The sequence below is a fragment of the Leptodactylus fuscus genome, chromosome 6 (genome assembly GCF_031893055.1).
Source record: "Leptodactylus fuscus isolate aLepFus1 chromosome 6, aLepFus1.hap2, whole genome shotgun sequence".
Classification (NCBI taxonomy): Eukaryota; Metazoa; Chordata; class Amphibia; order Anura; family Leptodactylidae; genus Leptodactylus; species Leptodactylus fuscus.
The window spans coordinates 139946881-140018969 of NC_134270.1; the positions used below are offsets into that span (position 1 = coordinate 139946881).

Genomic DNA, 72089 nt, shown 5'->3' on the forward strand with positions numbered 1-72089 from the left:
TGTTGGAGGTAGTGAAATCATTGAATTATAAGGGGTATAAAATCCAGCCCACAGCAAAACCTTAGTGATAGAATGGCTGGTTTTCTGGAGGATGTCACTGAATTTCAGCATCATACTGTAATAAGAGGTAACAAGTTGGTTAATGAAATTTCTTCACTTCTACATATTCCACAATCAAAAACAGAAAAGTGGAAGTGTTTAGGAATGTGAGCAACTCGGCAGTACAGAGCGGCATCATGAGTACTGAGGAGCTTAATGCATGCTTTGCTGACCCAATAACTGCAGAATCCAAACCTCTTTAGACATTATCAGCACAAAAACTGCACCATGGTATGGGTTTCCATGGCCAAGTGACTGCATGCAAGCCTTAGGACTAGTTCACACGGGGCACGGTATGGCGTATTTTGGTCCTGATTTTGACGTGGGAAGCTGTGTCAGGATAGGGCCAAAATACACCTGTCGCGGCTTCCCGCTCTGGAGTAGGCCCAAATGAATGAGCCTAGTCCAGAGGGTGCTGCCGCAAGGCGAACACCGGGGCTGAATCAGCTGTGAAATCCACCTGAAGAAAGGGCAGCTCGCTTCTTTTTTCCGTGAGCAGGTATATGCCACTTACGGAAAAAAGTAAGCTAGGCCTACATAGACTTCTATTGTGAGGGGGCGCATTCTGACGTGGAATCAGCGACAAAATCCGCACCCTTTTGCCCCGTTTCAACTGCCCTAACATCACTCAGCACAATGCCAAGTGTTGGATGGAGTGGTGTAAAGTACACTGGACTATCTTCTCTATTTGGCAGTCTGATGGGTGAAGTAAACAACAATATATAAGAGGCCAATAATACAACAGGTGTGGAGAACCAAGAGAAAAATGTCCACATTCACATAATCTAAAACTGTATAAATTTATTAGTATCTAAATATAAAAATCACATATAGATACGAATAACAACACAAACAGAAAATATGTATAGGATAAGGAGGACCAAATGAAATCACAGTACTAGTGGTGATGTGTGCAGTATAGGTTATAACAAGAATGGATAGGCTAGAGAGTAATGAGAATGTAGAATACCCCTAATATGCTATCATAGCTGGTAGGGAGGTCATACAGACACGTGGAGGCCGCACACACTACTGAGCCTCATTTTGACATGTTTTAGAATAGTAGCTGTATATAACACATACATAAAATATAACCAGTCCTGTATCTAGTAACATACAAAACTATAACAGACTAAAAGTAACATTGTAACCTGGAATTGTGTATTTGGGTGCATTCACACTTCGGAACGCCAGCGTGTATCAGAGCCGTACACGCCGGCGTTACAGCAGGGCTGCCGGACACTTCCCATTCATTTCTATGGGAGCCGGCATGCAAGCGCTCCCCATAGAAATGAATGGAAAAAAGCAGTCCATTCATTTCTATGGGGAGCGCTCGCATGCCGACTCCCATAGAAATGAATGGGAAGTGTCCGGCAGCCCTGCTGTAACGCCGGCGTGTACGGCTGTGATACACGCTGGCGTTACGTAGTGTGAATGCACCCTTTCAGGTAATCACAAGAATGGCTGTTTCAGTGGGGCAACATGGTGGCTCATTGGTTAGCACTGCAGCCTTGCAGCGCTGGAGTCCTGGGTTTGAATCCCACCAGGAACAACATCTGCAAGGAGTTTGTATGTTCTCCCCGTGCTTGTGTGGATTTCCTACCATTCTACAAAGACATACTGATAGGGAAAAAAATGTACATTGTGATATGGGGCTCAAAAAAAAAGAATGGCTGGAAAGTCATTGTGGACACGTTAGGTAAATTGTATTGGACAGTCACTACATACACATAGGCTGTCTTGGACAATCAATACTTCTTGGACAATCATTACATTAAATCCTATTAGCCAACAGACTGTGTTTGCTCTTTTGTTTACACTGGCCAATAGTCAGAACCAAGTACTTACATAATTGCTTGTTTGCCCAATCATTGGCCCCTGTATAAGGGTCTTCTCACTCATCTGTAATAAAGATAACATTGCCTGCAGTAGATCAGATACTACAGTATATGTTCCTACTGCCCCTTAATGCCCAGAGGGAAGGGCAGTCGTCAGCCATGGCTCCCCAGAGGTTTCCTCCACAGGGGGTTTTCCTCTCCTGAGTGCTGATGGATGGCTCTCTGTGAGTCCTTTTAGGACAGGGGTCTCAAACTCGCGGCCCGCGGGCCAACAGTTTGCGGCCCCCGGCGGACATCCCGACATCCGCCGTAATAGTATGGCGCATGCCGTTAATTGTCTACTAAGCAGTAGACAACCGGCACTAATGTCCCTGATCGGTCCTGGGACCGATCGGAGGCATTAACCTCTCCGGCGCCACAGTCAGAGGCGCCGGAGGCACCATTTTTCCAGCAGGGCACGGGCACCGCCATTTTTCCGGTGATCGCCGGCGCCTGGAGCAAGCTCCAGGGCCGACGTCACGATGCCATGACAGCTGGGAGCCTTTACATGGCTCCCAGGCTTGTCTGCAATCTCTTTCTTTTGCAGGTTAAGGCCCCATTTTTTCCCCTATCAGTATTTCTTTTTGGAATATGGGAGGAAATCCAGGCAAACACGGGGAGAGCATACAAACTCCTTGCAGATGTTATTCTTGGCAGGATTCGAATCCAGGACTCCAGTGCTGCAAGGCTGCAGTGCTAACCACTGAGCCACCGTGTTGCCCCTAGTACACAGCATATTGAGATAAGGATTAGGCCCAACAGCGAGGCGCAACTCAAAAACCCTGTGGAATAAATAGCGGCGAATCTCAATGTATTTTTTCCACAGCGTTTTTTATTGCGCTTTTGATGCATTTTCCTGATACCTTCTCTTGATTGCGCAGCTGAAAGTAACCGGCCATGTTTTTAGAAGTGCAGAAGATTACATTTCATTCACTTTGCTGGTTTTGTAAAACACATAATTTTTTTTTCTATAGTAGCCGCAGATGTTGTGTTTCTGCAATGTGTGGTTTCAGGTATTTATGGCTTATTCTGAGTATAGGCCATAAAAAAGATTAACCCTGCACTAGCCCTTTAATATGCCCCACACAGTTTACCATCCCCCTTCGGCACAGGATGTTAGCCCCATCACTGCTCCCACACAATATAATGGCCCCGTCACTGTACCCCATACATTATGGGAGACCAGTGAAGAGGCCACTGTATGGGGGGACCAGTGAAGTGGCCATAAAAAATTTGGCCCAGACATCCCCTTAAAACAGGTTGTCTATAAATTGGAGTGATCACTGTGGTGGCCGCCAGGGAGGTGTAAAGATAAAAAAAAAAAAAAAGTATACTCACCTGTCCCCAGCACCCCTTTGTCCCCCGCCTGTGTCTGTTCGGTCTCATTTTTGGAAATTCTTTACCTAACTAGTCTCAGCGATCAAATGAGGTGCTGGACTCCCAGCAAGGAGGCGCCAGCACGAGACCGAATGTACACTGGCAGCGCACAACGGAGCGAAGGAGACAGATGAGTGCGCTTTTTTATTTATTTGTTTTTTATTTTATACCTCCCGCCCGGGACATGAGCTGCTCCAATTCCTGGATAACCACTTTAAGGGCTAGTTCACACGGGGAAGTTGGCAGCGGATTTTGAGGCAGAATCCGCCTCAAAATCCGCTGTCAAAAATTGCTCCCAATTACTTCAAGTCAGTCTCAACCTAATCCGGAGCGGAATGCCACGATGGAATGCCTGGCATCTGCGACAGAATGTTCACACGCGGAGTTCATGTATCTCCATGTGAACTAGCCCTAAAGGATTTATTCATCTTTCTAATATTGATGGTCTGTCTTTCGGATAAGCCATCAATATTACATCTGCGATGATACAACAGCCAGGACCTCTGCAGATCAGCCTTTTCCAGGACAGCAGCTACAGGGAATAGTAGCATTTATAGTAGCCATGCTGTTGACTTGCCATACAAGGTGTAGCAGTACATTTAGGTAGTGCACATAGTATAGTGAGTGAGCAGCATGACTCCCGACATGTTATTACCTTTAGTCGTCGTGTCTTGGTACCGCCCCTGATCTGCAGGGTTCTGGCGGTGGGCCCCTAGAAAGAAGCGGAGCCCAGGGAGAGGTAAGAAACAGTGTTTTGTATGTTTGTATTCTCCTGAGTCACTGATCATTATACTCTGGTGTCTGAAAAGACCCCAGAGTATAATAATTGTTCATGGGTGGGCCATAATAGAGAGTGCAGGGGCCACTATGGGGTATAATAGTGTGTGTAGGGGCCACTATGGGGTATAATAGTGTGTGTAGGGGCCACTATGGGGTATAATAGTGTGTGTAGGGGGCCACTATGGGGTATAATAGTGTGTGTAGGGGCCACTATGGGGCATAATAGAGAGTGCAGGGGCCACTATGGGGTATAATAGTGTGTGTAGAGGACACTATGGGGTATAATAGTGTGTGTAGGGGCCACTATGGGGTATAATAGTGTGTGTAGGGGCCACTATGGGGTATAATAGTGTGCATAGGGGCAACTATGGGGTATAATAGTCTGTGTAGGGGCCACTATGGGGTATAATAGTGTGTGTAGGGGCCACTATGGGGTATAATAGTGTGTGTAGGGGCCACTATGGGGCATAATAGAGAGTGCAGGGACCACTATGGGGTATAATAGTGTGCGTAGGGGCCGCTATGGGGTATAATAGTGTGTGTAGGGGCCACTATGGGGTATAATAGTGTGCATAGGGGCCACTATGGGGGATAATACTGTGTGCAGGGGCCACTATGGGATATAATAGTGTGTGTAGGGGCCACTATGGGGTATAATAGTGTGCGTAGGGGCCACTATGGGGTATAATAGTGTACGTAGGGTCCACTATGGGGGATAATACTGTCTGCAGGGGCCACTATGGGGTATAATAGTGTGTGTAGGGGCCACTATGGGGTATAATAGTGTGTGTAGGGGCCACTATGGGGTATAATAGTGTACGTAGGGTCCACTATGGGGTATAATAGTGTACGTAGGGTCCACTATGGGGTATAATAGTGTGTGTAGGGGCCACTATGGGATATAATAGTGTACGTAGGGTCCACTATGGGGTATAATAGTGTGTGTAGGGGCCACTATGGGATATAATAGTGTACGTAGGGTCCACTATGGGATATAATAGTGTACGTAGGGTCCACTATGGGGTATAATAGTGTGTGTAGGGGCCACTATGGGATATAATAGTGTGGTTTGTGCAGGGGGACAGCAGGAGTCTGGGGGACCTATGTCAAATATTCGCCTTGGGGCCTAGCTATTCCTAGTTACACCACTGTGTGGGCACCAGCAAGGTACCATGTGGGGGTCATAAAATAGAAATGTACCATGTGGGCACCTAGGGAGAGTTATGCTGTGCGGGTGGGGATTTTTTACAATTGCACTTCTGGTTGGTGGATGTCCCGGAGATAAATCGCCACTTATTACGATGAGACTATGGCTATGTATGATATATTATATATGTATGATACATTATGCAGCCTCTGTATCTCACACACACGCGCACTGAATGCTATTGCCCCGCCGTCCCTGTGACACCTCTCACCTCATTCACACAAATTTTGCCCTCACACGTCAACCACTGGGAGGGGCCACCGACGGCCTACGGCTCCGCCTACCGCGTGATGTATCTGACGACACGTGATCTGGCCACGGAATGTGAAGCTTCGCGGAGTGAGGGGGCGGGACGGAGATTTGTAATTATTGACGTCACTCCCTGTTCTCTTTGCGCAGGCGCAGTCCTGAGCTTTTGGTGGCCGGTGTTACAGCAAGACCGGCGCCCAACGGGGCGGACACGGAGTCTGCGGTAGCTTCAAGGTGAGACTGAATTACCGGCGGCGGTTGTAGTGATGTACGGTGTGAGCTGTGACTGTCCTGTACCGGCGGACATAGGCCTGTCGGTGTCCTAGGGGGCGGCTGTGTGTATAGGTGTGTTATATAATAGTATAGGAGCTGTGTGTATTATAGGGATGTGTGTTATGTATATACATAGGGAAGGTAGAGAGGGAGTCAGATATATATATATATATCCTTATTATGTTGTATATCTAGGTGTATGTACCACACATCTGTATATTATGTGGGTGATGTATTATGCGCTTATCTATCTATATTTGTGTGTATGTGTATATATAATCTGTGTGTACGTATTACATGTTAGCAGTATATATACATATATTCTTCATGTTTATGTGTGTATATGTACCACACATCTGTATATTATGTTGGTGTTTATGTATATTTAGTTTGTATTACACATCTGTATGTATGTGCTTTATTTATGTGTGTATTGTATGTGTGTGTATCACAAATCTCATCTGGGTATATTATATGAATGTATATGTAGCGTTGGTGATATTATACACATCTTACCTGTGTATGTGGGTATGTTATTTTGTGTTTATGAATTACACACACTGGTATTTGTATATTATGTCTGATATATATAATATATATATACAACACGACTTATCTGTGTGTCTGTATAGGTATATATACACTTCTCCAAAAAGGATGTAAGCGAATATTACACAATGTACAGCTGTAGAGAGAAACTATGTTTACACACATTGGATAACAATTGATAGAACATGCGCGAGCACATACAAACAGATATCTAATGTGTACACACATGTATTACACCACTTAGCTGTACATTGTGTAATCTACTCTTGCATCCTTAATGGAGAAGTGTTTGTGTGTGTACGTGAGATCAATATTATGTCCAATATGTTTGTGTATTTACTGTATATAGTGTTATATAGATGTTTATGAGCTGACTGATGTTGTCCGGATGCACAAATATTTGTATAAAGGGATTTCCCAGACAAGGTAAAAGAAGCAATACTCCCCTACCTCTGTTCCACATGGGATGGTGTGGGGGAGCCAGGGATCGGTGAGCATCACTTTTTCCAGTTGTATCCCATGCTGACCCCCCTCTGGAATATTTATTTTGCCTGGATTACCCCTTGATGCTTATGACCCACGTCAGCTGACCAGATAATGTTTGTCTGCAACTCGCTGTCTTGTGACTATTTTAGAGGTACAATTTGACAATAACATAGACTTGATGCATGTGTTGCTATTGCAGCACCTTACATTGTAGTCTAGGCTCGTAAGTTCTTGCACAACTTGTGACCCAAAATCCAGGTGGCAGGTTTGTTTTTTTGCGACTTCTTAAGTGACCGCTGCCTGATAAATGACTGTGGACGCTATGTACAGTCTGCCGCACCTGCAGACATCTTAGTCTAAAAATTCCTCGTATTTTCCATGAGCATATGTGTATGAATAAAGCATATATCTACAGAGTAAGTGCCAGTGTCAGCAGTTTATCCAGCTGTACTGCAAGGTGTATGGACTTGCCCTCATAGTCCCCTGCCAGGCAGGCAGTCCAGCACCAATGCAGTGTACGGGGTGATGGATCATATGATGGTTGTAGTAGTCCTCACGCTGCTTCGTTCTGGAGTCTCGCTCTATTCATTTGTAGGTCAGTGTGACTAATACAAATCACTGGGTTGCGGCTATTACATAGAAATTATGGGAAATTTTGAGTCAGCTCTGCTTTATCTGCAGCATGTCACTACTATATTACATAGGGAGAATGTTGATTGGATTGACTTGGGCAGTGATGAACTATTTCTGTGGGTTAAAGGGGTATTGCTAGTACTTTATGGTGGGGTCTGACCTGTGGGACCCTCACTGTTCATGAGAATGAAAAGGGTCCGCAGCTCTAAGTCACTTGAATAGTGTTGTGCTGCAGCTGCTTCACTCTCAGGACTATTCAGGGCTCAAAGGTCAGTCCCCAAGTGATCATAAATAGCAATATTTGTTGCTTCCTAAAATTTCAATACCCCAATGTTGCTTATCAATTACTGACCTATATACCCCAGAGCTGTATTCATAATTCTGCCATTGTTGAAAATTGTCAACAAAGCTGTTGTCCCATATATCCTTCGTTTAGCTTATTTGCTGTATTCTAGGGGACACTTCCGTTTCGATTAGGCTACGTTCACACAAATGTGACTGCTTGCGATGTCACACGGTGGCATTAATTTCAACGACTGGGGCCATTCGTTATAGGCCAAATCCTATTTTTGGCACTTTTCACGAATCGCTTCATACACTGAAATGTATGGGGAATCTGTGAAAGTGGGTGCAAGTATGTCATGAAAAATGGATGTCCTTCATGGCCATTCTGGGAGATTCCAGCTCTGAAGTCTGAAGATTTGGTAATGCAGCTGGTGGCTGAAGCATAGGGTTAACGCCGGATCAGATATGTACTGCTATGTATTTACTACAGTGATTTCTCTTTATGTATAGCTGTTGCCTGCGGGTAACTTGTAGAATGGTGGTCAAAGGTTAGAATACATTTAAGACCAGGTTCACACTCTGAAACGTGTCAAGAATTGAGTGTTAGTTTTTGTTATGGTTGGTGATGATGGCTTTTCTTAACTATTTCAAAACCGGGCCATTGCCAGAGTGACTTATTTTTATTTATTTTTTTGTCTCCCCCCCCCCCCCCTCCTTATTTTATACATGTAACTGGGTCTGACATGCAAAGTTGCCGAATTTAAAGTCACTCATCAGTCGGCAAAGAAGTAGCTCCAAACGTTGGTCTTAGAACTGTCTACAAGAGGAGATGGTGAGGACAGGAGGTGGTAGACATAGGACATGCTGTAGTGCTCAATAATGCTAAGTATGACCTTGGCCTGTGACAGAAAAGTGAGCATTTGTTACTTGCTTGGGCTCCTTGGGGGTTTCTCCGCACCTGTTTCCTCCAGTTTATGGCACCCTCATGTCCTGCATGGAGTGGTCATCATCCACCACAGTCAGGGAGGTTCGTGACCCCCATTAGGTAAAATGTTATCTGTTGCTTAGTATTCGAGACTCTGCTCATCCTAAACTATAAAAGTTCCTTTCATCTCCAATAAATGAAAGCTTGTCCCTAACTTGGATGATCACTTAGTAAAATTCTCTGCATTTAAACGTAACGTCCCTTGGTCACAAGGCCCTGCTTCAGCTCAGTCCCATTCAAATACATGGGGTTGAGCAGTATTATCAAGCACAGTCTCTATACAATGTATGGTGTTATGCTTGGACGTTTTCGGTTTCTCGCCGGTGGCACAACAGAAGAAATGAAGCATTACACATTGTTTATATATACAGTCTGTCCGTCTCTCTCATATATGTATATATTTTTTTTTGAATCACGCATCAGCCTTAGCTGTGTAACAGGAACTCAATCTCTGCCTTTCTCTGGAATTAGAGGACATTTCCTGCCCTGGCTGTTTGCCATTTATGAAGGAGTCAGAATCTGCGATAAAATGGAGAAACTGGTTTGGCCTACTGCTTCCACAACCCCAGTGATGAGGATCCTGATCATGGGACCCCTCTATTACATGGCACTGGACAATCCCTTTAAGCTGCAGCGTTGTACCTGTACAATGGATGTGTCAACCTTGACCTATACTCACATAGCAGGCTGTAGAAAACATCTCATTTTTCCTGTTTCCTATGTAGGACATGTGTTAGGAGTGTGAAGCCTAGATTAGAGGACCTGTCACCTACTCACACTGCGGGCGGTAGTAGTAGTACATTATAATGTTATAACTATTCACTAAAGTGATAGATCCTTTTACATCCCCCGACAACACAGCCAAACCAATGCAAACAGGGATTTGCTGCTGTTATAATAAAACTGCAGGGGAGAATGCACACCTTACATGGTACCCGTAGATTTTCTGCAGGCAAATCTTCGTGTCATTCAGAACCAGGTAAGTAGATAAGACTAGATGAATCTTATCTATACATTGTAGAAACTTCCCTTGCCTTATTTGACCTGCGGTACTGAGTGTGACATCTGCAGCACCTCTGTTATTTCAGCAGATTTTCATGTTGCACTTTTGCAATGTGGGTGGTAAAATCTGTGACAGAATGCACATGAAACGCATGCAGATTTTGCCACGATCTATTGTGGCATTCCCATGTGCACCCTGCATTGCACTGTTAGGCGACATGCACACGAACAACGATATCCTTTTGCCACCGGTGCTTCAGTAAGCCTTGGCGGCACAATGGACAGGAATAGGACCTGTCCTGAGTCCTATGATAATACATGGGTGTGTGAGTGGTCCATTAGAATATAATGATAAACATGGCTAGCACGCTGATAATACTCATATTCGTGTGCATGAAGCCTTAGCTTTTGGGAGCCAGTTTCCCCCCACAGCGCATATTTCTGTTCTTATGCTGAGGACATCTCTTGTTTTATTCATTGTGTTGTGATTGACAAAAGCAATATAGTTTATGGCAGCATTGGCCAGGTCCCAGGAGTTGGGGGAAGCAATGTACTTTACACAAAAAAATCGGTGGTGTATTCCTGTCTGTCCTTTCCTTTAAGGTCAGCGAGTGCATCCCTTTAATTAGCCTTCCAGATTGTAGTGCCTGGCGCCTGCTCAGCTCCTCTACATCAGGATTACTGTAGCGTACCGCTGGCTCGCCCTCCTTGTGGAAGAGTATTTCCCTTCAGGATGTGTTCAGCGGAGCCAGACGGAGCAGCTGGGTGTTGTGCAACTACCGCCACATACCCTGGATTACTGCGGTCTGTGTTGTAGCGTGACAGACCGGTATGTGCTGTTGTGTAGGTAGAACCAGGTGTATTTCGCTATGATGCAAAAGTGTTTATTTGAGCCAATCCAGAAGCCAGCATGACCTTCAGCGGCTCATTTCTAGGAACTCTTATCCGGTTTTTGTTTTCCCCTAAAATGGTCATGTGAACAAAGCCGATTCTTCACAATGGCCCCCCAGATCATCACAGCAGCAGTTTTGGCAGTGTGTCGCTCCACAGCAAAGGTGGGATTGAAGCGCGCACCGCGAGGCCTCCATACCCATATGTGGTCCCAAGAAGAACCTGGATCACTAAAGGCTATGACAGTGACAGGTGACAGTGGCTAGACGCGTAATGTGCGCTGTGACACAAAATTTCCTGGAAATGGTTTCGGGTGAGACTGGGGTGCGTAATGAATGCGCCATCTGTGTCTGGATGGTGGACAAGGAAACTGTAGGAGCTACTCATGCTTGTCAGTGGATCCAAAATCTGTTTTCCCTGTGTGCGTGCCCCTTCATAACCACTGCTCCCAGTTCCACAGCTAGGTCAGAAAGACCTAGGTGGTGGGCAGTGTGTTGAAACAACCATCCTGTGATGATGTACCCCCTCTCATAGTCTTTCCGTCTGGTTCACTGCTAGACATGCCTCTGTGACTTACTCCATGACCTGTAACCAAGAGGTAGGCAACCCAAAAGCAGCCTCTGAGAGCAGTGGAGTAACGCCCTCTTGTGTCAAGACCCAGTATCTAACCACACCTGTAATCATTTACATATCTGCCTGAAGCATAACCGCAGCAATCTGACTTTTTTTTATCCGGTTGTGTAAGGGTAAGTTCACACTGGGTTTTTTGGACCGGGACCTGAGGTGGAGGCCACCTCAAGTTTCGGTCCAAAGTACGGTAGATGTGACTGGATGCCGAAGCACTGCACCAGTATCAAGTCACGCACTCTGCTCCAGTTTAGGCCCAAATAAATGAGCCTAGTCGGGAGGGAGTGTCTTGAGGCGAATCCGCCTGAAAGAATGAGTCGCTTCTTTTTTCAGGAGCCAAAACAAATGGTTCCCAGAAAAAAGAACCGACAGGCTCCCATTGATTTCAATGGGAGCTGTCTTTTTGGTCAAGATTTTGAGGCAGATACGGCCTCAAAATCCTGACCAAACAACTCTTGTGTGAACTTACCCTAGGTTCACACCTGCACTTGGTTACTGTTCTTTGTGTCTGATTGGGGCTTTTCTCTCCGCATTTTTTGGGTGTAAACCTGGCGCAGTCCATGAGTTATTGTGGGTAGTATCTTTTGAAGTGGATTGGGGACCTGAAAAATGGAAACCCAAGCGGACACAAAGAACGGAAACCCTGGCGCAAGTGTGACCCTAGCATCAGTGTATGTGTATTATATAGCTGCTCACTGTTTTAGCTTCACATTAGAGGTGAGCGAATACTATTCGAAACGGCCGTTTCGAATACCACGAACCCATAGGAATGAATGGAAGCGGCCGGCACGTAGACTTTGCCGGTGGCCGTCCGCTTAACTACCTTGCGTGCTTGCTGCGTCCATTCATTCCTATGGGTGTGTGCTTTTCAAAACGGGAGTTTCGAATAGTACTCGCTCATCTCTACTTCACATGTAGCCGGTATCTATGGTGTATAGTACAGACCGTCTTGTCTCTTGCATATTCATCTACTCGGATAGTTTGCACGATTAAAAAGATTACTTACAAGTTTCTGGGGGATTTTCCCCATCTCCTGGGGTTATGTAGAGCTCTTGTATAAAGACCTGTTTACACAGCAGGGTTTGTGTTCCCACCAGGTATTACATCTTATCCTTTGGTATACAGGAACCTGGATGACAAATTTGACCCTATTATATAACAGGGAATTGCAAATAGAGAATATCCCAGATGTCCTTGTCTTATAGTATTACTTGTGTCAATAGATTAATGTGTTGTATCTTTGCTAAAGAGAAATTTTTTTTACTCTAGATGGTCATGGATGTGTATATGGTGATGTATATAGTATATTTATTATTATTATTATTATTATTATTTATTTATATAGCCCCATTAATTCCATGGTGCTTTACATTTGGGGGTTACATACAATACACAAAATATACAGGTAGATATAATACTAACAATGACCGACTGGCACAGTGGGGTAGATGGGTGTTGCGTGTCATTGCACACCTATACAGTGGCATACGTCAGAGGTACAAATTAGGAAATGTTCCTGACTTATGCCTGCAACAGGAGGAAAAGGAATAGTGTGCACAGAGCCTTAAACATCTTGCAGCTTACATTCCCTGCTGTGCTCAGATAAACCATAATGGACCATCGAAGAAATCTTCTAAGCTATAATCTAAGGATGTGTTCACACTGCAGACATGGATTGCTTTGAATGCCTCTGTGATGTGATGGCCCCTTTATTCTGTTCACTTCCATAAGCAGAATAGACCATCCTGCGCCTCCATGCTTTGTAACATGTACAGATTGCTGTTTTGGCCTTGGCCATGAATTCTCTATCGTTTGCATAATACTCCCTGAAGATGGCTGTGTGTGTAATAGAGGTGTGGAGCTGCAGCTGTGTGTATGTTCTGGGCAGGGAACATGTTGTATGGGAACAGTCCATCACAATATAGCGATTACCTGGAGGCTACAGAGTGTCTGGAGATGTCACCTGTATTGTTGTGTAGGACAGAGAGCCTTCTTCTGGTGTGTACAGTGTCAATAACGTTTCCCCCCCTCCTTTCTCTCTGCAGATGTGTTACATGAAACCTGTACTTTCTAGACCGCTCTGCAACGCCTCCATATAGTCCAGGACTCTGCGCCCTCCTTTTTCTTTCTTTTAGGTAAGATGCATGAATAAAACTGCTCATTAGGAGAAAGTTCACATGGAGTGTTCTGCAGATGGTTTTTTTTTGAGGCAGATTACTCCGCCAACTCTCTTATTCATCTAGAGGAAAAAAAAAACTGGGTGTCTCCTATTGAAATGAATGGGAGAGTTGGGAGGTGTTTTTAGAGATGTTCCGGCTGTCTCCCTAAAAATCTAAAGTTGGTGTCCCACATGGCGTAAATGCTGTAATTTGCCCGTGGCGTTTTACAGTCAGGGCAAAGTGCATAGCGAATCCCATGCCCACTGTGCTGCGGACATGCCGCGATTTCCAAAACTGGTGCATTTTTGGAAATTGTAGCATGTCAATGATGCGTACGGAAACGCCGGTGGTTTCCCCATAGCTATAATTGAAATAGAAAGTCCGCAGAGGAAACCTCAGTGAACTTTCTGTGCAGAACGCTGCAGGAAGGATGTGTTGCCACCGCAGGTTTTTCCGCAGCGCTTTTTTGCTGCAGGACGCCAGATGGGGTCTTAGCCTAAAGATGGTTTTCAGCCCAATTTGGATTTTTTATACTGGCCACCTATACACCACATACTTGTATCTGGATCAGCTGTTTTGGAAGCTGCTGCAGTGGACTGGGAGCTCGTGCAGGCTGCCCCTATTCAAGTAATATGATTGGAGCTGCAGTTTCCTGGGACCACTGCCAGAGAGTGCGGGGGGCGCAGTGCCACCCCTATTACTTAAATAGCAGCAGCTCGCACGCACTCCTAGTCCACTGCAGCAGATTCCAGAGTCTGAACTGCTGATCTGTGTGGGGACTGGTTACCAGACCATCAGTATCTGATCTGTGGAGGTCCAACCGTTGGAATAGGTCATCAATATGAAAAATCCATTTGGGGCTGGAAAACCCTCCAGTACTGGAGATATTGCAAAGCATTACTTTGGTGCTGAGGCTTCAGAGATGTAGAATGTGAAATTGTTACATGGTTTGTGTAGTGGGACGGAGCTGTTTGCATATGTGCATGTCAGCGTACCGCCCTCTAATCCTATGCACAATACAGTACACGTAGCCTACCTTAGTCATTGTCTCTTTTCCGACATGTGGTAGCAAGTCTTGTTTCAGTTCATTGACATTATTAGAGGAACAATAAACATATTCTAGCACTTCTTCCTTTCATCTTCTCCTTTCCTGTGTGTGTGGTTGTGTTTTGTTTTTTGGTTTTTTTTGTTTTTTGTTTAAAGGGGTTTTCAGGAACTCTTTAATTGAATAAGCCATAAATTGAACATTTGTGGAGGTCCGACACCCGGGACCCCTGGTTGTGGTGGAGCTCCATGACCACTTCACAGGCCGTGTGATGTCATGTTCATCAATCACATAGCCTCATTGTGGGTCAGCCCCATTCAAGTGAATGGGCTGAGCAGTGATACCAAGTACAGCTGCTGGACACATGAATGGCGCTGTCCTTGCTAAGTACTAAAGAGACTGCAGCGCTCACACGAGCGCTACAACCTCTTCAAACTGCCGATCTGATAGGGGTCCCAGTGTCAGACCCCGATTGATCTTTAATTGATGATAGGACATCCATTATAAATCCTGGAAACCCCTTTAAAATGTAGAAATACATAAATAAATGCCACTTACTTCATCTGGTTGTAAGGCCTTCCCATTCTGTCCTCCAAAATAGGACAAATGATTAAGCTCAACCCCCTGTATATAGCCAAAGATGGGAGTAATGTATAGGAGATGAAGCCTTGCGATCATGCAAAAAATGCTGGCAACTGCAAATCGGAGGATATATATATATATATATATATATATATATATATATATATATATATATATATATATATAGTGTGTGTATTTATATTCACTGTTCCTTTAAGACCTTTATTTGCTGGATTTATCCAGTCTGCCCTGCCTTGAACTCTTAGCTATTTCTTCTTACCCATGCTGATATGATTTAACAAACCCCTAGCTGTGTGCATGTAATGCTAGAGACGTAAGCACACCTTCATTCTCTAAGACCGGTTTCATGCAGCTATGTTTGGGCTTGCCACGTTCTGTCCAGTAATTCTGCCTGATAGGACACAGAACCAGTTTTACACTATTGCGATCGTGCCGGAGTATCACTATTCTATGGGATGGGTCAGCTTGTGGCTACCCAAATTCTGCACCCTATGTACTATAATACATGGGAGCAGATCTCAAGCATATTCCAAGCATACACAGACTGTGTGTGGACTATAACCTGTGTGAACATGCCCTAACCGCCTGTCCGCACAGTAACCTATGACTATATCCCTGGGTTTATTCCTCAGTAAGACTGTTGTGCACCCTTGTGCTTGCTAATCCTGAGATTTAGAAAGAAAAGCTTTTAGCTCAGGATAAAACATTCATGAAGGGCTTTCAGAACGCAGTGTACTTTACTAGAAATACGGAAGCCAAGTATGCTTTCTTTTAATCACCTGAGCTCCTGTTCTATAGGCACACAGTCATCCAACCCACGCCGCGCCGCAGTCAGGGGGAGAATGATATAGAAAATCGGGGGTGTTCTCATACTTGCTGTGCGTCAGGTCTTGAGAAATGGAAAAGTACGGCATTGCAAAAGGAAGGTTGAACGTTTTTTTCATGGATGTGAAAAGCAGATCGACCATGGACAGCACACGTAAATAAGCAAGGTGGAGTCCTGTCTGTAGTTATCACGCATCCGAAAATACAGCCTAAGGCCTCATGCACACAACAGAGGTGCTATCCAAGGGGTGGGAGGGGTGGTGATTTTGCAGTGGAACGCACTTATGACACTTGGAGCAACGTCAGAGTTCATTCCGTGATAAACTCGACCTTATGGCGGCCTGTGCACTGTTCGGTTCCGATGACACAGAGCAGGATAGGACCTGCTCTATAGTCATCAGTAAGCGAGAAGGACCATAGGACGCCTCCTCGGAGAGGGATCAGCTTGCGCACTTGGTCGTGTGCATTAGGCCTAAGGCTGGGTCCCATGTCCTTTCTTATTAACTATAATGGGTTAAAACATGATGGATGCCGATGTACTTTTGTCCTGCATGCTGGAATTATTCTTCCATCGAAAAAGTGAAAAACATGACAGAAGAAAACTTCCATGGTCTTTTTTTTTTTTTTTTTTTTTTTACATTATAGTCAATGGAAATGGCCGAAGATGGGGAGGGGTCTCTGTTTGCATCTGTCAATTAATATCCAGTGCTCATACTGCAATGGATGAAAGTAATGGATATTACATAACTGTAATGTGAACATCCCCTTACACTACAGGTTTTCATTTTCTGCAATGCAAGTGGGAGAGAGCAGCGGACACTCTCTGTGATACCATTTTGGGTGATGGAAAACCCAATCTGATCTTTTCTTGCAGTTTTTGAAGCCAAAACCAGTTGTGGATCATGAGGCCTCCTGCACACTGGGGAATTGTGGTCCGAACGTATGCTGTCCTCTTTACACCAGCTGGATTTTTCAGTCCGTTCCCAGTCCGGAGAGCTGGACTCAAAATAATGTGGCGATCTATGATGCTAGAATTGCCCTGTAGTAGGACTTTCTTATGGTTCTTATATTGTACTAACCTTTGTCTTTCCATTGCAGATTTCTGACGTTCCACAAGATCCGTCACCATGGTGCAAAAATACCAGTCACCCGTCCGGGTGTATAAACACAGCTTTGAGTTAATAATGGCTGTAAGTGTTCGCACTTTTACCTACTCATCGTATGATAAAATGCCTTTAATGAAGCCTTTCCTCCCATCTTGGCAGTGGGCGTTCACTATCTCCATGTACATGAATGTTGCCGTACTGCGGATTCGCCGGGCTCCTTATATTAATGTATTTTAATTACATGTATTATTAGCTCTTTCTGGTCCAGCATTGTGTCAATGATTGCCGTATCCACTACGGCCAAGTTATTTCTGTCCCAGCTCGAAATAATACAGGCCTTTAGGGTCTACATCCAAGATCTGCCTGCTTTTGATGTCATGTAAATCCAGCGCACAGCCAGGAAAGCAGATTTGCAAAGCTTTTCACTTGGGTTTGAGACTGCAAGGCTTTTTTTTTTCCCCTGTAATAATTTGCCATGAAAATCCCCTGCAGCTTTAGCAATGGATTTTCATATGCGCTGTACTTTTAGGTTGCAGAGAAATGCACTGCCTTTCTAAAATAGATTTTGATTGTGTGCACATTTTTCTGCTTTCTATTACATTTGCTGTCTTTTGTGTATATTATAAAGGAAAAAGTTGGGGTTTTTTTGTGTTTTTTTCCCAGAAATAGCACTACTGTTGTAACTGGGCTCTATCTGGTTTTGCAGCTTATCCTTGTTCATGGGCTTAGAGGGGTTTTCCAGGCTTGATGATTGATGTCCTATCCTTAGGAAAGGTCATTGAAGATCGATGAGGATTCAGCACCTGGGACACCAGCTGATCAGCTGTTTGAAGAAGATGCAGTGTTTGAGTGCACTTATTTAGCAAGCTCTGTGCTTGGTATTACAGCTCATCCCCATTCATTTGAATGTGACTGAGCTGCAAACAGGCCTTCTGACCAATGAAAGCAATATCACATAGTCTGTGAAGCAGAAGCAGCACTCTGGGTTTGCCGCTGCTCCTCCCAATAGCTGATCCGTGGGGTTCCCAGTTGTTTGACCCGCCCTGATCTAAGGATAAGTCGTCATTTCATAAGTCCTGGAATAGCCCTATTAAAAGGGTCTTTCCATTTGGGGAAGATATTCTAGTTGAGATACCATTGGCAATTCACTGATCCAGCAGCTAAAGTCTCCAGTGATCCTCTGTTATCGCCAGTGGCTGCACCTTGTTGTCAGTGATGTAAGGAATGGTGCTCACTCAGGGTCCTCCAGAGCAGGAGCCATGTCTTGTCTGGGTAATAGAAGAAAATTTGGAGAAGAAAACCATGTCTTGCTTCCTCACCCCCCCCCCCCCAAACCCCCCCCCCACACACACACTTTATGTTCCTACATTAAATGTGTCTTACGCTGCATGTAATTTACCCTGAAGAGTAAGAGGTCCATGTCATGGGGGAAGGGATTTATGGTCCCAGCTTCAAAATAAAACGATCAAATATTTTAACTTATAGTATACAGTTTTTCATATTGCATATTGAATATACTATTTCCTATTGTTGGATACGAAGTCTTTATAAGGATCCATGTCTTATTCATGAATTAGAGGAGCTTTGCAGTTTGGCTGTCCGATCCCTTCATTAATAGAGTTGGACCAAGAGTCGGAGCCTGTACTGTGGCCTGCTTGCTATGTGACTGTATCTTTCCAGTTTATGGCTGTTTGTTAATGCATTCTGGATACTATAGTGTCACAGACTAATATCTCCTGCATAGCTTCTCCAGTTATGTGTCCAGTCATTCCTATATCATCTGGGACTGTAGGATCTATGGATACTTTCCAGATGTCCCACATTCCAGTCTTAGAAGTGTTAGCATTGTCTTTGTCAGCGGAATATTAAATCTATGGCTCTGCCATGCAGTGTCTGCACATTACGCGCTTTGGTCCCGGGTTTTGATGTTGGCACGCTTTCATAGTAATTGTTATTCCCGGACCGCTTTCCTCCTGCATGCAGCTCAGTATTTCACAGATTCGGAGGCAGGGGAACTGATATATAAGGTTTTCCTAAACCATGATCTGAATTTACAGTATGTTTAATACATCACAGCGATGACTGGAAAGTCCTCAGAATTTGGAAATGTTTGTGGGTGGCTCAGGAAGTGGAATGTGGGAGGTCGGGTTTATGTGTGTGAAGCCAGTGCGTGTCAGCTGCTCTGCAAGCTCTCACCAGAACGGCGTGTTCTCTTAACGCTTTCATCTATGCTTCCTGAGAGCCGGGACACAGTGCACCCTCCACATAATGGGCTGGGTCACATGACTGCTACATTCCAGGAAATTTGGCGTAACCCAGTGTGAACACATCCTGAGAATGCAGTTTCTAGCGAGTCCTTTATGTCATCGTTTTCCTGATCACTGTGAAGTTACTCAGCATCTACATGTACTTAGTGGTTGGCCAGTACTTGACATAGGTCATTTGTTGTGTGATGGGTGGTCTCACCCTTACAAATCACAAAGGGGTATTCCAGTTATCTCCAGCTACCCTTAAATCCACAAGATAGGAAGTAACTTGCTTGTCGTTGTGGGTCCACCCTTTGTGATCTCCGCTGATCATAAGAACAGGGATCCTTCTGAATAAAGCGTAAGGTCAAACCACGCAGTTCATTCTCATAGCAGAGTACAGTACTCAGATATGGAGCTGCCACACATGCATGACCACCTGCTCTATTCATTTGGGCATACAAGAGACCCTTGTTGTCATGACAGATGGGGATAAGGGTTAACTTAAAATAACTGGAATACCTTTTTAAGGAGCGGTCCTCAGGGTATTCATAAGATATCCCCTTTATGATTTGAAGATAAGCAGGGTCTGACACCTGGGACCCCCGTAAATCAGCTGACCTACCAAGCACCGGTGCTGTAAAATGTACCGCATGGTGTTTGGTTTTGTGTGAGAGGCTGCAGTGTCTTCAGACAGCAATACATAATACCTTTTTAATAGAAACCAGCCCAGGTTATTGTCGTGGAAAACCATGTCTGACCATTCAGCGGCACATGGAATGCATAGTCCGACCACACCAATGGGACATCTGAACATGGGGCTCCTCCTGACTATGATGTTGCTAAACCTGTCATACACTTAAGATACAAGGAGGTTATCAAACACTGATATGGCATTTGCTATCTTCCCCCAACATCAGTAAAAGCGAGGGAACCAATCCTGTATGAGACATCTGACATTGGCGTAGTAATGGACCATGGCCTTGTTTTGTCACATGAAACATGACGTAGGGTCAATAGAACCCACTACCCAATGGATTGTCTGCAGATCCCATTAGTCTAATGGGTAATGTCCACTCAATGTCTCAGTATAGGGGTTGTAGAAATCCATTCACCTGCTGCAGGTGTATACAATACCCTTTAACGTAAAGGTTTATTGTGTATGGGGGGTGTATCAGGTCCCCAAATGGCTGATGTTAGTGGGGTGAGAAGGATCCTCCTTTTTCCATGAGCTTCCGCATTGGTTGAAGGCTGTCCAAGGTGTATGTCTACTTTCGCTGCCCTTAGCAGTATATATGCTTTTTGCAGGTGACCTTTGGTGTATTCTAAAGGGTTTGTGAGTTCATATTATCTTACATCTTGCTTTTATCTCAATGACATGCAATAACCTATAATAATGTACAAGTGTTGTGATAGCAGCTTTTGTTTCTAGGTATTTCCTCTGACTTGGGCTTACCTTGGAACTAGACAACTATCTAATGTATATTGGAGTGTTCCCTCGCTCTTCTTGAATGGTCAATATTGGAAGGTGGGGGGGGGGGAGATAGAAATGACGGATCGGATTTTTTGTGAACATATTGCGGCACTGGAGTCCTAGGTTCGAATCTGACAAAGGAGAGAATTTGCATCTGCTGCAAAATTTCCTTAGTGCCCATTCTCCTCTGTAGGAGTAACCAAAACCGCAGAGATCAACAACCCAAGGCATTGTGGGAGAAATAATTGTGCATTTTGGCCCTTTACCACTAAGCACTGGTACTTTCCCGTATGGATGCCACCTCCCAGTGTTTATTTGTTCTCCTATATCTACCCGTGGTGTAGCTGTAAGTAGTGCCCCAGTCTGCGGATTACCCCCATGTTTCACCAGCAGTCACTATGTGCGCCTATCTGCGGCTCACAGCTGACAACAGGAAGTTTCTGGGTGGGTTGCACTGATGGGAAAGCTTAGCAGACTGACAACACAAGCAGAACACGCCGGCTTCCGGCATCAGGGCTCCTTTGAGACTGCTCTATTGTAAGTCACTCTGTGGTTCTCGCAACTCCTCTAGTAAACATGAGACGTCAAACACTTAACCTGTTCAGCACCACTGAAAGATAACCAGGTTATAAACACCATTAAGTTAACCATTCAGGGTAATATTCAATATGTCTAATATGTACATCCAATTTTATAAACCAATTTTCATAAATGAACAGTACAAGTGAATATAAAAAAATATATAATATAATGTAATATATCTTAAGGAGATCTGTTTCCTTCACCACCTAGTAAGCTGTTCTCCTGCTCCTCATATTCATTCTGACTGCCTGTTTACATTTTGGGAAACAGATATGAATATTTTTCCCATAATCTCCCCAGTGGAGCTAAAATGGCTTTTTGTAAGACTCCATACGCCTGAGAAGGTGGTCTCTCCTTAGGTAGTGACATTATCCCCAGTACATTTTATCTATCGCACACAGAACTCTGCAGAGGGGTGAGATAGGATTGTCCTGCTGGCTAATTGATTTATTGCCTCATCCTGTATGCTAGTGGTCTCTTATCTACAACCTAACTGTGTTAAAAAAAAGCAAAGGAAGCAGAGTATAACAGCAGCAATTATCTGAGTGTCTTTTCTAATCTTGCAATCTTCCAAATAGATTGCACTGCTTATCAATGCAATGTCTTATGCTGTCAGAGCAGAACTGACATGTTACGTATCAGGCCGTACCTTAGCACAGCTACCGTGTACTGGCATTAGTTCTCCCTACAATTTAGTTTGTACGGGTGCTGATACCTAGTAGATGAAGCCCCTTCCTTTTAAAACCATTTAGATGCCATGATCGCTATTGACTGTGGCATCTAAAGGTTATTACTGGCGGCCTCTCCCTACCCACTACCGTGTCTGTGCTAGGGGAGAGGAGGAGGAGTGCGCCCTAATACCGATTTGGCTTGGCAGTCGAGATTTAAAAAGGCAGTGCAATGGAAAGAAGTGGTTAATAATGTATTGATACTACAAATGCAATGTATTGATGTTTCCCCTACCATTGGTTATTCCATTGCTCTGATTTTAGAGGAGCGGAGCAGTCCACACATGATATGGGAATGAGCAGGATGATCTCCAGATAATGGAAAGCAGAAGCGCATAGTTGGGATTCCATAGACACGATAACGCCAACTGCGAGTTCGGCTTATAGAGGAGTCTCCTTCTGACACGTCTGCCTTACTAAATACTTGTATTCCCCATGAAGGATATTTCCTTATGGTTCTCCTTTTATGCTTTTCTTCTGTTCTTCTTCTTAGATGTTTTATGAATAAATGGCAGCTGGGTAAGAAGGGGGGTCCATATAGTCTGTGTGACATTGTCCAGTATGTCCAGGCTGTATGGAACTGATATGACGTGGCCATGACCCTGCTGTAAAGCAGACCACTAAGTGCTGTTATAGGGGTTATCCGGGATCTGTGATTGATGGCCTATCCATTAAAGTCTATGTGGCAGAGCTGCAGTACCTACACTAGCCACTATTCTTTGTATGGCGAGTGAATAGCGCGGCGCTCTCGTGTTACCTCTGTACCAGTGATCTGAGGGGGACCGAGGTGTGAGACCGCTGCTTAGGCAAGATGGCAGCTCCATAATCATGTAGAGAAAATGTAATACTAAAATCTACAATCAGCAAAAGTGAAATATTTTAATAATAAAAAAAAATGTATTTTTCAACCTTGTGAGTCTTGCACAAAGAGATATTGATTTCAGAGAGATGGTTTACGGTCTGATGTCCACATGCTTCAGTTTCCATATCCATGATGATCCTGTTGCTGACTATGAATAGAGCTATAGAGAGTTGGAAGTACACAAGAGCATAGTGATCTCCTGTGACTGTGCCGAATTTATCGCTTTTCTGGTGTTACAATTACGTTAATGTCCTGTGGATGAGCCATACATGTCTAAAGGAGCAACATTCATCCCCTTTAAAAATTGAAATATGTGCAGGGCCTCACAGGGCAGTCTGTTCTATGACTATATAACCTTTCAGACACAATGTCCTATCAGTTTTTCTGTTGGTAATAGAGACAAATGAAAAATGTGCTGCAGCTATAATGGTGCTAATGTCGGGGGTGCGTACAATAAGGAGCATTCTGTCCCCCTATCTATCTATCTATCTATCTATCTATCTATCTATCTATCTATTATTATTGTTGTTATTGTGATTAGTTTCTTTACATTTTATTAGACGTTATTGCAGTAGTAAGTCAATCGGTGCAGCCATAGACTCATCAGTGTAACAGACTGGATTGTAATATTGTTTATCTGTATGTAGTTTATCATGGTCCTTCCAACCAAAGTTGGTTGGCACTCCTCTGTCACATCCTAACTTCTGAGACCTCTACTGATCAGCTGATTGTAGTGATCTTATTCATTGTTTACCAGACACAGCGCTATGCACTTTGCAGTGGCTCCATCTGGTACTGCAGTCCCTTTAAATTAAAAGGGTCTGAGCCTAACAAATTGACTTTGTTGCGCCTTGTAAGGAGAGAATGCAAATGACGCGTGCCATACCACATCAACTAATGGATGAAGGTGCTGGGAGTCCGACCCCTACCGATCGATACTGGTGGCCATCAATATTAGACATCCTGGAAAACTGCTTTGAGTGTAACAGTTGTCACGTCTGGCAGCCTGACTACTAGAGAGCCGCTGTCTTATCAGTGAGGTTGTCAGCGACTAACAGGCAATCTGCTGTACATTGCTCACATTTTTCACTAAGGTTATTGAAGATAAGAAGGTTTAGCAGAATGTAAGCAAGCATGTTCCTGACTGCTGCATTGACCATATTTTGGTAGAAAGCAAAATTGGAGGGGCGCCGGAGCTATTTTTGGAACGAGTTAGTGTGATTGGGTGCTTTCTATGTAACTAATGCCCTGTCTGGGGCCCAATGTTCTGTCCTTTCATATAACAATACTCTTCCCAGCAGCAGTCGCTGACTTTTCCCTTCTGTCATTTCGCTCCGCTCCCTTTCCTCCGTTCTTTTGTGTCCCAGAGCGGTGTACAGCTGCGCTCAGTCTCTGTTCTGACCCAATTCAGTCAAGGAGAATAAGTGGCTGTAGTGACGTATAGTGAACACGGCCAAATGAGCATTTTAGAAACACAATAGAAACTGCATGGATAATCGACTTCTTCAGATTCTAGCGGCTGGATACACGGATATTGGGCGTCTACCCAGAAGAGCTGGTGCTAAGGCTGCAAGCCTTATGTTGGGGCAAAGTCACATATAAACAGGCCCGGTGTTAAGGGTATCACCTTTGGCTGTACATTTCTGAAAGTAAACTGGGTATCTTGTCTCATCTTTATCTGCCCTCCAGCCATGACATTGACGTTTGTCCTTTGAAGAAAATCCCTCACATGCGCGGATCACAGTCATTCCCAATAGGGGTGCCGCGCTACCCAACGGTGCCTTAGAAACTTGCCAAAGGGTCATGACACTGTGGTTGGGAAGGTGGCCACATGCTTTCATGGGGTGAAGGGGAAAAACAAATAAAGGCAGAGCTGCTGTTCCTGGCAGAGCTGCTACATTGTATGGTCAAGAAGTTGTATGCAGTGTACAGAGCTCCGTACACTGTAGTGGTGACACAGGGAAGTGCAGGTCTAATCTCATTTACTTGGCATATAACGAGTAAAACAGCTGATAGAGACAGGATCCGAGCAACTGAGGCTCAGTTCACATCTGTGTCCAGGTCATTCCATTCCCCTTTCCGCATTAAATAAGTGGAGAGAGAAGTCCTGCAAGCAGCACTTTTCTCTCCGCAGTTTTCATGTGGAAACCATAAGAACCACATTATAGCCTATAGGGTCTGCCGGTTTCCTAAGGTAATTGCTTTTTTTATGCTGATAGGTTTCCGTTTGGAGGGTGTCTCCAAGTGTACTCCCCAAACTGAAGCCCAAACACAGATTTGAGCCAAGCCTGACCCCGACCAATCGGATACTGATGATCTATCTTGTGGATAGGTCCTCATTATTCAACTGCCCTAGGTCCTGGACAACCCTTTAACCTTTTGAATGGTATGTATTAGGCCCCGTTCACACGGGGAGCAGATTGGTGGATTTTGGCCTTGAGAGTGATGCGGTGAAGGCTCAAATAAATGGGCCTAGACCGGAGGGTGCCTCCGCGAGGCGAACGCCGGGGCTGAATCAGCTGCGGAATCCGCCTGAAGAAAGGGCAGCTTGCTTCTTTTTTCCTTGAGTGGCAACATGCTAGCCGGTCTACATAGACCTCCATTGTGAGGGGGTGGATTATGACGTGGATTCAGCGCCAAAATCCGCCCCTCCTGCCCCATGTGAACGAGCCCTTAGGGAATGTGGGCTTAAACTGGAGTGCCCATGGGAAACATACACATGAGGAGAACATACAAACTCCATGCAGATGTTGCTCTGGGTTTGAACCTGGACATGAGCGCTGACCACCGGCTTGCCGTGTTGTCACTTAAAAGTACTGTCTACAAAAACTGAAAGGAATTGTTTTTGTAACACTTTGCAGTTGTAGAGTGGTTTCTTACAATTTCTTGGCTTCTGGTTTTAGGTGACAATGTCTTGGTCTTCTGTTCCGATCTAGCTTGTAGTTACACCTTTACATTTTGCCAGTACATATTATAATTTTCAATGTTTCATAGTTTTAAATTTTTTTCTTTTTTTCCCTTCTCTCCTCCAGGCCTATCAGCGTCGATTCCCTACTTGTCATCTCATTCCCATGTTTGTTGGCAGCGATATCATGAACGAGTTCCACAGTGAAGATGGAGCAGTGCATGTGGTGGAGAGACGCTGCAAGCTGGATGTGGATGCTCCCCGACTCCTTAAAAAAGTAAATGCTTTAATTTTTAGGATAAAGATGGCTGATAAACTGGTGGCTGTAGTCTGAGCTGCAGCATAATGTGTGCTGCCTATGAGGAGGTCTGGAAAGAACCAGCCAGCATTTCATGTCTTTTGGCATGGAGGGTGGTTGGTTGGGAAAACATCAATTCTGGCATCTGATTTTTAATGTTTTACAGCATTTAGAATAATAATGTACTAATTTTAAAAATAAAAAAAAAATGTACTAATTTTATTTTAGGGGTCGTTACAAATGTGCTGATACCAATTGTGTGGGTTTTTCTTTAACAAGGGGAGAAAAAAAAATCCTATTTTTACTTGTTCCCAGTAAAACTACTTAGGTGCTGCAGTCAGAATTAACTGCAGCATATAAGGGGTTAAATGGCAAGTATGCTTCTGATTGATAATTCTACCCCCTCCCCTGGGGTTATCTGAAGTGACTGGGACAGGAAAATAAAATCACTCCCTACTCTCTCTTCATTGTCGCTGCTTGTGTTCCCCTGCACACTGGTTAAAGTGAAGGTGTGAGTATATGCAGCTTCGCTTTAACCAGTGATGTCTCTAAATCTATGTTGGCTACAGACATGATCTTGGTGTTAGAGTTAAAACTGTTTAAGTGACCAGAACCGTAGGGGGTTAAACAGTCCAAAAGCCATTTTCTCCCTTCTTGTTTTCCAGATTGCAGGAGTAGACTATGTATACTTTATCCAGAAAAACTCCCTAAACAGACGAGACCGCACTCTGCACATTGAAGCGTACAACGAGAGCTTTGCCAGCCGTATTGTAATCCATGAGTATTGCTGTTACACTGTAAGTACTGAATATGCCTCCATTACAGTGGTTATCACCTGGTTAACAGGATGTGTTTTATCGGAGATGTTCTTAGTGTTCCTGAGAATGAATAATTAACTTAATACAACTAAAAGCAAAAGTATAAATAAATGTATTGTAGGGTGCACATACATTATGTAAATGAGTCCATTCAACTTCCTATCCAGCAGCTCGTATCATGCCCACGGATGATCCCGTAAATCTGTTCGGTATACAGTGTGAAACTTCAAGGTCTTGCTTTGCTTATCCACTATCATGACATATCATCTTGTTTTTGTTTTGTTTTTTTTTGTTTTTTATTGTTTTGTTTTGTTTTTCCTTCCATTCAGATTATTTCAATAATTTTGGAGGGTTTTTTTGCGGTCACACAGGGTTATATTTTTGATTCACTTTTTTTGTGTGTGTTTTTGTTTTTTCTTAACATATCCAAGAAAAAAAAAACTTTCTTTTTTTTTTCATTTAATTATTTTTTTAAAAAGCACAAAGTGCTACCAAAATACTTTTCAAAATAGAATTTAGAAAAGTAATTTTCATGTAAGTAACAAATAGTTGTTCCCTGGGGCTGAGGGTATAACCTGTAATGTGGTCATGGTATTGACTTAAAAAAAAAAAAAAAAAAATCCATTTTTTTTTTTATTTTTTGGCTTTAAAACATTGTTGCACTTACTTCAGAACTGATCTGGCACCTAGCAAATCTAATGACTGCCAGACTGGGGAAAGCTGCATCCTGGTGTCTCCCATAGCAGTACACTCAGTGCTGAGCTAGTACTCTGTATAGAGAAGAACGGGGACCTACCAGCTGTATAATCTCCGGCAGCTGCAAACTCTGTAAGGACATACAGATACACCCTAGCAGAGTTGAGCAGCCTGCCGCCAGGATATATACAGTCAATGAACTGTCTGATCACCCTGTACACAGTGATTGACAGCTCCTCTTATATAAGTATGTGTACATAAACTGCTGTCAATCACTGTATGTGTGTGTGGGGGGGGGGGGATGGGGTAATCCGGACTCTCACTGTCTCTCCTAGGAGTCCTGTCATGATTTTTTTTTTTTTTTTACCTATATATCACAAGTCTTGGCTTCTCTCAGTCCGTCATTCCCGCATCTCCGATATGGTTTCAGAAATCACCTGGAAGGTTGACTTTAAGCTTAAATGCCTTCATTTTGTCCAGACACTTCTTTGTCTTTTTTCTTTATTACAATGCGTTGATATGCTGTGCTGCTAGATATAAACCAACCACCTTGCGTCCTCAGGTACACCCTGACAATGATGACTGGACCTGCTTCGAGCAGTCTGCTAGCCTGGACATCAAATCATTCTTTGGCTTTGAGAGCACAGTAGAGAAGATTGCCATGAAACAGTATACCAGCAATATCAAAAAGGCAAGTGGCCGCCAGTCATGTCACTTACTGTACTACAGTATAGAACAAGTGCAGCTAAACTAGACCGGCTTTTCTCCTCTTCAGGGTAAAGAAATCATAGAGTATTACTTGAAGCAAATGGAGGAGGAGGGCATTACACATCTGCCTCGATGGACTCCTGCCCCCAAGCTGCAAGAGTGCCAGATGTCTACCTCAACGCACGCTGTGTCCCCTGCACAAAACATACCTACCATAACTTGTAACGATGGACACAGTGTCCGAGATGGTCCTCCTACGTCATCCAGCCCACCAGAGGCACTCAGCAGTACTCCAGATGGTACGTGTTACAGACCTCAAATAGTCAGTCCAACTTTGCCTTCCTATTTATGCTGTAGCTCATACAGTACAGTACTTGAAGCTATAGAGACTTAACACTCCTTAAAGGAGTTGTGCAGGACTCCAAAAACATGGTTGCTCTCTTCTTCTGAGGAAGTGACATCATATCCATTGGTCACATCACCAAGCTGCAGCTCGGACCCATTCATTTTAATGGGATGGAGATGTGGCAATGCCGTGTGATCAACTCCCTAAGGAGACAAAAACAGCCATGTTTTCCATTACTGCACAACCCCTGTAATAGACTACAAACCAATCCTCAGCAATCTGATTGTACAATTGTTGCCATCTGTAGGTCTCGTACTTTTTGTTAACCTACCACATGTAAGTTAGTAGATTGGTAGAGCGCTATGCTTTATGTATACACTGGGGAAAGCTCTCATTTTATACTGTATATTAAATGTATTTATAGAGCTTTATGCACCCCGTGGAAGCTAAAAAAGTGGTTTTGGGCTATGTTGGGCTGTTATATTGGCACATCTGTTTTTTTGGGGGGGGTTTTTTACTTTGAAAAAAATGTCCTAATGGTTTAGATACATAGATGAAAGAAAATGGGATCAGACTACACGGGTTTGTTTGTAGTCTGTTACCATGGAGACAAAAAAAAGGGGTTGCATATTTTGATTCAGACATGGTTTGTTGCGCTCTACAATAATTCTTTACAGTCAGTTTGAGGGTCTCCATTGAGTACTCTATCTGAGACTAGGCAACTATCTGACATGTTCAGTACCGCCTCATCTCCTTAGTCTGTTGTCTTATCCTATCTAGATAAATTGGATGCCGATTACATCAAGCGCTATCTGGGAGACCTCACGCCATTACAGGAGAGCTGCCTCATCCGCCTGCGACAGTGGCTGCAAGAAACTCACAAGGGCAAAGTAGGTTCTTTCTTTTCACTGCTAAGATTATTAGAACGAGGAAACGTTCTGGCTGTATGCTCTTATGTTTTTGGGATATGACTTTCTAATCTAATCTACATTTTTGTACTGTTTATGTAGATTCCCAAAGATGAGCACATCCTGAGGTTCCTGCGCGCACGAGACTTCAACATTGATAAATCCAGAGAAATCCTGTGCCAGTCTCTCACCTGGCGAAAGCAACATCAAGTAGACTACCTGCTGAATACCTGGAACCCGCCACAGGTTCTGCACGATTACTATGCTGGAGGCTGGCACCACCATGACAAAGGTTTGTACCTTACAGGGTGATTTTATGGATAGGAAACATAGTGTATGTAAGATATTGGAGAGTGCATTTAAAGAGGATGTATGAGATTAGAAAAACATGGCTGCCTTCTTCCTGAAACCTCACTCCTCAGTTGCTGAGATAGCGTTACTTTTGTCAATATACAAATGAGTTCTTTGGAGCCTCAAGTGTGTTGCCTTGCTTCAAAGATGAAAGAGGCAATGCAGGATAGCTGCTGTGTGTCTATTTTCTGTCCAAACCTATATGCGGCCTAAGTAAGGGGACGTTTTAATTGAGTGGCGGTCACTCATGATCTCTGCGCCATTCGTTGACTCTGAGTATCTTTTTGGTTTGTGGTTTGTCTACTGGTATCTTCTCCCTTTCCAGAGGTATCGGTGCCATTAGTTATGGCTACCTTTTTCATTGTACTATTAGGGGGGCTGCCCTTACAGCTCAGTGTCATTGCTGGATGGTGGGGATCGCCCCCTGACAGAACACTTGCTTAGTCTTATATAGTGACGTGGCAGTACCTCAGTGCCCAGAGATGATGTGGAGCTGTAAGGCCATTTCCCCTGATAGTGCAGTGATAATGGTAGCCATAACTAGTGGCATAGATATCTCTGGAATGGGGGAAGATACCAATAGACCAGGGGTGCTCACACTTTCTCAGCATGTGAGCTACTTCTTTAAATGGCCAAGCCCTAAGATTGAGTACCCACTTCTTGTGGGCAGGGCCGGGGCGGTCCTGGGGGCGGGGCGGGCATGTGGGCGGAATGGGGCGTGTCTGTGGGCGGGGCCAGGCCGGGCGGATCGTGAGAGGTGGCCGCCGAGGCATCCCCCATGTCTGCTTCTTTACATCACAGGCTGAGAGTGATAACTCTCAGCCTGCGCGGTGAAGAAGCAGACAGCAGGGATGCCTGGCTGCATCCCGCGATCGACCCATACGTCCATTGCGATCGACTGGTAGATCGCGATCGACGTATTGGGCACCCCTGCAATAGACAATCCACAGACCAGACAGATAACCACAGACAATGAATGAAGCAGAGATCCCATGAGTGACCACCAATCAATTCAAATACCCCATTACTTGGTCCTCACAAAGGTGTGGGATAGCAACTAGACACATATCAGCTATCCTGTATTCTAATGGCACCAATATCTTAGGAACGGGGGAAGATACTGGCAACGTTGAATTCAGCGGATTGTCACCATTGTAATCATATGCAACATGCCCTATCCTAGAGGACATGAAAGGTCCTCTTTATAATTGTACATGACTGCAAACAGCAGGAACAGGGGTCTTGGGATCCCTATTCTAATGATCATTGGGGGTCTCAGTCTTGAGCTATTTATTATCTATCATGTTTCTTTTAAGCAATATTTAAGTGCAAACACGTTTAAGCTATGGAGTCCAGCTGAATAATGGTTTGAGTGTCAAGAATCAGATACGTTTTTTGCTTATTTTAGGTCTTGATCAACTTTTCATATTTTGGGTTGTGGATCTTCTGTGTGCGTCAAGACCAAGCCCCACTAACTCCAGAAAAGGCAAAAGTGCTTCTTACTCATTGATCTGTGTCTTGTGTCTTACAGATGGTCGTCCATTGTACGTTCTAAGGCTTGGACAGATGGACACAAAGGGATTGGTCAGAGCCCTTGGTGAGGAGTCCTTACTCAGACATGTAAGTAGACTTTACTATATCAAGCAGTTCTTCACACAGAGGCCAACAACGCACCTGATCTAACTCTCTATGTTGAGATAGTCTGGGGAATTTACAATAATAGGCACAGCAGGTTTTTAGTGCCAAAGTGGCAATTTTGGCACAAAGAACCTCACAAGATGCACAAAATCAATAAGAGTTCTGACCCTATTAATAAATTGGGCACGTCCTGTGCAAGCAGGGTAATGGATTAAGACTGATATAGGAAATACCAGTGTTAATATTTTTCCTCCAGGTTCTTACTGAGCTGATGTTCATCAATTCCATGCTCTCTTACAATCCGTATGCTTGGTGCATAGTGGTAAAATCTGTAAGAACCAGGTATAGTTTGCAAATTTCAGACCTGTAGCTTTAGGGCCTGCTGGGAGTTGAAGTTTTCCAATACTGGGAATGCCACAGTTTGGAGACTGTGGTTGTTAAGGTTAGTGAAAGGTAAGAAGTCCTTGTGTATTTAAGTAGTACTTTCTCGAGTGCCACTTACATACGCATATGCTGTGAGTAGTATCACTTCTTGACCTTTATGCTTATATTCACAATGCTGGCCATCAAAAAAAGCAATGGAGATGTGATGTGAAGAACTAACACCAGTGCGTGTATAAGAGTCCAAAGTAAGCCGATAGATTTAGAAGAGCACTTTTTCAACCGATATCACTTGGATGACTTCCGAGTGCCATCTGCCCCCCATTCAGTTCTATTGGTGTTCCGACCTGCTATATAATCATTGGGATGCAGCATTGGACCCCCCCCCCCCCCTTTCAAGAGAGATTTGGCCTAACACTGCGCATAAGGCCTCAGTGTTAGTTATGTATTTTAATTTATTTATTTTTGTTAAATTACTGTTTACAACACTTAATGTTACTGTATTTGGAATCAGGTGTTATCTATTAATGAGGAAGGACTGAGGCGATGTGAAGAGAACACCAATATTTTTGGGAGACCCATCAGGTAAGTTATGTCATTGCTTGGAGAACTGGGCTAGGGATACATGGCTGCGCTGCAACATCATTCACTACCTTTAGCGCAGACAGCCGAACACTGTGTCCTGTTGCTGTGTAGCATGTCATGGCCAAAGCTGCCATGTAGTCATAGTCTTATTTAGGCCTTGGTTTTTGGTGGCAAAGAAACGTTGTATATTATAAATATAAAGGGTTTTCCTACTCTTATATCCCCATTTCACAAGACAGTGGTACGTGTGTGATCACTAGGGGTCTAACTTCTGGAACCCCCAGTGATCATGAGAACAGGATCCTGCATTTTCAGCTAAGTGCTATATGTTAATTTGTGGCCATCGTTTCATTCACTTCTGTGGATCTATGATCTCTAGCATGCCATGGAAGTGAATAGTATATGCAATGGGTGTAAGATGGTCCTTGATATGGATATTAAAGGATAAGGAGAGTCTTCCTCCAGTCTGTATCATCGAGGCTGACGATTGAGGAGGGTAGGTTGCTAGTGGGTCTTTTCTCTAGTTCTCATGCTTTACTGTGCAATTTATCTGGACAGTGAAAATGGCTTACTGCACCCCGAATTCGGTTTTATAAGGCTGTATGGTCACTAGTTTTAAGGCTAAATTCACATCTGTGCTGTATTAGTCTGTTCATCACAAAAGTGGAAGAATACAAATGTTTAAGACAGATCCCAAGGGGGGCCCCGTTGACAATTATGGGGTCTTTTAGGTATCCATTATGTCCTACATATTTTTTCTGTAGCATTAGCAAATGAGAATTGCCTATTGTAGATGGATGGATGGATGGATGTGTCAGTATTAGAGATGAGCGAGTACTATTCGAAGACTGTTTCGAATAGCAGGTTCCCATAGGAATGATAGGGACGAAGCTGGCACGGGGCCGGCGTCAGGCCGCTTAACCCCCTGCGCGCCAACCGCTCCCATTCATTCCTATGGGAGCATGCTATTCGTAACTGCTGTTTCGAATAGTACTCGCTCATCTCTAGTCAGTATCTATTATACACACAGTTGCAGTAAGTAACCACTTGGTGGCTATATTGTGCACATACGATATAATGTATTAATAACAGGACTGCTAGCTTACAAAAATGACTTGCCTGCCGTTTAGCTCTGCAGCATAATAAAATTAGAAGCCAGGCTTTATTTTTGCATTCAAGTTAAAAAAAAAAAAAAAAAAAAAAAACATGCTAAAAATAAAAATTAAACAAAATAGCAACCACATTCTAGGCGTTCTTGCCACAGTCTTACAAGAGGCTGAAATAATTTATGTGCTGTGACATAAATTTATATAATTTCTCTTGTAGCTCCTGGACATGCTTGGTGGATTTGGAGGGGTTAAATATGAGGCATCTATGGAGGCCGGGTGTCAAAGCCTTACTGCGGATCATTGAAGTTGTGGAAGCCAATTACCCAGAGACCCTGGGGCGATTGTTGATCTTGCGGGCTCCTAGGGTCTTCCCAGTCCTGTGGACACTGGTAAATTCTTCTTAAAGCACATAGTATTATTTTATTTTTATTTTTTTTTTGTATATTTTTTTCATGTTTGTCTTCTCGTGTTATAGGTTAGTCCCTTCATAGATGAGAATACCAGAAAAAAATTCCTTATTTATGCTGGCAATGACTACCAGGGTCCTGGCGGATTAATTGATTATATTGACAAAGAAATAATTCCTGATTTCCTCGGTGGAGAGTGTCTGGTAAGAAAGGGACCATATTCAGACTTGTACATATGACATGGTGCCTTTGCCTAGATGGACGTTCTAATGCGTGACAATTGACTTGCAGTGTGAAGTCTCAGAAGGCGGACTGGTTCCCAAAGCCCTGTATAGGACTCCAGAAGAACTGGAAAGTGAAGACATCCGATTGTGGACAGAGACCATTTACCAGTCAGCCAGCGTCTTTAAGGGTGCACCACATGAGGTAGGATAGATGATATACACGTTGGACAATGTTGAAAAGTTATTACTATATTAGCAATTGCCATAGTTGTCAATAAAGACTTGTAAAATAAGGCTTTATGTTCTTTGTCTTCTCCTATTTAGATAGTAATCCAGATAGTAGACGCCTCTTCTGTCATCACCTGGGACTTTGACGTGTGTAAAGGAGACATTATTTTTAACATTTACCACTCAAAGAGGGCCCCACAGGTACCCAAGCGAGACACCCTTGGAGCTCATGGCATTACATCTCCCGTGTGTAACAACGTTCAGCTGATCGATAAGGCTTGGCAACTGGGTCGAGATTACAGCATGGTAGAGTCTCCGCTGACCTGCAAGGAGGGAGAGAGCGTGCAGGTACCTGAAACATTCCTTTAGTCTTTTGCCTAAACTTGCTTGTGCCCGGGTTCCTAAAACTTTCTACTTTACAGGGCTCTCATGTGACCCGCTGGCCGGGTTTCTACATCCTGCAATGGAAGTTTCATAGCATGCCAGCCTGTGCCACCAGCAGCCTCCCACGTGTGGATGATGTTCTTGCCTCCTTACAAGTGTCCTCACACAAGTGCAAAGTCATGTACTATACAGAGATCATTGGCTCTGAGGATTTCAGGTATAACACATTAATATGGTAATGTGTAAGCTATGACAATGTTGTGGCCTACTTATAGGATTGGTCATAAAGCAGTGATCTGACCTCTACAGATCTGGAGCAGGTCATGTAGCTTCCATCCTAATTTCCATTCTTTTCATTGGGGTGAAGCCACTTGCTTTCCCTTACTCAAGTTGACTTTTGTAACAAAATGAAGTAACACTGTTTTGTGTTTAGTCTGTAAAAACTTGTTTCTCAATGGTACTAGACTACAAACAAAGCCTGTGTAGTCTGGACCTGAAGTTGTATTGCTTCTCTCTCTCTCTCTATCAACATTTATGTTTGTTAGGGGGTCAATGGAACGGAGTATGACTGCCGGGTCAGACTAGTCCAGCAGGATCAGACTACTCTTTTATAGTCTGGTAGCATGGAAACACATAGGTCTGCATAGGAGCTGTAGACACACATGGGCAAACGCAATAGATTTTTAATTAAAAATATTTAGTGTTGGTTCTTGGGTTGTCCAGGACCTGAAGGTAATTGATACTGATGACATATCCACAGGAATTGGTCATAAGTATCAGTTCAGTAGGGGTCTGACTCCGACCACCATCTCAATCAGGTTTTTCAGCCACTGGAAGCCATATACTAGATATACAGCTGGAATCAGCTTTGTACACTGTAGCAGTGGCACCTGGAGCTACAACTCCACTCCCATTCACATGAATAGGGGTAGGGCTTCTGACCATATACCTAGTATATGGTTTCCAGGGGCTGAAACAGCTGATCGATAAGTGGTCTGGGTGTTGGTTTTGGTGTTGGGTGTATTTCATGAGTGTCAATTAACTTCAGGTCTTAGACAACCCGTTTAAAGTTGGAAAAACTCTTTAGAAGCAACTAATTCATATATATTGCAGCATAACTTCTCATTATTCGTTAACTTTTTTTTCTTCTTCCCCTTTCTCTCCCCAGGGGCTCAATGACCAGCCTGGAATCGAGCCATAGTGGTTTCTCACAACTCAGTGCTGCCACCACCTCCTCTAGCCAGTCTCACTCAAGTTCCATGGTGTCCAGGTAGCCGGCTCTTCAACCTTTATCTGCACCAGTAATCCCGATAGAGCAGATTCACCACCGCCTTCCTTTCACTGACAGACTCTACCCCCTCCCATATCTGATGCAGTCTATCTACCATTTGCCATTACTCCTTTTCACCTCTGGGCTTCATGGTGCTGCCCTGTGCTTTACACTCCGAGGGTGTTCTCCATTTTGTGGATAATACATCACTTTGATAAATGTAATCTTTTTGGTGGAACTTTTTGTTCTTTGAGCCATTTATTAGTTTGTATCTACAAGTGCGGTGTATCAGGTATAGCATTGCATAATGTATCTGTGTTGTAAGTATTTACACCCCTATAATAGCCTAAGCTGTAATTTTCCTTCACATTTTTATAACCTGCCAGTAGCGTATTAGGTTGCTGTGATATGTGGTACCTTAATATGGTTACAGTCTTTGCTGGGGAAGGCCTAATAACCTTTCTTTATGTTCTCTTTCCATGTGCATCACTTGTGCATCCCATTTTCACCGCTCCACAGCCCGTCCTGTGTTTCCATCCATGGTCATTTGGGCTCTTGCATCTCCATTTTTAAGCGTTAATTTTCCACCTCCATTTTATCCCCCACTGTTAAGAACCTGTATAACTTTTTTTCATTTTTTTTTCTTTGTTTCCCCTCTCCCTTACCTATTTTTTTTCTCCCTTTCCTTCCATTTTGGTTGTTACAGAGAGCCCCTCCCTTTGTCTGACTCCGTGCTCCCCTCTCTCACTCATCCCCAAGACCTGAAGTCCAATCCGGATGGGCTCCTGCGCCTCTCCCCTTCATTCTGGGGACAACACTTTTCCACTCTCTACACCCTCAGACCCCCAGTCTTCCTGCGTTGGCCCCCCTCTTGGCGCCTCCCATTCATCCGGGAGGCTGTGGGAACTGCTGCCATCGAAACAGAGGCCACCGACTCTACCTGAGGGCATGAATGACATTTTAGGGATTTGCAGAGAGTTGGCGTTCTGGCTTTTCAACTCCATACCTGGTTAATGCAAGGCAAAAGCAGTCTTGGAAATCTTTTCTATTGCACTCTTGTGGAGGAGTTGGCATGTACTGCTCACACAACTGCTTCACCATATCCTCTGATACTTACTACAGAGCTGTGATATTCTTACGCAATAGGCACACCATATCATTTCCACCGGCTGGAAAGTTTGGAGCAGCAAAGTGAAATTCTTCATGAAATGTTATCCTTGGAAAGTGGCTATTTAGGTGGCTGTTGCAAAGGACCCGATGGTTGCCACGTGTTATGGTGGGGTTGGTAAATTCTAACTTGCCACTATCGGTTCTTACACAGTCGTTTCCAAGCACTTTCACAGCTCGTAGGGTTGGCTTACTTCACTAGCAGTGAGATGTTAATGGATTTACTTCACCAGTTATTTCTAGTTAGACAAGACAATAGCATCGCTGCACCCTGGGATAGTAGAGAATGTATATGATCTCTCATAGGGCGTCAGTGTAGGAAGCCATTTTTAGGCCTTGCATGAACTAATAGATGATCATAGCGCTCGTCTTTTGGCTGACTGCATGGGTCAAGATGTACCGACCTGGGGTATTGACGTCCGGTCCATCGGATCTACAGGTGGACCATGGGGCGACATCACATGCTTGCAAAGCAAGATCTTAGTGATTGGGACAATATTTACCTTACATTCCCACAATGTTTCACTCCACATAATGTGACTATATTTGTTTTAACTATTTGGTCACATATGACAGTGGTTGGTTAAATCAGATCTCACGTTAGATCAACAAATGTACTTTCAGTATTTCGGGGGCTCAACATAACCTAAAGATTGTCTCCAGTCTTTAAGAATCTCCAGTTCCAGGGTCTGGCCAGTGTCTGGATGTTAAAATCTTCAGACTCCTACACATAAGTCATGATTGGTCTGTTTTCCTAAAGAGATTTTCCCACTACTAACACTTATCCTCTAACCCGATTGTTAGGGGACTGACCCCCAGCATTCATGAGCAATGGGGTGCTGCTAGTGGGAAAACCACGATCACCAGTAAATATTTGGGGCTATGGGTCCTTGGATCTTACCTTTTTTTACATTGGGTCCTTTCCCCATCCAAATGTTCTTCCAGGTCCAATTGCTCCATTACTGGTGTTTTATATTCCTTACAGAGGACCTAACCTGTCTGCTACATTCTCATAAAATAACAATACTGGGTCACCTTTTCTTAGAACTCTGTTATTCCTTGTGGCAGTATATTAATAAACCAAGGACAGGGTTCTTACCTGATCCACAATTTGTTCAAGTGTTTCCAGGAGGAATTAGAGAGGAACAGCACAGTACTGAAAATGGTTCTTCTCTATTGTTATTTTTATGGGGAGAGCAAGTCCTTGCTAAAACGGACTGATTGAGTCTCTTTAAAAACGCATCTAAAAGGGACGGTCTGGCCAAGAGAAGAATTTTCCAAATTTCTTGTCTTGACATCCCTTTACCGGCCTAATTAAAAAGTAGAATTTTAACTTCAGTGTCTTTAGTTGACAATCTAGGGAGTTGCAATTGTAGGTAGTCCTAAAAATATATACACAGAGAGAAAGATATATATATATGTATGATTTATATTAGTATTCTGCCCCCTTACCAAAGACCTCTACCCTCCGCATGTACTGAGCTATAGTCGGTAATCTCTTACCTACCACGTTACTATTAGAGCCATCTCTGGATCCGACCCCTCCACATCTTATGTACTAGTTTTTAGATTGTTACTACTCGAGTTAGGCTGATGGCTATTGACACTCGGGCCTTGAGAAAATGGTGTAAGTTTGCACAATAGATAGTCTTTATGCCAGTTGGGTGTCAGTCCTGAAAGGATTGATCCTGTAGAGGTTTTTTTTCCTAGGGACTGGTCTTGTCTTGCAATTGTTATTGTGTGTATGTGTGGTGTATCGGATGGGTTAAGATAATGCACAACAATTCCACATTTTGTACCATGGATGTTCACCACCCTTGGTGTGAATGTAATTCTGCGTGGAAACCCTTCGCTTGCCTTTCGTTCCCTCTTTGCATTGTGAGGCTATCCCTAATATCCTGGAAATAAGGGCTTATTTCCCAGATGACAGGGCTGTGCCTTGTTCACTGGATACTGTGTAGACCCCCTCCCTTAACCCGTTGCACCCTTTATTCATTCCACCAGGTGTTAAGTATTGGGAGACCCTCACAGAGGCTAGGATTGGAGCTTAGCCATTTTCGGGCATGTGTGGGCTTGGAAAGCTACGGCTTTCTATGAAATGTTGTGCTTTTACGATTTGCGTTTTTTCTCTTTTTCATTGGCGGTTTTTCATGTCTTATGCATATCATTTGTAAGTATTCTTTTCTCCGAGAAGGGTGTGACTGTGCGTGTGTGGCCATAGTACATTGTAATGACACGACATGACCTCAAGCTCTGTTCTGACTATTTAACATACAGGTAGCTTTTCAAAGCATTTTTTAATTGTTAACTATAATAAACATTGAAGCTGTATAATAACTGGTTTTGATTTATTTATTTATTTATTTATTTTTTTTCACGCTCTGATACATTTCGAGCCACCTCATATATATTGACTCGAAATATTGATTCTGGTTATATAGCATGCCTCCAGTGATCCACCTAAAACTTGTTAGGAGATGCATTTCACGGTGTACGTTCACATTTGTAAGCTATATTGAAGGGGAAAAATGAGCTACATTATTTATTGGCCTCGTAAAACCCATTCTGTTTCATAAAGGGAAGAGAAAGAGGAGACTTAAATTAGACTTTTTTTTTTTTTTTTCTTCAGGCTGAATTAAACTAGAGAAGCAGAGCGAGGTCTACAATAAATATTACCCAGTGTCCCAGATGAGACTTGTTAACCTAGTCCTGTGATCACAGCAGCATCAGCACTGATATAAGCTGGCAGTTTTTCTTTAAGGTAGGGCTCAGAGTATAGTTGGTGCCGTATAAAATATATATATATATATATATATATATATATATATATATATATATATATATATATATATATATATACATATATATATATATACATATATATATATATATTATACTCGCTGTCCATTTTTTTCAAACAGACAGAAAAGTCCTGCATGTAGGATTTTTTTTGTCCGCATGAAAAAACAGACGTAGTTGTAAACTGACACTAAAGGACACAAAATAAAATCCAATTGGAATGTCCGTTGCTAAAATCTTGTACGGACAATGGCCACGGACACCCCGTAAGGTACTATATATAAAGATCTAAGCTCAAGCCTAGGTGTAAGGTAATGCAGTGCTTGCATTATTAATGTGACCTGTCACTGACAGGCTTATTGCCACCAGGACAGCAGTTTGATGCTCCGAAGATGGAATCTCACATTCAGTTTCGGGTTCAGTTTTTTGGCAGAAAAGAGAAATATTAGGCAGAATTAATATTATTGCAGTGGCTGGGACGTGACTTGCAGCCATAATACCTGATCACTCTGTGCTCGCTACTGGCATTGGCTCCAAATACAACCTGTGTAATTCCGACATCTTCACAGTGGGTTAGCCGATGGAGGAAAAACAACGGCAGCCCGGAGTGTCTTCTGAGTCTGCAACGCATCAATTTCCTACTAAGGGTTTGCCAAAGATTTTAAGCATTGCAAACCAGCTCAGCCATATGGGTAATACTGAAGTTTTTTTTCTTTTTTTGCTTCTGATTCTAGTGTGTCAGAATAATTTTCTCTTTCTGCCTCCCATTGATCTTGCATCAGCAACATTGCTGAAGCCACAGCTGGAGGCTGCTTGAATTAGATCAGCAAGCAGACCCCTGCTTTCCAGTGTAGACACCACAGCAAAGACATGACAACTGCTGAGCGTTAAGCTGGCCACAAACATTAGGATCAGTTCACAGAGAGATTTAGGTGCGGATTCTGCTCCCGAATCCACCCCAGATTCCCATTGTTTTCAATGGGTGGCAGAGTGCGCAGCATAATGCTGACGAAAGAAGTACCTTGCATGATCTTGCTTGAAGATTCCTAGCTGTTTAGATCCATTCATCTTGGTCAGATCAGCAGCGGCAGGCTATCAATATTCCAATGTGCTGCGTTGTAAATCCAAATGATAATCAATAAAACTTAACATTTAGTAGATATAGTAAAATACAACCAAATAGGACACTTTCCTGGAAATCCCAAAGGATCCATCTTCTACTATTCCAAGACACAGGAAAATATAGGGGCATGGCGGCCCAGCACATATAGTGTAATATAAACAAGGTCTTACTGTATATGTACACACTGCAATGGACGCGAATGGGTGAAAGGCCAGGGAACAGTAACAATAGGGGGGTGCCCCTGTCCATAGATGAACCTAATAAGACTAAACATTGACCCTAAAGCCTAACTCGGGGGCAATGCCCTAACCAGCATATGACTTTGACTGGAACCTGACCCTACAATATTGAGGCCCTAAAAAGCCCCTCCCTAAACGTGAAAAATAATGCAAAAGTGTAAACAATCTATCCCGGCATCCATGTTTCATCCCAATACACATTAGGACTCATCAAGGGATATAACAACATATACCGCAGCCTGTCAGGCAGAAAATGGTATTCACGAAGAAATGTGCATCCAAGATAGCCTAAAGCAATATGCTACACAGGGATATACAAACTCCACTCGCAGCAGCCACATCACTACAGCATTGCTAACGAATAATAATGTTCAGTGTGAGGATAGAATGAGGCTTCACACTATGAACTAGGGCTACAGGTCATGTCACAAGATCCCCCAGATGCATCCTGAAGTGCGGAGTCCCCATGTGCTGGCATCCCTATTGCAGCTAGGCCATGGCCGAATAGGGAGGTAAAACATGAAGAGGAACTCCTGCCGTGTGAACGTACCATTGGGGTAGTGTTACCTCACTTTAAGAAGGACTAGCCAACTATCTGATGTGGCTTCATCTATTTCCCTTGACAGAAGACATTGTGGTGATAGATTGGGCTGGTTGAGTTCAACATGCCTGATCCTTTTGTTGACAGGAGGAGTGAAGTGACAAGCAGATGCATCCTGGCTTACTTGAGTCTTCCAAGCAGAATACATGTATGCTCAGCTGCCAGCAGTCATTGGGTCAACATCTGCTTGGAGTTTTTGGCTAGCTGTAGAGCTTATTTTTGCTATATTTTCTTTTGAAATTCTTGGGGGAAGGGTATGGGGGAATAACAAAGTAATTCTGGAGACTATGCGCTATTGAGTAGTGCATGAAGGAGTCTATATCCTTTCCCAACACATAGTTTACGGTAAAGAGGATGTCATTATACTGCAGGTAAGATACCATGACGCTTCCCCCAACTCTTTCATATTTAGTTTGAGCTTTTTTCTACAGGTAAGTGCCATAGTAAACCATGTAATGTTAATAATTGTAGCCTAAATTTATTTTATAGTTGGCGCAGTTGAGCCAGTGATAGGAAAGAATGGAAAAGAGCCAGGTCATAGCCTGATATTTAGCATCTAACCCCTCTCCAAGAGCCTCCCTTAAAGGGGCTCTATCATTGGGAAAAGTAATTTTTAACTAATCACCTCTTTGCATAAGCTTTAGAAAGGCTATTCCACACCTACCTTTAGTATGTAGAGTGCCTCAGTGGTTTCTGAATAAGTCCATTTTTTATTCATATGCTAATTAGACCGGTGCACGATGCATCGTGCAACCCTTTGCTATTGTTTCCTATGGGAGTATATGCACTGGCTGTTGCTGATGACTCAGCTTCCTGTTTTCACACACACATTGGAGATAATAGCAGAGATGAGTGCTGCTGGAAACTTCCTGTGCTGGCTGGAAGCTCATTAGCATATGAATAAAAACTGACTTATTCAGAAACCACTGAGGCAATCTACATACTAAAGGTAGATGTGGAATAGCCTTTCTAAAGGCTATGCAAGGATGTGATTAGTTAAAAATGACACTTCCCTGTGATAGAGCCCCTTTAAACACACCACAGTTTTGGGGGGTAACTTGCTGATCAGGGTTTGTCCCACTGCTGGAAACAACACAGATTTCGAGAACCAGGGTGTTTTACAATCCAGTTTTTAATGGAGAGGCTGCTTTTCTCTGTATATAGATTTTCCCAACAATAATGACATTTTGTGAACAAGTGTGTCCCCTCTTCTCATTTTGTTTTTCTCTCAAACTTGCACATTGTCTAGTCAATATCTCAATCACATGGTAAATACCTTAATTTGGCATTATTCATCTTCAATCTTGCACATTTATTACGTGATTCAGTAACTTATCATGTACATAAAGGACTAATGGATAGTATCAGTAGGAACACACATTAACATTACACGTCTCATTGTGTCCATTCAGCCACTATCAACAATGCTTACAAAGAGACGTGGCTGCCATCACACTGAGAGAGAATACATACTGGGAATAAGAAGACAAGCTATCTTGCGATAACACCACAACAGAAAATGACTTATAGGTTGATAGTGTATAACACTGCCAGGGCTCCTAGGAACCTATCGATAAAACATAGTGTATAACACTGCCAGGGCTCCTAGGAACCTATCGATAAAACATAGTGTAGAACACTGTCAGGGCTCCTAGGAACCTATCTATAAAACAGTGTAGAACACTGTCAGGGCTCCTAGGGACCTATCTATAAAACAGTGTAGAACACTGTCAGGGCTCCTAGGAACCTATCTATAAAACATAGTGTAGAACACTGTCAGGGCTCCTAGGAACCTATCTATAAAACATAGTGTAGAACACTGTCAGGGCTCCTAGGAACCTATCTATAAAACATAGTGTAGAACACTGTCAGGGCTCTTAGGAACTGTGCCGTATAGGGCTCACAACTTATGTTCCTTATCAATATGCCTTTAAAGTGTGGGAGGAAACTGGAGTACCCGTAAGAAACCCACAGAAACACGGAGAGAACATACAAACTCCTTGCAGATGTCCTTGGTCAGATTTAGGACAGATTTAGCAAAGCTAAATTGCTAACCACTAAGCCACTGTAGTATCTTCTGCTAGACTATAATTGTGTTAGAGCCTGGGCCTAGTAGCAGATCATCTGGTATACTGCTGGACCAGTCTGACATTGGACAGGGCCCAGAGCGCCATCTAACTGCAGACAACACTTTAGAATATCTGGCTGTGATGTCACTTCCAAGGAGAGCCAGTGAGTCCATCTACATAACCAATTCTGGCCAAGGAATCAATTGATGTGGATCAGTCTACAGCGCTTGAAGAAGTCCCACTACGTCCACTTCAAGTGTGTGGTTTCTTTCATTGGTTTTACACTGCCACTCAAAAAATAGGGAATGCAGCTTGGTCATCCTACACTTGGGCACTAACTGGATTTGGACATGCAAGCCTTAGAAGCCTAGGCCATCGGGGACATCAGGGCACATTTTCATTAGGAGCTAGTGATCTTCCCCACGTAAGTACACAGGTTCTCCACCCCTAGGGCCAAGCAAGATTCTGCAAGTAAGGTTTTGCTTTGAATAGAGGAGACCCCACTTTCATTACAGATACTTTTATCAATGAGTGTCTATACAGTGGGTACATTTAGTAACTTTGGGTCACAGATTTGTTTTAAAGACTTTCTTTTTTCCCCTCAGCATCTGTTGAGGAGAACCGTACTCCCAAGATAGTCAGCCAGTGGGACCAAAGTCAGTGATTTTGGTTAACTTTGTTCTCAAGACTGGCCAAAGATGTAAATTCACTTTTTCCTTCAATACGAAATGAGCCCATAAAGTAAACCAGTCAATGAAAAGGAATAAGGCAACGAATATACAGCATAAAGTGACCTCTACCGGAAATTAATTCAATATATAGAAGACATTTTTTTTTCCATCGTTCTTCAAAGCATCCTAAGAAACTTTCATGTAGTGCTGGCTTGTGTTCGCTCTTATAGACAATCCCTGTAGGCTTCCATTATGTACTATGTCTTCGGTATAGGACATAGTGATTAAAAATAAATTAGAAGCCAGCAAAGTTTATATTCTGAAGACTCCAACTCCCTTAGGTCATTATGGAGCTTCTTCAGGCTGTGGAAGTGCGGTCTTCTGGTCACTGGTGTAAAGAACAGAAACGGGGAAGAATTTATTGAAGCTGCCTTCATTTTTTACTACGTCTTACAAGTAGAGGATAATGACAGTAATAGACAAGGTCCTTCAACATTCACGAAGTGAAGCCAGGGACTAGATCTGGATGCCCAGAAAAGTATCTGCCAGTTAGTTGCTATGGCAATTTCTGCACGAACTCCATCTCAAGCAAGAGTCTTTTTTTTTTTCCGCATGTATTAACCCACTTACAAGACATAAGTGCCTAATATTTTTCTGCACGAATTGTGTCTACAGAGAGAACCCTATAACAATGTTAAAATAACATTTGGGTTTGTTGGGATTTTACGTAACAACAACTATGCAACCTAATTTAATAAACCTTCCCTAGGAATATCATGTGTTGCCAAGATTGTCCGCCAGGCGAGAGCGCCAAATTGACTCTGGAAGCAGCAACGATAAAAAATAACTTTATTAGGAGCTGATCTTATTGGTTGTTCATGACCACAGAACAACATCTACAAGCCTGGACTGGTGGGAAACGCACCGCGATTGAACTCTGGAACTATAGAAATATGGTGTAAACTGCGATTCTCCAAAAGGCAAAATGCGGTTTTGCACTTTGAGTCTCCATTAAAAAAAAGGACATTGCAAATGTTTGTCATTGTCATTGATATATCATAAAGGAAGAGAAGCTGAGCTCTGTGATATATAGGGTTATATGATAGAGGAGAGACGCTGAGCTCTGTGATATATAGGGTTATATGATAGAGGAGAGAAGCTGAGCTCTGTGATATATAGGGTTATATAATAGAGGGAGAGAAGCTGAGCTCTGTGATATATAGGGTTATATGATAGAGGAGAGGAGCTGAGCTCTGTGATATATAGGGTTATATGATAGAGGAGAGAAGCTGAGCTCTGTGATATATAGGGTTATATGATAGAGGAGAGACGCTGAGCTCTGTGATATATAGGGTTATATGATAGAGGAGAGACGCTGAGCTCTGTGATATATAGGGTTATATGATAGAGGAGAGAAGCTGAGCTCTGTAATATATAGGGTTATATGATAGAGGAGAGAAGCTGAGCTCTGTGATATATAGGGTTATATGATAGAGGAGAGGAGCTGAGCTCTGTGATATATAGGTTATATGACAGAGGAGAGAAGCTGAGCTCTGTGATATATAGGGTTATATGATAGAGGAGAGACGCTGAGCTCTGTGATATATAGGGTTATATGATAGAGGAGAGGAGCTGAGCTCTGTGATATATAGGTTATATGACAGAGGAGAGAAGCTGAGCTCTGTGATATATAGGGTTATATGATAGAGGAGAGAAGCTGAGCTCTGTGATATATAGGGTTATATGATAGAGGAGAGAAGCTGAGCTCTGTGATATATAGGGTTATATGATAGAGAAGAGAAGCTGAGCTCTGTGATATATAGGGTTATACGATAGAGGAGAGAAGCTGAGCTCTGTGATATATAGGGTTATATGATAGAGGAGAGAAGCTGAGCTCTGTGATATATAGGGTTATACGATAGAGGAGAGAAGCTGAGCTCTGTGATATATAGGGTTATATGATAGAGGAGGGAAGCTGAGCTCTGTGATATATAGGAGAGAAGCTGAGCTCTGTTATATACAGTATATGCTGATCTCAACTTCTGTCTCTCTATCAATCCTCAGACATCACCTGACATATTTGCTTTAATACTTGTATCATTATTAATCATGATCCAACCTCCCTAATCTCTCTCTATATATACAGTCCTATGAAAAAGTTTGGGCACCCCTATTAATCTTAATCATTTTTAGTTCTAAATATTTTGGTGTTTGCAGCAGCCATTTCAGTTTGATATATCTAATAACTGATGGACACAGTAATATTTCAGGATTGAAATTAGGTTTATTGTACTAACAGAAAATGCGCAATATGCATTAAACCAAAATTTGACCGGTGCAAAAATATGGGCACCTCAACAGAAAAGTGACATTAATATTTAGTACATCCCCCTTTTGCAAAGATAACAGCCTCTAGTCACTTCCTGTAGCTTTTAATCAGTTCCTGGATCCTGGATGAAGGTATTTTGGACCATTTCTTTCTACAAAACAATTCAAGTTCAGTTAAGTTAGATGGTCGCCGAACATGGACAGCCCGCTCTCAAATGATCTGAAAACAAAGATTGTTCAACATAGTTGTTCAGGGGAAGGATACAAAACGTTGTCTCAGAGATTTAACCTGTCAGTTTCCACTGTGAGGAACATAGTAAGGAAATGGAAGACCACAGGGACAGTTCTTGTTAAGCCCAGAAGTGGCAGGCCAAGAAAACTATCAGAAAGGCAGAGAAGAAGAATGGTGAGAACAGTCAAGGACAATCCACAGACCATCTCCAAAGAGCTGCAGCATCATCTTGCTGCAGATGGTGTCACTGTGCATCGGTCAACTATACAGCGCACTTTGCACAAATAGAAGCTGTATGGGAGAGTGATGAGAAAGAAGCCGTTTCTGCACGTACGCCACAAATAGAGTTGCCTGAGGTATGAAAAAGCACATTTGGACAAGGCAGCTTCATTTTGGAAACAAAAATTGAGTTGTTTGGTTATAAAAAAAGGCGTTATGTATGGCGTCCAAAAAGAAACAGCATTCCAAGAAAAACACATGCTACCCACTGTAAAATTTGGTGGAGGTTCCATCATGCTTTGGGGCTGTGTGGCCAATGCCGGCATCGGGAATCTTGTTAAAGTTGAGAGTCGCATGGATTCCACTCAGTATCAGCAGATTCTTGAGAATAATGTTCAAGAATCAGTGACGAAGTTGAAGTTACGCCGGGGATGGATATTTCAGCAAGACAATGATCCAAAACACCGCTCCAAATCCTCAGGCATTCATGCAGAGGAACAATTACAATGTTCTGGAATGGCCATCCCAGTCCCCAGACCTGAATATCATTGAACATCTGTGGGATGATTTGAAGCGGGCTGTCCATGCTCGGCGACCATCTAACTTAACTGAACTTGAATTGTTTGTCCAAAATACCTTTATCCAGGATCCAGGAACTGATTAAAAGCTACAGGAAGCGACTAGAGGCTGTTATCTTTACAAAAGGAGGATCTACTAAATATTAATGTCACTTTTCTGTTGAGGTGCCCATACTTTTGCACCGGTCAAATTTTGGTTTAATGCATATTGCACATTTTCTGTTAGTACAATAAACCTCATTTCAATCCTGAAATATTACTGTGTCCATCAGTTATTAGATATATCAAACTGAAATGGCTGTTGCAAATACCAAAATATTTAGAACTAAAAATGATTAAGATTAATAGGGGTGCCCAAACTTTTTCATAGGACTGTATGTGTGTGTGTGTGTGTGTCCCTAACTGTATAGAATACACATATGTATGGATCTCTTCCAGTTTATAACCAAATCTATCATCTTGAGATACTTCAGCTACAATGTCACTTTTGATCTAAACACGTATTATCAGATTCTGGTGAACACCTTGAGAGATATTTGCACTACAAATAAGGTTATACTACCTTTTCAGAAACCATGTATCTGCACTTCTCATCTTTTTCTTACAGTTTCTCAAAGTTTTTTTTGGAACACGACACTTCCTTATCTTCTGTATATGTCCACATATCAACCTCTCCTCGTATTGAAGCTCCTTCTCGTGGTTCTGTCCTTCTTCTGCGTGGTTTTATGTCTTTGTTCCCACGCACAATCTTCTTCATGTACCGCTCTCACATTACAGTTCTACTACATTGTGTAAACACCTTCTGTATCAGTTTTTCTTCCTTTCTGTTCCTTCTATCTGCTCATCACGTGTTTGCCCAGCACATCTGCTCTATATCTAGTTATCTCTTCCTCCATCTGTTCCTCACTTGGTCTAATGGTAGTCTTTGGCTGCTGTTTGTAGGTTCAATATATCGGTCATGTCCGCCACTCACTTGAGAAACGCATGATTTACTTGTGAATTCAGAGGAGTCCATAAATTGCCCAGCCTCGCCATCACTTGTCCCAACTCGGCTGGAATGTAAACTGGAGCAAAAAAAATCAAACCTTTGTCCAACCACAAAAAATCATGCATGACCACTTCATCTTCCGTAAGAAGGTCTATAGATTGGCGACTGTCGCTGACAACCAGAGTCTATTGGGTAAAGTGAGAACATCAATGTACAACAGGGGTTGGGAGCGCATTACTGTCAACGCTCCTTGCAAGGAGTTTCTGATTCATCTTAGACCAGGATGTCAAATATCAAACTTCAGGTTACTAAGAGCTGTCAACCCTTTCACCAGAATTTCTGATCAAAATGTCAAAAAAGGGTTTTCGTGTTTCTCAGTGATGCTGAGAGATGGAGTCCTAGAATTTCCTCCTTGAAGTGTAAATCTTGTTCTGTCAAGTTAAACCTGTTCTCTGTTTGAGCCTTTCTCAGAGATTGCTATTAAATTCTTGACCCTTAAGACATTGTTCTTGGTGTCGATCACTTCGGCACAGAGGGTAAGTGAAATTCAGACTTTCCATGTGAATGAGCAGTACCTTACTATTTCAGATGAACGATTGTTCTTAAAGGGGGTGACCGTTTTTGAGCCCTGAAGACACTGTTTTTGTTTTTGTACAGCTACAAGACTATACTATATACAGTACTGTGTAAATATTTTAGGCAGGTGTGGAAAAAATGCTGCAAAGTAAGAATGCCTTCAGAAATAGAAGAGATAATAGTTACCAAAATGAAGAAATGAGAAATCTAAATCCCATCAATATTTGGTTTGACCATTGCTCCTTGCCTTCCATCAGTTCATCTCGGTACATTTGTGGAAGTTTTTGAAGGAACTTGACAGGGATATTGTTCTCGTCATCTCGGAGAACTAAGAACAGATCTTTGGTTGTAGACTTGCTCCAATCCTTCTGTCTCTTCATGTAATGCCAGACGGACTGGATGATGTTCCGATCAGGGCTCTGTGGGGGACCATGTTATCTCTTCATAATGACACTGGATGTATGTTTAGGATTATCACCCTGCTGCAATGTGGGTGCCTGCCTACAACTTTTTCTCAGTACTTACCTATATAATATGTAGTCCTATGTTCAGGCTGCAAAGATGACATGAATTAATTTGAGTCCCCCCGGGTAGTGCTTATGATGTCTTTGTGTCATGACAGGGTACATGGACATGAGATGTGGAGCAGGAAATTTTATAGGAACAAAAACTTTAGAATTTGGTCTCCTGCTCTGTCCAGCCAAAGACTAACAAACTTCACTAATAAGCAAATGATCAAAGAGACTTTGTATGAGTCAAGCCATTGCTACCCGCTGTGCCTTACATAAATGTGCACAGAGCACGGCATGTAGGAGAAGAAGCTTTCCTAGATATTAATAGTAATGCAGCTTCTAAGATCATGTTCCTTTATTCTGTAGCATTAAGAGGCTGGTAATGGCGAATCTGTAGTAAGTGTAATAAGGCGCATCATTACGGCAAGGATGTTACATTAATTCCCGGAAAAGCATTGTATCACAGACACGCTTCTGCTCCCTTGTTCTAGTTAAAAGGCTTAATCCTAGGCATTTTAAGAGGACACGACAAACCCCAGTAATCTGACGTCTCCATGTAATCCCAAGGGACTGCGTCGGCAAGGATACATTTTTACGAAACATTTCCTATACAAAAAGGTATTCCTGTGGCGACGCCATCATAAGTGTTCCAGTAGCCGTATTATGTAGGAGGTTGTATCTCATTACTCGAAGCACTTCATTCGTTATGGTAGGTTATTATTAAAGGGAACAGAGAACCTTTCTAATTACCTTTTAAGGTCAAGTTGTTCATAGGGGGCAATGCTATTGTATATACAGGCAGGGAATGATTCAAGGGGCAGGTGGGGCATGTCAATAATGCTGAGTGGGGTAGGGGTGCCAGTGTAAAGCCTGCAAAATAAGAGGACAAACAGTGCTACAGAGCCAGGTAAAAGGAATAATGAAGGAATACTTGCGTTTAAATAATGTCAAAAGGTAGTATGGAGAATTATGTTCAGAGTCTGTATTACAGTCTATGTGAGATTCGCTACATAGCTATTGAGGCTACCTATAGACCAGCCTCAATAGCTTTGTTCCTATAACTGGCCTTATAGGCTCTCACGTTCTTGCTTCAAAGGATCTGTCCTGCAATGGGGTCCTGAGATAGGAATGAACTCTGATCGCGGGCATTAGCTCCGAGTTTCTGCTGTGTGATACGTTGGAGACCCCGTGGCTGCTTCAGAATGGCCACCATCTGTAAAGACCTGGCTTCCATCATACTGTTACGGCGGATGTTAGAAAAAGGTTAAAACTTTCTTGGTTCTTGTACTCTTGGTTTCTTGTACCCTTTTGTAGTACAGCAGTCTCTCCCCTGGTTCACTAGGGGGAAGATGCTCTCTGGGTTCTATGAAGCCCCAAGGTATCAATTTGGAGACAGTGGAGAAGGAAAAGGGAACAGACCATCAAACTGCCCCTGAACTGAATAGGCCCCAGAGTTCAGACAATGAAGCTGACCCACAGTACTACAAATGAAGAGGCCATAGATAAGACAGATATACAGAGGAGAGTATCTTCTTATAGTCAGGACAGATACAGCACCAAGAGGACATGTTACTACGGTCTGATGGCAAAGTTAGGCCACACTTATTGAAGAAAGAACAAGGAAGAGCTTGCAGTGTCAGAACTGTGGCCTGCTCAGCCTGAGTAACTAAATCTAGCTCTAGTATTGTATCAGTGACTAAAAGATAAACCTTAAGCCATTCCTGGGTGCAAAGTTATGATGCCGCATTGAGTGTGAAGTGTTCCTATATCAGTTGTCAAACTACAGACTGTGCAGCCACTAGTCAGGTAGTTCTGTTATTTGCTATTGATGAATAAAGCATATTAAGTCGTTCTGTAAAGAGTCTTTGATACATATATTCTAACTGCAAAAGGTTATCCTGCGAGACTATGTATGGGAGGAGAGGGAGACTCCTACCCACAGGTGCACCTACAAAAACAGGGTATTACAGACATCTTAACCATATGTTGTATTTGCTGCTTTTGTGTGCTTTCCTGTGATTCAGTAAACTGTTACATACCAGCGGAGTGTCTCCAGAGTCCAACACCACTCCACCTGAACAACATTAAACTTTCTCTGCCCCTACAGTCTTGTTATCCTTGCCTTGCCAGTTATTTAATATTATCATTACTATCATTAGGATCGACCATCAATCTTAGATCGGTGGAGGTCAAATACCAAAAAGGTATTTGAGGGAACTGCAGCGCTAGGCCAAGGACTGTGACCAGTTCTTTATTTACAATGGTCTAGAGAGGCTAAAGCTCTGGGTTAGCGCAACAGTAACTTCAAAAAGCTGATCAGATGGGGTGCTGAGAGTCAGACTATCAATACTGTGATCCCAAAAAACCCTTTAACATGTATATTGTGCAATTTGCTTGAGCTTTCATAGTAAATCTCCCACCATGGATTCTGGTTCGGGTCTTGTGAAAGATATCACTGGTGTACAGGTTAAAGCATGGGAGGTAAAAACACAGGGGTAGAAAAAGAACCACGAAAAACCACTGGGGTAAAAAAAAACATGTCTGCTTTCTCCCCAAAAACCGTGCCATACATCTCCATGGGTTGTGTCTAGTATTGCACCTTGGCCAAACTGCTATACCAGAAGCAACTCCAACACAGATGAGAACACAACCTTACTCTTCAAGGCCGGGTCCCCATGTTGCGACAACACAGCGTTTTGGCCTCAGCGTTTTACAGTACCTGCAAAGTGGATGGGGGTATAGTTACTCATTCACACATTGCAGAAAAAAAATCAGAGAAATCTAAAATTTCATCATGGTTGTTGACCAATATCGACTGTATTCTGCCGCTTAACCCTTTGAATGCTGCAATTGATCCTCAGGATGGACAGAAAGAAAATGAGGTGGGTCCACTTCTGTTTGATTGCATTATGGATAATAATATGATAGTATAACAATCCACATACTGGTATACTCACAATCACAACAACCTGTACTATAAATTTATAGCAACATTTATGATTATTGATTATTGACTAAATAAAAACAGCAGCAAGATTGCTTTTTCCTGCATTTAAATCTGAATATCAATGAAATGACTGTCAGAGTGCAAACAGGGAAAAATATTGTTCTTGCTTTTCAGAGGTTCTCGGCTTGCCGACTGCCTATTGACTAGATACATCTGAGTTGTCGGCTATTAACTCTGCATTGACGCATATGTATGTCCTTGCAGAATTGGCAGCTGCATGAGATTGTAGGGATTGTGAGGACTGGCTGCTCAACATCCCAAAAAGAAGGCAAGGACAGTTTATTAGTGTCCTTGTCTTCCCGATTGTTGTATACTCTGCACAGGAGGGAACCAATCATGAGAGTAGTCATAGCTTCTGCTGCCAACAGTTGGCCAATGACACTCAACCAAAATCTCCAAGCCATCTCCTAAGTTGGGGCAAGGTTGAAGGGGCCTTCGGTGTACTTGATGGCAGTGATAGTTCCATGGAGTACTTCTAGTTATAGAGGAGTCAACTCCTCTCCTGAGCCGGTGACGATTTTCGGGAAGGGGCTTGATGGTAATTACAGGAACAAATCAGGAGGCAGCAGGACAATTGAACCAAATATGTAAGTTTACTGCGGTAACAAAGGAACAATGCAGCTTCCTAGACGGGGGTATTAGTTTAGAAGATACTGGTCCTGAACTTGGCCAGAGAAATGTCCAGGAATAGATGTTACCGTGGTGCCTTTTATCTCCACTCCAATATGATTATCCCTCTGGTACCATCTACCTGTGTGATGTAGAGTCCAGACTGGGAGGTTCTGGGAATCCTCCATTGTGCTCTTCATTCCCTTCATTCCCATTCCATTCCCGTGGCCTCAATAGAGACCCTTTTATTTAAAAGGTGGCAAAAAAAATCACAAATGCACTCCATTCCATGTGCCGCATAAAAGAAAAATTGCACCATTTTTTTTAGGTAAAAAGGGGTAAAGTGCACATTTATTATTATTATTATTATTATGATTATTATTATTCATTATTATTATTATTCATTATTATTATTATTATTATTATTATTGTTATTATTATTATTCATTATTATTATTGTTATTATTATTATTCATTATTATTATTGTTATTATTATTCATTATTATTATTATTATTATTATTATTATTATTATTCATTATTATTATTATTATTCATTATTATTCATTATTATTATTATTCATTATTATTATTATTCATTATTATTATTATTATTATTCATTATTATTATTATTATTATTATTAGTAGTAGTAGTTATTTAGTAATGCCCTGCCATATTAAAAAGAAAAAATGTGACCAATGAAAAGGGCTCGGTCACGAAGTGGTTAATGCTTGTTTATCTCAAAAAACCAAGAACCGACATAATATAAAGAATATAAATGGAAATCGGAGAAGAAACTGATTGATTTTAATGCTCACTGGGGCTGACGATAGGAGGTGCATGAAGTCATGTGTGAATGGGGGAATGAGCATAGCCTGCAGCCACTTCTCATGGTAATAAGATGCTGTTATTGGATGGAAATTGAGGTGGTGGCGAACGTGAGGGATCTCATTTATGGCTTTATTTCTGTCTTCGCTTTGCATGTGATTTTTAATGCATGTACGTGCTATTGCTCAGTAACCCAGGAAACCATTACATTGATTAAACTGGTCTATGTTGAATCAAGGAGGGAATTTATTTGCGCTAATTTATCTCTTTTTGGCTGCTGATGGTGCCCAGTTGTTTAACCCTTTAAGTATGCTGTCAGTCTTGATCTTAAATAGGTTGTCCAACAATTGGAGCAACCTGTTGGGCATCCAGGGAAGGTGTAAAAACATACTCACCTGATCCTGGTGGTCTGTCACCGATACCTTTTCTGTCTGCGCCACACTTCTGGGAGTCCGGAGTCTCACATGACCACTGAGACTAACCAGTGGATTAGAACCGGTGACATCACTCACATTTATTACAATTCCTTATCAGTGGCCGATTTGGTCTCAGCAATCGCAGGAGACTCAGGACTTTGGGCGACATTGCCCTGGTACAAGACAGAAAGGGAAGTAATATTCTTTTCTTTTTATCCCCTTATAAGTGATGTATGGTTCGGACACTGCCTTTATGTGAGAGGGGTGTCCATACTGTACATCTAGTAGAACTAGCTGCAGACATATCTTGCCTCCCTCACAGGCTCAGTGCTGTGCTATACATGCGAGCCAAGCATTAGTGATGTCAGTCTGGGAAAGCCCCTCACAAGTTGTGGCAAAAGTGGGAGTGGCCTTTTACAGGGTATGGCCTTCATAAAAGAGCAGAATTACATATACCAGGCTCTATATACAGTTGTAAGATTGTTACTGTTTAATTAAAATAAATAATTGCAGCTTGGTATAGAAAACAGAAACACCATGCCAAAGCTAATAGAGCTTGTAGCTCAGTCAGTAGTAGCATGCACTGTTTCCTGGGTTCACGTCCCAGCTCATGCCTAAATTGGTGGAGCAAACTCCCTATTAATAGGCACTGCATTGAAGTGACCTTACTTTGTATTGAATACTAATGAGCTGCGTAACAAATGCCATTGGTGGGGTGTCCGAGTGAAGGGACCTGAAAACCAGGAATCCCAGGTGAGTTGACATGTCTGGTCTATTCAGGAGGATATAATAATGAGGACCTATCAGACTTGGAGAAATCACTCATTTGACTCAGAATTCAGTAATGGCCTGTGCATGGCTTTGGTAATATGTCAGGACATCTCAGAAGTCTCACACAATGTGCTGCAGATACAGTGGGGGAGATATATTATACCTTGTATGTCGGTTTTCTGGCATGCAAAACATAAAAAGTGACAATTTTTGTGAGTATCGGGATTGCACAACAAGGGCATCTTTTTCATTTCAGTTTTGCCTTCACCACTTTCCAGAAAAGGGGGTGTATTGAGGATGTGTGGGGGATGGGGCCATCAACCTACCAAATTTGTAGTCATTTACAATCTACACCAGTTATAAGGCGCACGGTCCGTGGAGGGTACACCTCATTTATGAGAGAACACCGACGCCAGCTCAGAGGGTATGAAGATGCCATTCTTCATAAACCATTACATGGCTAGGCTTGGATGTGTACACCATGTAGCGCTGGTTGCATTGTGCAGTGCAGTCCTGACAAAAAGGACACTGCCAGATGTTTTTAATACCAGAAACAAGCATTTTCTTTTCTTGACTGCAGTTAACAAGAAAGCAAAAAGAATATGGGCGATATGGCACGCGTCATCAATAACATCAAACTCTTGATACCTAGTCTATCAAGCATGTATCCCTCCTATTCTTACAGAAGACCCTCCTTGCCATATTCATGGCCTCTGACATCTTGTGATGGAGTAGCTGCTCCCCGGAACGAATCAGATTGACCAAACCAAACAGACTCCATGTACGAGCTCTCGAAAATGGTGGCTCTTTAGATAGTGTGACTTTGCCCTGGCATAATGGAAGCATCATGCCACAGCTAGGACAAGGTCACACCATGGAACACCTTCTGTGATACAACTCTTAGGCACAACCAATGTTCCACCCTCATGTATTTCACTTGCAGAGGAAACACAACATTACCAACAGCTACACAACACATCTGGAAAATGGTCACCAACAAATGTAACATTGAGTATCCGCCATTTCTAAAGAGTGGCCAACTCTATGTATGGCCAAACCCACCTAGGGTTGCTTACTGAAGAGGTTTACCCTTCACCTTCATATAGGCTATACCTTTGTACAACATATATGGATTGCAGAACAGGTCCACTCCATATTTCTATTTTTTAATAGGACTGTGCTAGTTGAAATTCATGGTGAACTTGTTTCCATATAATGGCCCCTGATGTTATGATGGTGTGTATAGTGAATACGATGCTGTGGGTTTAGTTTTGGTCCGTTGAGTGTAATGGATGTAAAGTAACTAGAGATGAGCGAACAGTGTTCTATCGAACTCATGTTCGATCGGATATTAGGCTGTTCGGCATGTTCGAATCGAATCGAACACCGCATGGTAAAGTGCGCCATTACTCGATTCCCCTCCCACCTTCCCTGGCGCCTTTTTTGCTCCAATAACAGCGCAGGGTAGGTGGGACAGGAACTACGACACCGGTGACGTTGAAAAAAGTAGGCAAAACCCATTGGCTGCCGAAAACATGTGACCTCTAATTTAAAAGAACAGCGACGCCCAGCTTCGCGTCATTCTGAGCTTGCAATTCACCGAGGACGGAGGTTTCCGTCCAGCTAGCTAGGGCTTAGATTCTGGGTAGGCAGGGACAGGCTAGGATAGGAAGGAGAAGACAACCAACAGCTCTTATAAGAGCTAAATTCCAGGGAGAAGCTTGTCAGTGTAACGTGGCACTGACGGGCTCAATCGCCGCAACCCAGCTTTCCCAGGATCCTGAATGGAATACACTGTCAGTGTATTCCCGTATACCCGATATATACCCCGATACCCGTTCCAACGGTGTGCCCCCCCACCTTCACCCCAGAAATACCCTGCAAGTCCCCTAGCAATAGAATTGGGGCTATATACACCCACAATTTTTACTACTGGTATACAGTGCCATTGTCTGACTGGGAATTCAAAGAATATATTGGGAATACAAATACCCTCATTTCTTGCTACTGCCATATAGTGCCAGTGTCTGACTGGGAATTCAAAGAATATATTGGGGTTACGTGCACCCACAATTTTTACTACTGGTATACAGTGCCATTGTCTGACTGGGAATTCAAAGAATATATTGGGGTTATAAATACCCTCATTTCTTGCTACTGCCATATAGTGCCAGTTTCTGACTGGTAATTCAAAGAATATATTGGGGTTACGTGCACCCACAATTTTTACTACTGGTATACAGTGCCATTGTCTGACTGGGAATTCAAAGAATATATTGGGGTTATAAATACCCTCATTTCTTGCTACTGCCATATAGTGCCAGTTTCTGACTGGTAATTCAAAGAATATATTGGGGTTACGTGCACCCACAATTTTTACTACTGGTATACAGTGCCATTGTCTGACTGGGAATTCAAAGAGTATATTGGGAATACAAATACCCTCATTTCTTGCTACTGCCATATAGTGCCAGTTTCTGACTGGGAATTCAAAGAATATATTGGGGTTACGTGCACCCACAATTTTTACTACTGGTATACAGTGCCATTGTCTGACTGGGAATTCAAAGAGTATATTGGGAATACAAATACCCTCATTTCTTGCTACTGCCATATAGTGCCAGTGTCTGACTGGTAATTCAAAGAATATATTGGGGTTACGTGCACCCACAATTTTTACTACTGGTATACAGTGCCATTGTCTGACTGGGAATTCAAAGAGTATATTGGGAATACAAATACCCTCATTTCTTGCTACTGCCATATAGTGCCAGTTTCTGACTGGTAATTCAAAGAATATATTGGGGTTACGTGCACCCACAATTTTTACTACTGGTATACAGTGCCATTGTCTGACTGGGAATTCAAAGAATATATTGGGGTTATAAATACCCTCATTTCTTGCTACTGCCATATAGTGCCAGTTTCTGACTGGTAATTCAAAGAATATATTGGGGTTACGTGCACCCACAATTTTTACTACTGGTATACAGTGCCATTGTCTGACTGGGAATTCAAAGAGTATATTGGGAATACAAATACCCTCATTTCTTGCTACTGCCATATAGTGCCAGTTTCTGACTGGGAATTCAAAGAATATATTGGGGTTACGTGCACCCACAATTTTTACTACTGGTATACAGTGCCATTGTCTGACTGGGAATTCAAAGAATATATTGGGGTTATAAATACCCTCATTTCTTGCTACTGCCATATAGTGCCAGTTTCTGACTGGTAATTCAAAGAATATATTGGGGTTACGTGCACCCACAATTTTTACTACTGGTATACAGTGCCATTGTCTGACTGGGAATTCAAAGAATATATTGGGGTTATAAATACCCTCATTTCTTGCTACTGCCATATAGTGCCAGTTTCTGACTGGTAATTCAAAGAATATATTGGGGTTACGTGCACCCACAATTTTTACTACTGGTATACAGTGCCATTGTCTGACTGGGAATTCAAAGAGTATATTGGGAATACAAATACCCTCATTTCTTGCTACTGCCATATAGTGCCAGTTTCTGACTGGGAATTCAAAGAATATATTGGGGTTACGTGCACCCACAATTTTTACTACTGGTATACAGTGCCATTGTCTGACTGGGAATTCAAAGAATATATTGGGGTTACGTGCACCCACAATTTTTACTACTGGTATACAGTGCCATTGTCTGACTGGGAATTCAAAGAGTATATTGGGAATACAAATACCCTCATTTCTTGCTACTGCCATATAGTGCCAGTTTCTGACTGGGAATTCAAAGAATATATTGGGGTTACGTGCACCCACAATTTTTACTACTGGTATACAGTGCCATTGTCTGACTGGGAATTCAAAGAATATATTGGGGTTACGTGCACCCACAATTTTTACTACTGGTATACAGTGCCATTGTCTGACTGGGAATTCAAAGAGTATATTGGGAATACAAATACCCTCATTTCTTGCTACTGCCATATAGTGCCAGTGTCTGACTGGTAATTCAAAGAATATATTGGGGTTACGTGCACCCACAATTTTTACTACTGGTATACAGTGCCATTGTCTGACTGGGAATTCAAAGAGTATATTGGGAATACAAATACCCTCATTTCTTGCTACTGCCATATAGTGCCAGTTTCTGACTGGGAATTCAAAGAATATATTGGGGTTACGTGCACCCACAATTTTTACTACTGGTATACAGTGCCATTGTCTGACTGGGAATTCAAAGAATATATTGGGGTTATAAATACCCTCATTTCTTGCTACTGCCATATAGTGCCAGTTTCTGACTGGTAATTCAAAGAATATATTGGGGTTACGTGCACCCACAATTTTTACTACTGGTATACAGTGCCATTGTCTGACTGGGAATTCAAAGAATATATTGGGGTTATACGTGCACCCACAATTTTTACTACTGGTATACAGTGCCATTGTCTGACTGGGAATTCAAAGAATATATTGGGGTTATAAATACCCTCATTTCTTGCTACTGCCATATAGTGCCAGTTTCTGACTGGTAATTCAAAGAATATATTGGGGTTACGTGCACCCACAATTTTTACTACTGGTATACAGTGCCATTGTCTGACTGGGAATTCAAAGAGTATATTGGGAATACAAATACCCTCATTTCTTGCTACTGCCATATAGTGCCAGTTTCTGACTGGGAATTCAAAGAATATATTGGGGTTACGTGCACCCACAATTTTTACTACTGGTATACAGTGCCATTGTCTGACTGGGAATTCAAAGAGTATATTGGGAATACAAATACCCTCATTTCTTGCTACTGCCATATAGTGCCAGTTTCTGACTGGGAATTCAAAGAATATATTGGGGTTACGTGCACCCACAATTTTTACTACTGGTATACAGTGCCATTGTCTGACTGGGAATTCAAAGAATATATTGGGGTTACGTGCACCCACAATTTTTACTACTGGTATACAGTGCCATTGTCTGACTGGGAATTCAAAGAGTATATTGGGAATACAAATACCCTCATTTCTTGCTACTGCCATATAGTGCCAGTTTCTGACTGGTAATTCAAAGAATATATTGGGGTTACGTGCACCCACAATTTTTACTACTGGTATACAGTGCCATTGTCTGACTGGGAATTCAAAGAGTATATTGGGAATACAAATACCCTCATTTCTTGCTACTGCCATATAGTGCCAGTGTCTGACTGGGAATTCAAAGAATATATTGGGGTTACGTGCACCCACAATTTTTACTACTGGTATACAGTGCCAATTTCTAACTAGGAATTCAAAATGCGCAAGGCTCCCGGAAAGGGACGTGGACGAGGCCGTGGGCGAGGTCGGGGGAATGGTTCTGGGGAGCAAGGTAGCAGTGAAGCCACAGGGCGTCCCGTGCCTACTCCTGTGGGGCAGCAAGCATTGCGCCACTCCACAGTGCCAGGGTTGCTTGCCACATTAACTAAACTGCAGGGTACAAACCTTAGTAGGCCCGAGAACCAGGAACAGGTCTTGCAATGGCTGTCAGAGAACGCTTACAGCACATTGTCCAGCAGCCAGTCAGACTCTGCCTCCTCTCCTCCTATTACCCAACAGTCTTGTCTTCCTTCCTCCCAAAATTCCGAAGCTTTACAGAACAATAACCCAAACTGTCCCTGCTCCCCAGAGCTGTTCTCCGCTCCTTTCATTGTCCCTCAACCTGCCTCTCCACGTCACGATTCCACGAACCTAACAGAGGAGCATCTGTGTCCAGATGCTCAAACACTAGAGTCTCCTCCATCTCCGTTCGATTTGGTGGTGGATGACCAGCAACCCACCCTCATCGACGATGATGTGACGCAGTTGCCGTCAGGGCATCCAGTTGACCGGCGCATTGTGCGGGAGGAGGAGATGAGACAGGAGTTGGAAGAGGAAGTGGTGGATGATGAGGACACTGACCCGACCTGGACAGGGGGGATGTCAAGCGGGGAAAGTAGTGTGGATGTTGAGGCAGGTGCAGCACCAAAAAGGGTAGCTAGAGGCAGAGGCAGAGGTCAGCAGCTTAGGCGAAGCCAGGCCACACCCGGAATCTCCCAAGATGTTCCAGTTCGTACCCAGCCCCGAAAAACTCCCACCTCGAGGGCACGTTTCTCGAAGGTGTGGAGTTTTTTCAAGGAATGCGCCGAGGACAGATATAGTGTTGTCTGCACAATTTGCCTCTCGAAATTGATTAGGGGCTCTGAGAAGAGCAACCTGTCCACCACTTCAATGCGCCGTCATTTGGAATCCAAGCACTGGAATCAGTGGCAGGCAGCAACGGCAGGACAAAGGCCGCCTGCCGTTCACGCCACTGCCACTGCCTCTGCCACTGCCTCTGCCACTGCCACTGCTGACTGTGCTGGCGATGCACTCCAGAGGACGAGCCAGGACACCACTTCATCTGCCTCCGCCACTTTGTTGACTTCTACCTCATCCTCCCCTGGTCCTGTCTTATCTCCTTCTCCTGCACCATCAAAGGCACCATCAGGCGTTTCTTTACAACAACCCACCATCTCTCAGACATTGGAGCGGCGGCAGAAATACACTGCTAACCACCCACACGCGCAAGCCTTGAACGCCAACATCGCTAAACTGCTGGCCCAGGAGATGTTGGCGTTCCGGCTTGTTGAAACTCCCGCCTTCCTGGACCTGATGGCAACTGCGGCACCTCGCTATGCCGTCCCTAGCCGTCACTACTTCTCCCGGTGTGCCGTCCCCGCCTTGCACCAGCACGTGTCACTCAACATCAGGCGGGCCCTTAGTTCCGCGCTTTGCACAAAGGTCCACTTGACCACCGACGCGTGGACAAGTGCATGCGGACAGGGACGCTACATTTCACTGACGGCACACTGGGTGAATGTAGTTGAGGCTGGGACTGCTTCCCAAACTGGCCCGGTGTACCTCGTCTCCCCGCCTAACATTCCTGGCAGGGACACGAGAAGAACACCCCCCTCCTCCTCCTCCTCTACCGCCTCCTCCTCCGCCACCGCCTCCTCCTCCGCTGTTAGATTGACCCCAGCTACGAGTTGGAAACGTTGCAGCACTGGCGTTGGTAGACGTCAGCAGGCTGTGCTGAAGCTGATCAGCTTGGGGGACAGACAGCACACTGCCTCCGAGGTGAGGGATGCCCTCCTCGATGAGACGGCAATATGGTTTGAGCCGCTGCACCTGGGCCCAGGCATGGTCGTTTGTGATAACGGCCGGAACCTGGTAGCAGCTCTGGAGCTTGCCGGACTCCAACATGTTCCATGCCTGGCCCACGTCTTCAACCTAGTGGTGCAACGTTTCCTAAAGAGCTACCCCAATGTTCCAGAGCTACTGGTGAAAGTGCGGCGCATGTGCGCCCACTTTCGCAAGTCGACAGTAGCCGCTGCTAGCTTAAAATCTCTCCAGCAACGCCTGCATGTGCCACAACACCGGCTTTTGTGCGACGTCCCCACACGCTGGAACTCAACGTTTCAGATGTTGAATAGAGTGGTTGAGCAGCAGAGACCTTTGATGGAATACCAGCTACAAAACCCTAGGGTGCCACAAAGTCAGCTGCCTCAGTTTCACATCCATGAGTGGCCATGGATGAGAGACCTTTGTGACATCCTACGGGTCTTTGAGGAGTCCACAAGGAGGGTGAGCTCTGAGGATGCGATGGTGAGCCTTACAATCCCGCTCTTGTGTGTTCTGAGAGAATCCCTGATTGACATCAGGGATAACTCAGATCACACAGAGGAGTTAGGGATAGCATCCGATCCGTCACAGCTGGAGAGTAGGTCCACACATCTGTCCGCTTCACTGCGTTTAATGGAGGAGGAGGAGGAGGAGGAGGAGGAAGAAGAGTTGTCCGATGATGTGATGGTGATACAGGAGGCTTCCGGGCAACTTCGAATCGTCCCATTGTTGCAGCGCGGATGGGTAGACATGGAGGATGAGGAGGAAATGGAGATTGAACTTTCCGGTGGGGCCAGAGGAGTCATGCCAACTAACACTGTGGCAGACATGGCTGAGTTCATGTTGGGGTGCTTTACAACCGACAAGCGTATTGTCAAAATCATGGAGGACAACCAGTACTGGATCTTTGCTATCCTTGACCCCCGGTATAAAAACAACATCTCGTCTTTTATTCCGGTAGAGGGGAGGGCCAATCGCATCAATGCTTGCCACAGGCAATTGGTGCAGAATATGATGGAGATGTATCCAGCATGTGACGTTGGCGGCAGGGAGGGCAGTTCCTCCAGTAGGCAACCAAGTTCTCACCGGTCCACACAAACGAGGGGCACACTGTCTAAGGTCTGGGACACCTTGATGGCACCCCCTCGCCAAAGTGCCGCCACGGAGGGTCCTAGTGTCACCAGGCGTGAGAAGTATAGGCGCATGTTGCGGGAATACCTTTCCGACCACAGCCCTGTCCTCTCCGACCCCTCTGCGCCCTACACGTATTGGGTGTCGAAGTTGGACCTGTGGCTTGAACTTGCCCTATATGCCTTGGAGGTGCTGTCCTGTCCTGCCGCCAGCGTCCTATCTGAGAGGGTGTTCAGTGCAGCCGGTGGCATCATCACTGACAAGCGCACCCGTCTGTCAGCTGAGAGTGCCGACCGGCTCACTTTGATAAAAATGAACCACCACTGGGTAGAGCCGTCATTTTTGTGCCCACCTGTGTAAAGCACCCCAACATGAAACTCCATGTCTGTACTCAACCTCTCCAATTCCTCCGCATCCTCATACTCATCCACCATAAGCGTTGCACAATTCTGCTAATACTAGGCTCCCTCCACCCTGATTTCCCCCAACTCTGCTGGTTAGAGGCTCCCTCCACCCTGATTTCCACCAACTCTGCTGGTTAGAGGCTCCCTCCACCATGAATTTGCCCAAACTGGGCTGTTTAGAGGCTCCCTCCACCATGAATTTGCCCAAACTGGGCTGTTTAGAGGCTCCCTCCACCATGAATTGGTCCAAACTGGGTTTTTTAGAGGCTCCCTCCACCATGAATTGGTCCAAACTGGGCTGGTTAGAGGCTCCCTCCACCATGAATTTGCCCAAACTGGGCTGTTTAGAGGCTCCCTCCACCATGAATTGGTCCAAACTGGGCTGGTTAGAGGCTCCCTCCACCATTAATTGGTCCAAACTGGGCTGGTTAGAGGCTCCCTCCACCATTAATTGGTCCAAACTGGGCTGGTTAGAGGCTCCCTCCACCATGAATTGGTCCAAACTGGGTTTTTTAGAGGCTCCCTCCACCATGAATTGGTCCAAACTTGGCTGTTTAGAGGCTCCCTCCACCATGAATTGGTCCAAACTGGGCTGGTTAGAGGCTCCCTCCACCATTAATTGGTCCAAACTGGGCTGGTTAGAGGCTCCCTCCACCATGAATTTGCCCAAACTGGGCTGTTTAGAGGCTCCCTCCACCATGAATTGGTCCAAACTGGGTTTTTTAGAGGCTCCCTCCACCATGAATTGGTCCAAACTGGGCTGGTTAGAGGCTCCCTCCACCATTAATTGGTCCAAACTGGGGTGGTTAGAGGCTCCCTCCACCATTAATTGGTCCAAACTGGGCTGGTTAGAGGCTCCCTCCACCATTAATTGGTCCAAACTGGGCTGGTTAGAGGCTCCCTCCACCATTAATTGGTCCAAACTGGGCTGTTTAGAGGCTCCCTCCACCATTAATTGGTCCAAACTGGGCTGGTTAGAGGCTCCCTCCACCATGAATTTGCCCAAACTGGGCTGTTTAGAGGCTCCCTCCACCATGAATTGGTCCAAACTGGGTTTTTTAGAGGCTCCCTCCACCATGAATTTGCCCAAACTGGGCTGGTTAGAGGCTCCCTCCACCATGAATTGGTCCAAGCTGGGTTTTTTAGAGGCTCCCTCCACCATGAATTTGCCCAAACTGGGCTGGTTAGAGGCTCCCTCCACCATGAATTGGTCCAAACTGGGCTGGTTAGAGGCTCCCTCCACCATGAATTTGCCCAAACTGGGCTGTTTAGAGGCTCCCTCCACCATTAATTGGTCCAAACTGGGCTGGTTAGAGGCTTCCTCCACCATGAATTTGCCCAAACTGGGCTGTTTAGAGGCTCCCTCCACCATGAATTGGTCCAAACTGGGTTTTTTAGAGGCTCCCTCCACCATGAATTGGTCCAAACTGGGTTTTTTAGAGGCTCCCTCCACCATGAATTGGTCCAAACTGGGCTGGTTAGAGGCTCCCTCCACCATGAATTTCCCAAAACTTGGCTGTTTAGAGGCTCCCTCCACCATGAATTGGTCCAAACTGGGCTGGTTAGAGGCTCCCTCCACCATGAATTTCCCAAAACTTGGCTGTTTAGAGGCTCCCTCCACCATGAATTGGTCCAAACTGGGCTGGTTAGAGGCTCCCTCCACCATTAATTGGTCCAAACTGGGCTGGTTAGAGGCTCCCTCCACCATGAATTGGTCCAAACTGGGTTTTTTAGAGGCTCCCTCCACCATGAATTTGCCCAAACTGGGCTGTTTAGAGGCTCCCTCCACCATGAATTGGTCCAAACTGGGCTGGTTAGAGGCTCCCTCCACCATGAATTGGTCCAAACTGGGCTGGTTAGAGGCTCCCTCCACCATTAATTGGTCCAAACTGGGCTGGTTAGAGGCTCCCTCCACCATTAATTGGTCCAAACTGGGTTTTTAGAGGCTCCCTCCACCATGAATTTGCCCAAACTGGGCTGTTTAGAGGCTCCCTCCACCATGAATTGGTCCAAACTGGGCTGGTTAGAGGCTCCCTCCACCATTAATTGGTCCAAACTGGGCTGGTTAGAGGCTCCCTCCACCATGAATTGGTCCAAACTGGGCTGGTTAGAGGCTCCCTCCACCATGAATTTGCCCAAACTGGGCTGTTTAGAGGCTCCCTCCACCATTAATTGGTCCAAACTGGGCTGGTTAGAGGCTCCCTCCACCATGAATTTGCCCAAACTGGGCTGTTTAGAGGCTCCCTCCACCATGAATTGGTCCAAACTGGGTTTTTTAGAGGCTCCCTCCACCATGAATTGGTCCAAACTGGGCTGGTTAGAGGCTCCCTCCACCATGAATTTCCCAAAACTTGGCTGTTTAGAGGCTCCCTCCACCATGAATTGGTCCAAACTGGGCTGGTTAGAGGCTCCCTCCACCATGAATTTCCCAAAACTTGGCTGTTTAGAGGCTCCCTCCACCATGAATTGGTCCAAACTGGGCTGGTTAGAGGCTCCCTCCACCATTAATTGGTCCAAACTGGGCTGGTTAGAGGCTCCCTCCACCATGAATTGGTCCAAACTGGGTTTTTTAGAGGCTCCCTCCACCATGAATTTGCCCAAACTGGGCTGTTTAGAGGCTCCCTCCACCATGAATTGGTCCAAACTGGGCTGGTTAGAGGCTCCCTCCACCATTAATTGGTCCAAACTGGGCTGGTTAGAGGCTCCCTCCACCATTAATTGGTCCAAACTGGGCTGGTTAGAGGCTCCCTCCACCATGAATTTGCCCAAACTGGGCTGGTTAGAGGCTCCCTCCACCATGAATTGGTCCAAACTGGGTTTTTTAGAGGCTCCCTCCACCATGAATTTGCCCAAACTGGGCTGGTTAGAGGCTCCCTCCACCATGAATTGGTCCAAACTGGGGTTTTTAGAGGCTCCCTCCACCATGAATTTGCCCAAACTGGGGTGTTTAGAGGCTCCCTCCACCATTAATTGGTCCAAACTGGGCTGGTTAGAGGCTCCCTCCACCATGAATTTGCCCAAACTGGGCTGTTTAGAGGCTCCCTCCACCATGAATTTGCCCAAACTGGGCTGTTTAGAGGCTCCCTCCACCATGAATTGGTCCAAACTGGGTTTTTTAGAGGCTCCCTCCACCATGAATTGGTCCAAACTGGGCTGGTTAGAGGCTCCCTCCACCATTAATTGGTCCAAACTGGGGTGGTTAGAGGCTCCCTCCACCATTAATTGGTCCAAACTGGGCTGGTTAGAGGCTCCCTCCACCATTAATTGGTCCAAACTGGGCTGGTTAGAGGCTCCCTCCACCATTAATTGGTCCAAACTGGGCTGTTTAGAGGCTCCCTCCACCATTAATTGGTCCAAACTGGGCTGGTTAGAGGCTCCCTCCACCATGAATTTGCCCAAACTGGGCTGTTTAGAGGCTCCCTCCACCATGAATTGGTCCAAACTGGGTTTTTTAGAGGCTCCCTCCACCATGAATTTGCCCAAACTGGGCTGGTTAGAGGCTCCCTCCACCATGAATTGGTCCAAGCTGGGTTTTTTAGAGGCTCCCTCCACCATGAATTTGCCCAAACTGGGCTGGTTAGAGGCTCCCTCCACCATGAATTGGTCCAAACTGGGCTGGTTAGAGGCTCCCTCCACCATGAATTTGCCCAAACTGGGCTGTTTAGAGGCTCCCTCCACCATTAATTGGTCCAAACTGGGCTGGTTAGAGGCTTCCTCCACCATGAATTTGCCCAAACTGGGCTGTTTAGAGGCTCCCTCCACCATGAATTGGTCCAAACTGGGTTTTTTAGAGGCTCCCTCCACCATGAATTGGTCCAAACTGGGTTTTTTAGAGGCTCCCTCCACCATGAATTGGTCCAAACTGGGCTGGTTAGAGGCTCCCTCCACCATGAATTTCCCAAAACTTGGCTGTTTAGAGGCTCCCTCCACCATGAATTGGTCCAAACTGGGCTGGTTAGAGGCTCCCTCCACCATGAATTTCCCAAAACTTGGCTGTTTAGAGGCTCCCTCCACCATGAATTGGTCCAAACTGGGCTGGTTAGAGGCTCCCTCCACCATTAATTGGTCCAAACTGGGCTGGTTAGAGGCTCCCTCCACCATGAATTGGTCCAAACTGGGTTTTTTAGAGGCTCCCTCCACCATGAATTTGCCCAAACTGGGCTGTTTAGAGGCTCCCTCCACCATGAATTGGTCCAAACTGGGCTGGTTAGAGGCTCCCTCCACCATGAATTGGTCCAAACTGGGCTGGTTAGAGGCTCCCTCCACCATTAATTGGTCCAAACTGGGCTGGTTAGAGGCTCCCTCCACCATGAATTGGTCCAAACTGGGTTTTTTAGAGGCTCCCTCCACCATGAATTTGCCCAAACTGGGCTGTTTAGAGGCTCCCTCCACCATGAATTGGTCCAAACTGGGCTGGTTAGAGGCTCCCTCCACCATTAATTGGTCCAAACTGGGCTGGTTAGAGGCTCCCTCCACCATGAATTGGTCCAAACTGGGCTGGTTAGAGGCTCCCTCCACCATGAATTTGCCCAAACTGGGCTGTTTAGAGGCTCCCTCCACCATTAATTGGTCCAAACTGGGCTGGTTAGAGGCTCCCTCCACCATGAATTTGCCCAAACTGGGCTGTTTAGAGGCTCCCTCCACCATGAATTGGTCCAAACTGGGTTTTTTAGAGGCTCCCTCCACCATGAATTGGTCCAAACTGGGCTGGTTAGAGGCTCCCTCCACCATGAATTTCCCAAAACTTGGCTGTTTAGAGGCTCCCTCCACCATGAATTGGTCCAAACTGGGCTGGTTAGAGGCTCCCTCCACCATGAATTTCCCAAAACTTGGCTGTTTAGAGGCTCCCTCCACCATGAATTGGTCCAAACTGGGCTGGTTAGAGGCTCCCTCCACCATAAATTGGTCCAAACTGGGCTGGTTAGAGGCTCCCTCCACCATGAATTGGTCCAAACTGGGTTTTTTAGAGGCTCCCTCCACCATGAATTTGCCCAAACTGGGCTGTTTAGAGGCTCCCTCCACCATGAATTGGTCCAAACTGGGCTGGTTAGAGGCTCCCTCCACCATTAATTGGTCCAAACTGGGCTGGTTAGAGGCTCCCTCCACCATTAATTGGTCCAAACTGGGCTGGTTAGAGGCTCCCTCCACCATGAATTTGCCCAAACTGGGCTGGTTAGAGGCTCCCTCCACCATGAATTGGTCCAAACTGGGTTTTTTAGAGGCTCCCTCCACCATGAATTTGCCCAAACTGGGCTGGTTAGAGGCTCCCTCCACCATTAATTGGTCCAAACTGGGCTGGTTAGAGGCTCCCTCCACCATGAATTTGCCCAAACTGGGCTGGTTAGAGGCTCCCTCCACCATGAATTGGTCCAAACTGGGTTTTTTAGAGGCTCCCTCCACCATGTATTTGCCCACACTGGGCTGGTTAGAGGCTCCCTCCACCATGTATTTGCCCACACTGGGCTGGTTAGAGGCTCCCTCCACCATTAATTGGTCCAAACTGGGCTGGTTAGAGGCTCCCTCCACCATGAATTGGTCCAAACTGGGCTGGTTAGAGGCTCCCTCCACCATGAATTGGTCCAAACTGGGGTTTTTAGAGGCTCCCTCCACCATGAATTTGCCCAAACTCTGCTGGTTAGAGGCTCAATCCACCCTGATTTTCAAAACAAATGTTGGTGCCAACCTCAACTTACTACAAGGGCCAAATTCACTGCTGGTGACAAGCTCTCCTCACTGCAAGTGCCAAATACACATGTTTCAAGGTGTTTTCCTACTGTCAGAGAGGTGGTATTGAGTGTGTAAAGTGTGTAGTTGTTAGGCTGTGATGTTGGGGTAATAGAGGGTCTTTGGTGTGTTAGATGCCCCCAGACATGCTTCCCCTGCTGTCCCAGTGTCATTCCAGAGGTGTTGGCATCATTTCCTGGGGTGTCATAGTGGACTTGGTGACCCTCCAGACACGGATTTGGGTTTCCCCCTTAACGAGTATCTGTTCCCCATAGACTATAATGGGGTTCGAAACCCGTTCGAACACACGAACATTGAGCGGCTGTTCGAATCGAATTTCGAACCTCGAACATTTTAGTGTTCGCTCATCTCTAAAAGTAACGGGTGTCCAGCCATATCAGCAGGCATCTGTGAGCAGATAAAACAAAAGACTATAGGAGCAGAATAAATGTATTTACCAGCAGGGATTCGATGCTTAGACATGAGATGCAACAGAGAAGGGAATTACATTGAGAAATTGACTAGATATGTGTCCACATCAGTAAGCTGGTCAATGGAATTGGAAACAGATAACATGAAAAGTAACATAAAAAAAACAGCAGGGAAGTGTGTTATTGACTGCCTGACTCCTCACACATAACAATAATCACTATAGTATGACAGATCACAGGTTAAATCACATTATAGTTTGTGCTGTCTGTTAATGTATCACTGTCAAGCATTATTTCGCAATGTACAGAAGTACTGGTACTATTATAAGGAACCTTGCAGGAGGTTTGAGCCCCCAATGTACTGCCAACCTATTATCCAGGACTAATACAACAAACCATTAAAGGGAATGTGTCAATAAATCCCAACATATCAACCCAGCCCCGCAGATAGTGGTTAGTGTGTTGAAAGAAGCCGACCTGTGCCTACAGCCTCACTGAATTATATTGTTCATATATATCATAGTGAATGTATTGTTTATGCATGTGTTAACAGTATATTACCATACCTCCCAACTTTTGAAGAACAGAAAGAGGGACAAAATGTGCGGCGCGCATAGCACGCCGTGGCAAATTTAGCTCCGTACACTTTTAAGTTGACTCCGCCCATTCTCATTCATTTTTCATGTGCCCCGACACAGTATAATCCTCCTACAGTCACCCATACACTATATGTTCCCACATTATAATGTCCCCACCAACTGCCCCACAGTATTAAGTCCCTCTCCTGGTGCCCCAGTTTAACCTGTCACATCCAGAGCAGCATTTACATATCTCACACTAGTCACATTTAGAGCTGCAGTCAGATATGTTACACTAATCACATGTAGAGCAACATTAATTTATCTTATACTAATCATATCCAGAGTTGGATTAACATATACAGACACACACACACACACACTCTTCACCCTGCATCTTACATCCCCCCTCCACCTCAGTACCTTAGACCAGTGGTCCCCAACCTTTTTTCCACCAAGGACCAGTTTCAGCAAGACAATTTTTCTATGGCCCGGTGGGGGCGGGAAGGGGTGTGGTTGGGGGGGGTTAAGCATGGGGGTTGTAGATTAGAATCATGTACATATGAAAACACAAGAGAAAGTGCAAACTGCAGGTTGTGAAGATGGCTACTGAAGACAGACACTGTTATGAAGATGGCAACTGATGACGGATATCACTCCTAATGCTGATATTAACTTCACTACAGCCTCTCTATAACTACATTACACATCACCGGGACAAGTGAC

At 44.0% G+C, this 72089-nt stretch overlaps 1 protein-coding gene across 3 annotated transcripts; it reads left to right on the forward strand.

Annotated features, from left to right (window-relative positions):
- Positions 1–5737: 5737 nt before the first annotated feature.
- Positions 5738–39710, forward strand: SEC14L1 (SEC14 like lipid binding 1). 3 transcript variants are annotated; one of them, XR_012716901.1, is made up of 19 exons: positions 5738–5823; positions 13366–13455; positions 17051–17142; positions 25983–26132; positions 26819–26950; positions 28230–28358; positions 28443–28674; positions 29502–29611; positions 29732–29921; positions 31512–31600; positions 32514–32584; positions 33911–34082; positions 34169–34303; positions 34392–34526; positions 34649–34900; positions 34975–35153; positions 36105–36206; positions 36913–39032; positions 39084–39710. XR_012716901.1 is itself a non-coding variant. In XM_075277372.1 (18 exons), exons 3-18 carry the CDS (start codon positions 17080–17082, stop codon positions 37148–37150), a joined length of 2379 nt encoding a protein of 792 aa, XP_075133473.1. In that variant the 5' UTR covers positions 5738–5823; positions 13366–13455; positions 17051–17079; the 3' UTR covers positions 37151–39710. The 3 variants fall into 3 exon arrangements, 2 of the variants coding, with proteins under 2 accessions (XP_075133473.1, XP_075133474.1); XM_075277372.1 differs by having other exon boundaries at positions 36913–39710; XM_075277373.1 differs by lacking the exon at positions 39084–39710 and having other exon boundaries at positions 36726–37050.
- The last annotated feature ends 32379 nt before the right edge of the window (positions 39711–72089 follow it).

Bases quoted from the DNA above. Each gene is read 5' to 3' on its own strand.
- SEC14L1 (XM_075277372.1), top strand. From the start codon at position 17,080: ATGGTGCAAAAATACCAGTCACCCGTCCGGGTGTATAAACACAGCTTT. The intron at 28,675-29,501 runs GTACGTGTTACA...TATCCTATCTAG, and splicing joins ACTCAGCAGTACTCCAGATG to ATAAATTGGATGCCGATTAC. The intron at 34,901-34,974 runs GTACCTGAAACA...TCTACTTTACAG, and splicing joins AGGAGGGAGAGAGCGTGCAG to GGCTCTCATGTGACCCGCTG.